This window comes from Apium graveolens, chromosome 6 (genome assembly GCF_009905375.1).
Source record: "Apium graveolens cultivar Ventura chromosome 6, ASM990537v1, whole genome shotgun sequence".
NCBI lineage: Eukaryota > Viridiplantae > Streptophyta > Magnoliopsida > Apiales > Apiaceae > Apium > Apium graveolens.
The window spans coordinates 23,222,193-23,293,420 of NC_133652.1; the positions used below are offsets into that span (position 1 = coordinate 23,222,193).

General features: G+C 39.0%; 6 protein-coding genes across 6 annotated transcripts in view; 3 read left to right on the forward strand and 3 right to left on the reverse strand.

Annotated features, from left to right (window-relative positions):
* The first annotated feature begins 1,628 nt into the window (after positions 1-1,628).
* On the forward strand, positions 1,629-3,496 carry LOC141663906 (epi-neemfruitin B synthase L1AT-like). Its single transcript, XM_074469752.1, has 2 exons — positions 1,629-1,817; positions 1,993-3,496. The coding sequence occupies exon 2, from the start codon at positions 1,999-2,001 to the stop codon at positions 3,322-3,324; it is 1,326 nt and encodes a 441-aa protein (XP_074325853.1). The 5' UTR covers positions 1,629-1,817; positions 1,993-1,998; the 3' UTR covers positions 3,325-3,496.
* Positions 3,497-4,405: 909 nt separating this feature from the next.
* Positions 4,406-6,095, forward strand: LOC141668173 (protein DETOXIFICATION 49-like). Its single transcript, XM_074474900.1, has one exon. It carries the CDS (start codon positions 4,545-4,547, stop codon positions 5,907-5,909), a length of 1,365 nt encoding a protein of 454 aa, XP_074331001.1. The 5' UTR covers positions 4,406-4,544; the 3' UTR covers positions 5,910-6,095.
* A 19,378-nt stretch (positions 6,096-25,473) lies between these two features.
* Positions 25,474-31,848, reverse strand: LOC141667755 (lysophospholipid acyltransferase 1-like). The gene is made up of 8 exons (XM_074474367.1): positions 31,443-31,848; positions 28,358-28,413; positions 27,700-27,920; positions 27,199-27,607; positions 26,958-27,043; positions 26,275-26,338; positions 26,065-26,183; positions 25,474-25,955 (listed from the first exon to the last, which is right to left on the reverse strand). Exons 1-8 carry the CDS (start codon positions 31,745-31,747, stop codon positions 25,815-25,817), a joined length of 1,401 nt encoding a protein of 466 aa, XP_074330468.1. The 5' UTR covers positions 31,748-31,848; the 3' UTR covers positions 25,474-25,814.
* A 2,283-nt stretch (positions 31,849-34,131) lies between these two features.
* LOC141667756 (uncharacterized) lies at positions 34,132-37,424 on the forward strand. Its single transcript, XM_074474368.1, has 9 exons — positions 34,132-34,322; positions 34,490-34,620; positions 34,705-34,771; positions 35,375-35,427; positions 36,028-36,082; positions 36,176-36,250; positions 36,392-36,509; positions 36,946-36,992; positions 37,096-37,424. Exons 1-9 carry the CDS (start codon positions 34,218-34,220, stop codon positions 37,204-37,206), a joined length of 762 nt encoding a protein of 253 aa, XP_074330469.1. The 5' UTR covers positions 34,132-34,217; the 3' UTR covers positions 37,207-37,424.
* Positions 37,425-37,646: 222 nt separating this feature from the next.
* LOC141667754 (scarecrow-like protein 28) lies at positions 37,647-40,705 on the reverse strand. Its single transcript, XM_074474366.1, has one exon. It carries the CDS (start codon positions 39,875-39,877, stop codon positions 37,862-37,864), a length of 2,016 nt encoding a protein of 671 aa, XP_074330467.1. The 5' UTR covers positions 39,878-40,705; the 3' UTR covers positions 37,647-37,861.
* Positions 40,706-70,663: 29,958 nt separating this feature from the next.
* LOC141668721 (scarecrow-like protein 28) overlaps positions 70,664-71,228 on the reverse strand; it is a 3,326-nt gene continuing 2,761 nt past the window's right edge. Inside the window, exon 1 of the mRNA XM_074475708.1 lies at positions 70,664-71,228. This exon is cut by the window's right edge and continues 2,761 nt beyond it. Within this exon, the coding sequence (XP_074331809.1) occupies positions 71,039-71,228 (190 nt within the window). The 3' untranslated portion in view covers positions 70,664-71,038.

Below are 71,228 nucleotides of genomic sequence, written 5' to 3' on the forward strand. Positions count from 1 at the left end.
GTATTAGAATATACTACTGCCGCTGAAATTCAACTGAATAAAGTTTACCCGACTATTAATGTCCAAACTGACATTGACCAGAAATAAGAAAAGATTAACTCATATGCTACCACTCTTACTGAAAAAGCAGTGGATAATTCACATGATATACATAATATCATAATATCATAGACTCAGTGAGATTGACCCTAATCATAATATCTGAAATTATGCTTTTTTGACTTTTATCAAATTTTTTATTTCACTGTTCGGTAAGAAAACTCTTGTATATCTTGGTTATAGTTGGATGGATTATTGTGACCGGAACATTCATTTTGTGTGGTGTGTTTTCTGCTCCTCAATGTGACTGCAGATAACACTATTGCAATAAATCAGTGGATTAAAAACCCAACAGCTCATATAACATTGGATGATATTCTGTCATGAGTAGACAACATTTACTATACAAAAGATCATGACAAAGAGCAAGGAGGTCACTACCCAACTTGTTAATGTGAATAACAAGGTCATCAGCAATCTTTCAAACTCGAATTTCTCCCCTTGTTTTAAGCCAATATACTTTAACCAATATGGCTCGCTGCTGCCAATCCTCTGCAATTCATAGTCCATGACTTTACGAATCGAACTTGTGCTCCTGGTGAAGTAGACTTGAGCAATGCGACATAGATGGCTGCTCGCGTAAGCGTAAGCTTTGTACCAGCAATTTCCGAGTTTTCACCTTGAGTACAAGGTGAGTCATTCGGCTCGAGGTAATGTCAGAACTTGCACAAGCTCACGACTTAATTAAATATAAGAGAAGGAACAATAAGAACAAACAAGACAATTTAATTGTGGAGGTCAGCAAAGCATGTCAAAGCGGCATCCGATTATTGTGCAAATCTTTTATCTTTTGTGGGAAAGTCTGAGCCTCTCTAAGGCTCAGTTTATCCTTTTAATTGTAATTCATAGATTAGAGTGATTGTTCTTGTGAAGTTGGTTCATAACATTTATTCATGGTTTCAATTTTATTGTTAAATTAAAATAATAATCAATATTCTGTTTTCTTGTTATTCATATTCAAGGGTGCCATTACTCTCGCAAATCTTGTCTGTTCCTGTAATTTTTAATACGAACATGGACTGGTTCCATTGCGGGGAGTAGAAAATAGGAATGAGAAATTCCTTATCCTTTTTTATGATAGATAAAAGAGAATGCATGCATCCAGCGTAAATTTTATACTTCATGGCTCATATGCAGTCTGTGCGAATTGTATGTGTATCATGGTAAAAAAAAACCATGCTTTGTGCAGTTTAATTGCTCAAGTAGTTGAAACAATCTTTACTACATGTATGCATGCACTCTTTCAAATGAAAGAAGTATTATCCAGTCCATATCAAGAAGAGTTTGATTGTTTTGGTTAGCCCGCCCGAATGCTTTTACGTATATAAACTCGTCAGTTTGTGAAATCAACTCCTTAACTGTAAAATTTATAAATGCTAGCTAACCTATTGGCATGCGGCCTCCATCTATATTTGCAGCAACAGCCCGCCTCTTCTAGAAAACATAATCAGATTGGTGAGCGAAACAACGTCCCAAAAGTGATTTGTATCAAGTGTATTTAAAAAAAAAAATCACCTCTCGTTCGAAACTATCCACACGCTGGCTAAATAACTGGTCTGCTGTGACCATCCAGCACTAACAATACCTGTTATTGTTACGAACCAGAATATTCCAGAAATGAATACTCATGCTGGGCTATATATCTGTTAATATTCTCTCATGGATAAACATAGCTAAGCATCATTTTCTTATTTATTTTTTCTGCAACAGCTTAATCTGTAAGTCATATGATCTCATGCATAGTTTCTCTACACACCGTTTGTTTTTCATTAAAATCACGTACACACGCAGCTTATTTAAAGTTACGTACGATGCATATCTCATTCATATTTCCGTTTTTTATATATTAATATGAATAAATTGCAGTCTTTGTGCTTTGATTCTTGAATTTAGGTTAAGATGGAGGCTCGAATCATATCCAGAAAAATGATAAAACCAGCAGTTCCAACTCCTGATCATCTGAGGTTATGTAAGTTAACCTTCTTTGATCAACTTGCTCCGGTAGATCACATACCATTTATGCAGTTCTACAAAGCTAATACCGGTGAGCAAGGTGAAAACCTACAGGAAAAACTGCTAAAATCATTATCACAAACATTGATCCGGTTTTACCCATTAGCCGGAAGGTTTATTGAAGACGGTTGGTACATTGATTGCAATGATATGGGAGCCGAATATATAGAGTCTAAAGTTAATGTTGAATTGGATGAATTTCTTAGCATAGCACCTAAAAACATGCATCTTCTAGATCATCTTGTCGCGAGGGATAATCTTAAAGAAATTAGTATTTTAGCTACTACTCCTATTCTTTGTTTGAAAGTGAGCACTTTTAGTTGTGGGGGAATAGCTATTTGCACACATCTTTCACATAAACTAGTTGATGGATTTACAGCAGCCACATTTTTTCGACATTGGAGTAACACATGTAAGTCTGATCATACCATCAGTCAAGAAGTTGTTTTTCCTCCACATTACGGCTTTGATAAGCTTTTCTCAACTAGAGATATCCCCGATGCCATTAACCCCAAGCACGGTTCATCAAAATCTTTTCAAGAAAAACTTGTCACGAAAACATTTGTATTTGACGAAGAAGCTATATCTACCTTGAAATCCAGACTTGCTAATAGCATTATTATTACACAGCCTACACGCTTAGAGGCGGTCACATCTACGGTGTTCAAGGCTATAATTTCTGCCACTAAATCAGAAAAGGATGTGATGTTCTATTGTCCGGTAAATTTAAGGGGAAGATCAAATCTTCTGAAACAAGCGAATGATAATTCATTATTATGCGGGAATTATTGTATTGCAGTTCCAATTAAAAATAAAAGAGACAGTAGTAACAAGGAAAACGTGGAGGTACAAGACTTGGTTAGTTTGATGAGGAGTAGGATTCGGAATGTTCTCGATCTTTGCTCGAGGACTTCGAATCCTGATGATTTATTCTTGGAGGCGGCAAAAAATCTTGGTGAAATAATAGAGGAAATTGGAAAAGAAGAAGAAATGGATAGTGTGTACTATAGTAGCTTATGCAGGTTTCCATTTTATGAAGCTGATTTCGGGTGGGGGAAGCCGGAATGGGTGACAACAGGTGGGATGGCATTAGAACTTGCATTTTTCATGGACACTAAAAGGGGGAACGGAATATCTGCAATGGTGTGCTTGCAAGAAGAGAGGATGCTTCAGTTTGAATGTGATCATGACATTGTTGCCTTCACTTCCTAGGTGCATTACCTAGCTATATATGGAGTATATATATGATATGATGCTATTGCTACCTAATGTACATTATTTGATTGTATATGTATTGCGGAAGTATATTATATGTGAAGTGCTTGTCCTGTATATAATTATATTTGGAATAAAGTTATGAATGTGCTTCTGTTAATATTAACAACCTCCACTCTCAAATTAAGATTGGAAGAGTTTTCAATTTTCTTAGCCACGTTATGAGTTCAAACAGGGTAAAGAATACTCAACAGAATCAGATTACCAGTTGATCCACGGATGTAGAATATAAGAAATGTGTGAATATCTTATATGACATCACGGTAACCGGCCAAAATGATCAACATTCCAATTTTGGATAAAGATGTATGCATGGCCTGGAAGTCCAAACTCCTTAAACAACCTCCATACCATTCGTAAAGCTAGCAAACTCTAATAGACATTATTATTTAGTCATAATAGACAGCTAGAGTGAAACTGTATTTGATCAAAACTTGCTGAACTCTACAATTTCAAGTCCAGTCAACGGTGAAAACTCATTGTTTTTCTTCTTACTGGTCCCAGTATATACTTCTTCTTGACTGCATTACGCCTGAGCAATTCTAAATACCCCGAAAATTTATTCCCAAATTAAATAATACATGGCATCTTTTTTGTATGTAGAACGCATATATATACATGGGTTCATTCTATTTATGAGAGATTGACCAATAATATAATGGCACCTCATTATTTGAAAACTGTTTTGATAACGTTTTCGAAAACTTTAGCATTTCTCATTACGTTATCACGTATTTCACAAGATCAAGGGTACGATTGATCAATTTAATAGTATCCCAATTTTGTGAGTAAAAATTATCCCATGATGTTCAACTATAATATTGGATTATTCGGCCGGTTAATTATACCATGTTGTTCAATTATGTCGCATGTTTGATATATTTGACAAAATAACCCGTAAACTTTATGTCCAAACCACCTTCTCGTAGTTCCTATAAATTCAATTTAGTACAATCATCAAATCTTATTACCTCAACCAAACATAGAAATATTTCAATATGCTCACTAGTAATTTAGTAATTGATCATTTTCATCTTGAAAGATTAACACTAAATCAAGAAGAAATCATCAAGAACAATACTACTATCACCACTACAACTAATTACTTCTCTATTTTCAGCCAAGAATCCAGATGCATAGCCAACATAGCTCTTCCAATGATACTAACAAGCCTATTACTCTACGCTCGCTCCATGATCTCCATGCTTTTCTTAGGCCGTCTCGGCAACCTTTCACTAGCAGGTGGTGCCTTAGCCATTGGATTTGCTAACATCACTGGCTATTCAATTCTCTCCGGCTTAGCCATGGGAATGGAACCCATATGTGGCCAAGCTTTCGGTGCTCGAAGATATAAGCTTCTTGGCCTCACCATGCAGAAAACAATGATTTTACTTTTCGTCACCTCGATTCCTTTAGGCTTTTTATGGTGTAACATGAAGAAAATTTTGCTTTTCTGGGGTCAAGATGATGAAATATCAACTCAAGCTCAACTTTACATTCTTTACTCACTACCGGATTTGTTTACACAATCACTTCTGCATCCTTTACGTATCTATCTCCGATCACAATCCATAACGCTGCCATTAACTTATTGTGCATCCCTAGCTATTCTTCTCCATATTCCCATCAATTTCTTTCTTGTATCAATCCTAAACCTTGGCATAAAAGGTGTGGCCTTGGCCGGAGTTTGGACTAATTTCAATATCCTCGGATCCTTAATCGTTTACATACTAGCATCCCGTATACACGAAAAAACTTGGGGTGGAATTTCCTTGGAATGCCTAAAGGATTGGCAAGCTCTAGTAAACTTAGCAATTCCCAGTTGCATTTCAATATGTCTCGAATGGTGGTGGTACGAAATAATGATTTTACTCTGCGGTTTATTAACAAATCCACGAGCAACAGTCGCTTCGATGGGGATACTGATCCAAACAACATCACTAATCTACATTTTCCCAGCTTCATTAAGCTTCGGTGTGTCCACAAGAGTAGGAAACGAGCTCGGTGCCAACCAACCCGAAAAGGCAAAACTCGCAGCCATAGTAGGCATTTCTTGGAGCTTCATACTAGGATTTTCAGCACTCATTTTTTCCATTTCTGTAAGAAAGAGTTGGGCTTGCATGTTTACAAGCGACGCAGAGATTATTGGCTTGACATCAATGGTTTTGCCTATAATAGGATTGTGTGAGCTTGGGAACTGTCCGCAAACAACTGGATGTGGGGTTTTAAGAGGAACAGCATGTCCCAAGTTAGGTGCACGCATCAACTTGGGATGCTTTTATCTTGTGGGAATGCCTACTGCCGTTTGGCTAGGTTTCTTTAAAGCTTTAGACTTTATGGGGCTATGGCTAGGGCTTTTGGCTGCTCAAGGCTCGTGCGTTGTCACCATGTTGCTCATCTTGAGTCGAACCGATTGGGACCGTCAAGCCCAGAGATCCAAGGAGCTCACCGGAAGTGTTGAGGACATCAAACAAGAGGATAAAAATGATGTTGAAACAAATATTTTAGTGGGAGATAATTAAGTTGTCAAGTTATAAATCAATCTTGTCTGATTAGTCAGTACTGTTTAATTTGTTTTAGTTTATTGTACAGGAGATTGGATTCAATTTACGACAAAGTTGTATTATGCTACTTTGTGATTATCATATATATATTGCAACATTACTTTATTATTAACCGTGAAGGATTCAACACTCAAAGATCCGAGAGAAATCTCGACTGAGTTAAGAATTAAGATTCATCTCAGAAAAACAAAATGAAATTCGGAAAGAGGAAGATGTTTGTGATCGTAACTGACGAGGTCACGACGGTAGCATTTTATTAATTGAATCGATCGTTGGTGACATTGTGCTCAACGAACATGAAAACTGTATATAGTAAATCTGATGTTATCAGTGCACGAGCACAGCGCACACATGATATGATGATATGATAAGAAATTAAAAGTAGCAAATCAGCCTAAGAGCTTGAGATATTATGCAATAATAAACATATCGGTAGTTCTGACGACTTACCAGCATGGGCACGGGGTGGCAGCAAATCGCAATACCTCAACTTCCCTGTAACAATATTATGTACCTGTTTTTGGCATTTTCTTTTTGCTTAATTCATTGTGCTATATTTAGTCGTAACCAATTTCTGTCTACATTCGCATTATCTTTCACATCTTTTCTTGGTCATTTTATTATGAAATCTTTTTTTATTCGCAAAATATTTCGAGCTTCAAATTTCTAGATATAAATTATAACAAAGAGGAGGAAGTATAATGACAATTTCTTATTTATATCATTTTTGTTTGCATACGTTCTTTTATATCAATTTTTGATATACCATATTTTGAAAATTTAGTATTTATATTTATAAATATACGATGATAGTCTTATAATTCCCTACGGCCGGCCACATGAGTTATACGGCCTTCGGCCCTTCTCCCGACGAAAATTTTTCATACGGCAAAGATTCCCAAAATCTCTGGTTCATCTCTGCATATCATGTTTGATAACTCCGGTGAGCGGGCGGCTCCGTCCGTCGGCGTTCCTGGACCTCCTGCGCGTGAGAGAGGTGTAGCTGCAGGTTGGGCGCCTGCAAAACAACACCGGAAGGGGGGTTTGGCTCCCACGGCGCCTCCGGTGTAAGAATAAGATGAAGGTATATATTTATGTAATTTAGAGGCTGCTGTGTGTTTGTGTGTGGGTGTATGTATGTGGTGGTTGCTGTGTTTTTGAGTGTGAGAGAGTGTGAGTGAGTGAATATCTTTTTCCCCCTAAACCCTTCAGCCTTGGGGGTAGTATATATACCCCCAAGGTAGGGTTTAGGGGTAGTTACCTCTAAATCTGGGCCGTTGGATCTTGGGACCAGAGGACGCCTGGCTTGGGTGGATTGTTTACACGTGTCCAGGGGAGGACCACCTCCAGAGTACCCTAACGGCATCTGACACGCGTCGTGCTTGTCTGGTGTGCTGGTTGTCGATAGCTGTCATAGTCACGTGCCCACGTACCTTTGTTTGGCGGGTTGTGGGATGTGCATGTGCTTGATGGGACCTCCCTCACTGTGGTTTTAGCCCTGATCCGGATCCGGGTATGCAGGCGGATCCGGATCCGGGGAGTAGGATGGGCCCGGGTCTGGGCTCTTATGCTTGATTGGCCTGGGAGAGGGGGGTCTTAGCAGGTCGGTTGAGCCTTCCTCCCTTTAGTCCAGGTTGACGTCTACCCGGGTCTCTTATACCCTATCATTTGCCCCCCACTCCCTTATGCAGATTTTCTGGATGAGGGAGTAGATTTGGGTTACATGGCCTTGGGAGAAATTTCCGCTCCTGGTTGCCCCCAATCCGGATCTGGTATAGTAGAAGCCAATCCGGATTAAGGTAGGATTTTTGCTGCTTTAGAGAAATTTCCGCTCCTGGTTGCCCCCCAATCCGGATCTGGGATAGTAGAAGTCAATCCGGATTAAGGTAGAATAGCTGCTGCTTTAGAAAAATTTCCGCTCCTGGTTGCCCCCCAATCCGGATCTGGGATAGTAGATACCAATCCGGATTAAGGTAGAATAGCTGCTCCAGAAAAATTTATGCTCCTGGTTGCCCCCCAATCCGGATCTGGTGTAATGGATACCAATCCGGATTAAGGTAGAATAGCTGCTCCAGAAAAATTTATGCTCCTGGTTGCCCCCCAATCCGGATCTGGTGTAGTGGATACCAATCCGGATTAAGGTAGAATAGCTGCTCCAGAAAAATTTATGCTCCTGGTTGCCACCCAATCCGGATCTGGTGTAGTGGATACCAATCCGGATTAAAGTATAGTAGTTTATTCAGAGAAATTTCTGCTCCTGGTTGCCCCCCAATCTGGATCTGGTGTAATGGATACCAATCCGGATTAAGGTAGAATAGCTGCTCCAGAAAAATTTATGCTCCTGGTTGCCCCCCAATCCGGATCTGGTGTAGTGGATACCAATCCGGATTAAGGTAGAATAGCTGCTCCAGAAAAATTTATGCTCCTGGTTGCCACCCAATCCGGATCTGGTGTAGTGGATACCAATCCGGATTAAAGTATAGTAGTTTATTCAGAGAAATTTCTGCTCCTGGTTGCCCCCCAATCCGGATCTGGTGTAGTGGATACCAATCCGGATTAAGGTAGAATAGCTGCTCCAGAAAAATTTATGCTCCTGGTTGCCCCCCAATCCGGATCTGGTGTGATGGATACCAATTCGGATTAAGGTAGAATGGCTGCTCCAGAAAAATTTATGCTCCTGGTTGCCCCCCAATCCGGATTGAGGTAGAGTGGTTGCTTTAGAAAAATTTATGCTCCTGGTTGCCCCCCAATCCGGATTGAGGTAGAGTGGTTGCTTTAGAAAAAGTACCCGGATTGGGCTGGGTGATTTTTGCTTCCAAATCTGTATCTGGATGAAAATGATCCGGATCAGGGCTCTTGATCCGGGTAGTGCGTAGTGGAATTTGAAAAGTCGAGGAGTTGTAACGTCCTTCAGTTTATTCCCTCCCACGAATTTTAATTTTTGGGCAGTTATTTCCTAAAAACTCGGCCCATAATCATTATGGGTTTTAAATGCGGTTTTAATTTATTTCTATACATATATTGTTGTAACTGCTCCCAGGTCCAATCGTTCCTTGCCACGTGGCAGAGGCGGTTTCTCTCCCCCCTCTCCTATAAAAGCCGCAGCCCCTTTTCTTTTTTCCTTCTTACTTTTATTCTCCCAAATTCTAAAAAACCCAACAGTTTCTTCTTTCTTTTTTCTCATTTTTCTTTGAAGGCTTTCACTCTTGGCTTCTTTCTTCCGCCGCTGATCCGCTGTTGCTCCGTTCATCTTCAATTGACTTGTAAGATCTCTTCTTTCTTGTTTTTTCCATTTGTTCTCTGATTTTGTTTTTCGAATTTTGATTTTGCATGCTTGAGATTCGGTTATATTTCTTCGAAGTGGAAATCGAGTTTTTTGGTTGTTTTTGTTGCTTGGTTTTTTGTTTATTTGTAGATCTGTAAGTGTCTCTGTGTTTTAGGCTCGATTTTTGTTGATTTGTATGGGTTTTTTGTTTGATTTTTCTGGGTTTTTTCCACTGTTGTTCTTCGTGTTCTTGGCTGAGATATATATGTATGTATATGTGAAAAGTGGCATGTTTTGCCTTTTGATTCCCAAAGTAACTGTTTGTGGGTTAGGGTTTTTGTTTGGATCCGGGTCGAGGGTATAGGATCCGGATCGGGGGTAGGTTACTGGGTGGAATTGTATGACTTGGGTTTTATCTGCTTTTTGGTTGCTTTTGATCCGGGTGTGGGTGTTTGCCATGAGGGTCCGGGTATATGGGTTTTGCTTTAAGTTTTTTGTTGCAATGGATCCGGGTCTGGGCATTTGCCATCAGGATCCGGGTCCATGGTTGTTTGTTTTTGTTGATTGTAGTTAACATGATCCGGATCGTTGATGTTTTTCCGGGTTGGATTTGCATTGGTGGTCCGGACCATTAGGTTATGATAAAATTAACATAACGTGCCTGATCCGGACCACTTAGTAAGACAAATAAAATCTTTAGGGCCCAGGTTAACTGACCTTCATTTTAATAGGTATATGGTCCGGATCAAAGAGCGAGCTAGGAAACTATACAACTGCTATCCCAATTTTTCTGGCGAGGAGAGTGATCCGGATTCGTCTGGTAGAGAACAGATCCAGGGAGAGATGGTTAGAAAGGGGTCTGGGTCCGTGGGAACAATTACGAGCTTCCGGTTCAAAAGGCTTCCAGAAAACTCTGTTATTTTTACGCCAGAGGGCCGCTGGTCTGATATTAAGTACCATTTCGTGAGAAAGCCACCCGGGTTCGAGGATAGCATTTATTATACCCGGGTCAGATATGAGAGGCACGAGGATGGGCACCCGGGTATTTATGACCAAGGTGCTCTGGAAGCAGCTTTTGCTTCCTTTGGGATCAACCGGGATCATTACCAGCTGAAGGATTTTCATGCTGAGGCTGACCCGGGTGATATGGACAAGGCGATCCGGTCTGCTTTTCAATTAACCAGTGATATTGCTTGGAGGTGGCCCGAACCGTATGAGAGGATCTTCCATCGTCCTGCGGATGGTTTTGTTCCGGTTTGGCTGGAGCATCTAAGGTCCGGGTGGAGCCCCAGGTGGCACATTTTTCTGAAGCACCTTTGTAAGTATGTCTACAGGATTTCTCCTATGCAGATAACTCCGAATGGGATCAAGTCTATGACCTGGTTCATAGCTTGCTGTAACAAGTCCGGGCTCCTTCCTACCTTCAAGTTATTCCACCAGATTTTTTACCTTTCTAGGTCAAGCCAGAAACCTTTTTACGAGCTGAGGTTCCGGGCAGCAGAGTGCGGATTCGGTCCGGGTAGGTCCAAACCAGTTATGCATCAGACCTCTTTGAAGCATTGAAATGGGGAGATACTGATGTTGAAGGGTTACGATTTGGAGTATCTTCCTTATTTCACGACTGGGGAGGTTAAGACGAAATTCAACCCAGAGATCTTAGAGGGGGAGGCTTTAGACCAAGTTAGAAAATTTTGTGGTAGTCTCGGGTTCCAGCCAACCCGGGATACGTTTATGAACCATAAACTCATGTTCCAACTTGGCTGTAAGTTCTTTTTTAACATGTTTTTTTTTCTTTTTTTTTTTTTTTTGATCCGGGTCTCCATCCAAGCTTGGAGAACCGGATTGCCTTTCTTTTCCTTGTAACTTGTAATCTTTGGTCCGGATCAACATACCTTTTGTTTTTCACTTGTAACTGATTTGCATAAAACGTCTTGACATGGTCCGGGTTTACTGCATTATTCTATTTTCGGATTTGGTAGTCTTTGCATTTTTATCGATCCTGTGCTGATAGTTTCTCTTTTCAATTTTTCAGGTTTGCCGCATTACAACCCTGCATCCCGGGCCATAATGTCTTCTTCAGCTTATGCAGCAGCTTTTAACTCGTTGGGATTGGCGTACAAGACAACAAAGGGGGCCCCTGGTACCGGATCCGGATCTGCGGATGCTGAGGGTGGTGCCGAATCTTCTGCCCCCCGGAATGTGTCTGATCCGGTCAATGTGCCCTTGGCCAAGGACCCGGACGTTCAAGAAATCTCTGAAGAGGAACCTCCTTCGAAGAAGAGGAAGTCCGCCCCGGGAAAGCCTCCCCGCGGAAAAACTGTTGTTACTGACCGGGTCATATGCGATTCGGAGGGGAAGGGACCGGATGGGGCTCCTATCCGGGTAGGGACAAAGAGCCTTATCGATCTGGCCGGGTACATGTCCAGTATCCCCTCAGAAGAAGATTGGGAGGAGGTCGAGGGCTACAACATGGCTGCTGCCTTGAAGAGGGTCGCTGGTCAATGGGGGCAGGTAATTTCTGGATTTTTATGCTCTTAGTTCCGGATTATGCCCCAAATTTATTTGTGCTTTGCTCATAGTTTTTTTTTTATCTCAGCTTGGGAGTGCAATATCCATTTGCTCCGACGTTGCTTTCACTGAGCTCAAGGAGGCCAACAACCGGACCAAAGCAGAGAAGATGATTTCTGATTCCCTGAGGGGTGAGCTGGAGGAGGCCCGAGAGGGGTTTCGTGTAGTGGAGTCCGGGTTGAACGGGAAGCTGAAGGACTCTGAGGCCCGGGCTGAGGGGCTGGCCCAAGAAGTCGAGAGGCTGAAGGCCGAGCTTGCTGCCAAAGAGAATCTGAACAAGGAGGCCATCATTGTTGAGTTCAAGGCCAGCGATGTCTATGACTTCGAAGTTGCTCAGGCCGGGGTTCCCGAGGTACGCAGATCCTGGGTTGTTGCAGAGCGCCATATCAAGACTGACCCTTTTGCTTCGTGGGATAGCTTCATTCAAGAGTTCCTTGCTGCAAAGGCTGCTGTTGAGCAGGGTCAAGGGGAACCGGAACCCTATGATGGTCCGAGCCCCAGTTTCCTCTAGATCCGGATCAGCCTTGCAAGGCTTTTCGGGCCCAGCCCATTTAATTTCATTTCTAGGATTCCTTTGTTTCGTACTTTGATTTGAACCGTGTGTAATATTTGGATTTATTCCGGATTGATGTCAATCCGGATTAGCCTTTGAATTTCCTTCGAAAATATTTGCTTTTCCATATTTTGTTTTCTTTTTGTGCAATCCGGATCCTTGTCATGGCCCCTAATCCGGACTTGTTTAATATCGGGCTTGGTCCGGGTATGGGACAGTTTCCGGATTGATGTTTAATTTTTTGCTTTATGTACTTGAAAATTTAAGTACATAATTGTTGTTTGCAACCTGGATTTGAATGATAATCCGGGTTGCTTTTTGCTTTTAAATTTGCTTTCAATCCGGGTATGTCTAACCCGGGTTGTTTGCTTTTTTGCTTTATGTACTTGGAAAATTTAAGTACATAATGGTTGTTTGCAACCTGGATTTGAATGCTAATCCGGGTTGTTTTTTGCTTTTAAATTTGCTTTCAATCCGGGTATGTCTAACCCGGGTTGTTTGCTTTTTTGCTTTATGTACTTGGAAAATTTAAGTACATAATGGTTGTTTGCAACCTGGATTTGAATGCTAATCCGGGTTGTTTTTTGCTTTTAAATTTGCTTTCAATCCGGGTATGTCTAACCCAGATTGGTGATTGCTCCATTTACTTAGAATTTTTCTAAGCAAATAGTGGTTGCTTTCGTTTTTTGCTTCTAACCCGGGTGTGAGAAGGTACCCGGGTTGTTTGCTTCCATAACTGGTAATTTAAAATAACTTTCTGAGAAGGGAAAATTCTTTTCATTGATTTGCAAATTTTTTCATACAAAATATCGGATCATAGATTGGTTGATTGCCATAAAGTACAAGTTCTGGTTGCTTTTGGTTGCTTTTCTACTGGTAGAATTTTCTGAGCTTGAGTCCATGCCATGTATTTGGTACTTCAGAGTCATCCATGTTCATGAGCTTGTATGTTCCTGGCCTTAGAACTTCCTTGACTTTGTATGGGCCTTCCCACTTTGGCATTAGTTTTCCAGTGTTTGTGGGTTCTGAAGCTTCCGTGTCTCGAAGGACCAGGTCTCCAACTTGAAAGTTTTTGACCCGGGACTTCTTGCTGAAGTGCTCTCTTGTTTTCTGCTTATATTTTTCCATTCTTGCCACTGCCTGGTCTCGGACTTCGTCGATTAGCTCAATATTCGTTCTGAGCCCCTCCTCATTTGCTATCTCATCAAAGTTGATTGCTCGATGGGAGGGGGATCCTACTTCAATTGGTAGCATTGCTTCAGTTCCATAAGCCAGCTTGAAGGGGGTTTCTCATGTGCTTGTTCTGGGGCTTGTTCTGTATGCCCAAAGTACATTAGGCAATTCTTCTGGCCATTTGGTTTTGCTTTCCCTGAGTCTCTTCTCTATCCCCCTGAGAAGTATTCGATTAGTTACCTCAACTTGACCATTTCCTTGAGGGTAGGCTACAGAAGACTTCTTGTGTCGGATGCCCCTTTCTTGAAGGTAGGATTCAAATTCTGAACCGACGAACTGAGGACCATTATCTGAGACAAGTACTCTCGGGATCCCGAACCTCATCAATATGTTGTCCATGAACTTGATGCAGTCTTGTTGGTTTATTGTTCTCATTGCCTTTGCCTCTACCCATTTTGTCATATAGTCAATTGAGACTAGTAAGTACCTGAGGTCTCCTCTGGCTCTGGGAAAGGGTCCCATGATATCAATTCCCCATACAGCAAATGGGATTGGTGACAAGACTGAGGAGGGTAGGACTGGGCTCATCCGTGTCACATTGCTGAAGAGTTGGCATTCCTTGCATTTTTTCACAAAGTCTATCGAATCCTGGTGGATGGTAGGCCAGTAGTACCCCTGCCTTATGATTTTGTGAGCTAGTGCTTTTGCGGACATGTGGTCCCCGCATATTCCTTCGTGAACTTCCATAAGGCAGTACTGTGCCTCTCCTGGGCCTATGCACTTGAGAATTGGGGAGGAAAAGGTCCGGTGATAGAGTATTCCCTCTTCCATGAAGAATTTCGAAGCTTTTGCCTTTAACCTTTGAGCCTTCCCTTTATCCTCCGGGAGCTCTCCCTTCTCCAAGTAGTTAATGAATGGAGTCATCCAATTCGGGGTGTTTTCTATTTCCATGACTTCCTCAGATTCTGTGCTTGGCTTCTGCAATTCTTCGAAGTAGACGGAGCAATCCAGGTCTGATGAATGTTGAACAAGTTTAGATAATGAATCAGCTTCTGAATTCTCCTCTCTGCTGATTTGGATGACTTGGACTTTTGGTATGGAGGCCAGGTAGCTTTGGACCAGAGCCTGGTAATTGGCTAGAACTGGATCCTTGGCTATGTACTCGCCATTTGTTTGCTTTACGACGATCTAGGAGTCGCTGTAGATTTTGAGATTCTGGATCCTGAGTGTTCTTGCTAACTTCAATCCTGCAATCAAGGCCTCGTACTCTGCCTGGTTGTTTGTTGCTGAGAATGCGAAGGAGATTGCTGTTTGGATTGTGAACCCTTCTGGGCTCTTTAGGATGAGTCCGGCTCCCGATCTTTCATTTGTTGAAGAACCATCAACTTTGAGAGCCCAGGCTTTTGTCTCTTGATCTGTGTTTCTCTCGGGGTCAATGCTCATGGGCACGGGCTCTTCTTCTGGAAAATTGCATTCTATGATGAAATCGGCTAGAGCCTGGGCTTTGATTGCTGTTCTAGGAATGAAACTTAAATTGAACTGACTTAGCTCAACTGCCCAATTTACCAATCTCCCTGAGACATCTGGCTTGTGTATTATTTTTCTTAAAGGTTTATTTGTTATAACTCGTATCTCCCTTCCCTGGAAGTAGTGTCTGAGTTTCCTAGATGTTGTGACTAAGGCGTAAGCAAACTTTTCTAGCCTCGGGTACCGGGTTTCTGCATCTTTTAGCACTTGGCTCACATAATAAACTGGTTGTTGTTTGCCATTCTCTTCCCTGATCAAGGCTGCTCCAACTGCCAGAGCCCTTGCTGACAGGTAAAGGGATAGGGGTTCCTCGGGTTGGGCTTTTGTTAACACAGGGGGTTGAGAAAGGTACCTTTTGATTTCTTCGAATGCGCTTTAGCATTCTGGGCTCCAATTAACTTCTCTCTTATTGGTTGCTCCTTTTAATAGGTCAAAGAAGGGTAGGCATCTCTCAGCTAGCTTGGAGATGAATCTTCTGAGTGCTGCTAGCGATCCTGCTAGCTTCTGCACATCTTTTTGTGTTCTGGGAGCCTTCATCTCTTGGATTGCCTTTATCTTTTCTGGGTTGGCTTCAATTCCTCGGTTGCTTATCATGAATCCAAGGAATTTACCTGCCCCTACTCCAAATGTGCATTTTTCTGGATTGAGCCTGAGTGAGTATTTTCTCAAGTTGTCGAAGCATTCTCTCAGATCTCCTATGTGCCCGGGGACGCTTGTGGATTTCGCAATCATATCATCCACATAGGATTCCAGGTTCCTTCCAATCTGGTCCTTGAAGATTTTATTCATTGCCCTTTGATATGTTGTTCCTGCATTAGTCAATCCGAACGGCAGCATTACATAGGCATAGACCGCCCTGTGGGTGATGAAGGCTGTCTTTAGAATGTCTCTGGGATTCATTTTTATCTGGTTGTACCCCGAGTAGGCGTCCATGAAACTTAGCATCACGTGCCCAGAGGTTGCATCGATCAATTGATCAATATTTGGCAGAGGGTAGGGGTCTCTGGGGCATGCACTGTTCAAATCTGTGTAATCGATACACATTCTCCACTTTCCGTTTGATTTTTTCACCATCACTACATTTGCCAGCCATTCCGGATACTTGACTTCGCATATTATTCCGGCTTTCAGTAGTTTCTCAATTTCTTCATCGATTGCTTTCTGCCTTTCCGGGGCAAAATTTCTTCTCTTTTGCTTGACTGACTTCCTCTCTGGGTTGACGTCCAAGCTATGCATTGCTATGGATTCATCCAACCCGGGCATGTCTCTTGGTGTCCAAGCAAATATGTCAGAGTACCCTTGGAGTAGCGAAACCAGTTCTTTTCTAAAATTAGGCTCGAGCCCGGATCCTATCTTTATCTTTTTGGAAGGATCGCTTGTATTGATCAGAATTGTTTCTGTTTCAACGGCGGCCTCTATCTTGGATTGATCTGTATTTGATACCATCTTCTGGATCCGAGCCTCTACGTTCTTTTCATATAAACCTGAGCCTGGGCTGTCATCTCTTTATTGTTTATTCCTCCAATTTTTTCTGGGTTGGTTGCTTGCACAGTAGGGTTGGTTTGGCCAAGGCCTAGGCTCAATTCAATGCCTCCTGTGACTTGGTTGCTTTTTTGCTCTTCTGAGCTTGGTTTGGTTGCTTTCGGATTTGAGAGGGACTCTATTACCTGAACTTCTTTCCTCGCGTCGTCCCTTGAGTGGGGGCGATGTTTCTTAATACTTTGTTGTTTCCGGAGTACCACGACCTTTCTCTTGTTGTCTTGGTGGGTTTCAGCCATTACCAGAGCCTGGCTGTAACATCTTTCAGCTACTTCATAGTCTCCCTTGATTTCTCCTACCCCGGTCGGAGTTGGGAATTTGATTTTCAAATGTGATATGGAGGTGATTGCTTGGATCCTGGTCAAGGCCGAGCGTCCGATTATGCCGTTGTAGGATGAAGGAGTATTGATCACGTAGAACTTTATCACATGGGTAACTTGGTTTGAGCCCGATCCGAATACGACTGGCAAGTATAAAGTTCCCTGGATCGGGACCAAGTTGTTCCCGAACCCATACAGAGGGTCCTCTTGGCATTCATTGGAGCGTACGCTCCCAAGCTTCATCCTGTCCACGGTATGCTTGAAGAGTATGTTTACTGAGGATCCATTATCGATCAGCATCCTTCTCACTTCGTTATCAAAGATGTCGAGTGTTACCACCAAGGCTTCGTTGTGATTTGGGTTGACCCCTTCATAATCTTTGTTGCTGAATGAGATCATCATCTCCGGGTAGGATTGGATTGAGAATACCTCATCTCCTGAGCCCGGGCTCCTCGGGGGAGAATGTGAGCCTCCCAGGACCACATTTACCACATTCTTACCTTTTCTTTGTCTTTCCTCTCTCTGATTTTTCTCCCTTGAGATGTATTGATTCAAGTTGCCTTTCTTGACTTGATCTTCGATAAAGTATTTTAAAGAGAGACAATTTTCAGTCTTGTGCCCATGGGTTTCATGATAGTCGCACTGCCTGTTGTAAGGCCTGCTCTCTGGCGGAGTCTGCATTGGCTTTGAAGGATAGTAGAATGGCTTTCCCTTGATCTCCTTCAGTATCTCTTCCCGGGTTCTGTTTAGTTGTGTCCACTCTGGCTCTTGCCTGGGCTCCCTTTGCTGCCTAGGGGGACCAGGATCACTTTTGGACTCTGTTTTAGGACCCAATCTTTGGAAAATTGGGGTGTTTTGTACCACATTTGTTTGTTGGGTTTGGTTGCTTTGTTTGAACTTTTTCTCCTGATGGTAACCCCCTTTCGGTCGGTCATCAGAAGATTTGTTCCTGTTCCCTCCATTCCGAGTCATTCTCATTGCCTGGAGAACATCTGTTTCTTTTATGAACCGGGCTGCCATGGAATAAGCTGCGGCCAGGCTTTGGGGCTCTTTGTTTATCAACTCCACAATATACCTCCCATTGTGTTCTGGATCCAGGTTTCTTCGAAATATGCTTAGAGCCTCCCTTTCATCGAGATTCGAGACTTTGTTGATGGCTTCCTGGAACCTCCGCATATAGGCTGAGAGTGCTTCGTTATCATATTGGCGGATTGTCTCCAGGTGGCACATGTGCATTTTATGTGTCTTATTGGCTCTGAATCTTCTAAGGAAGGCTCCTCTGAATTCTTTCCAGGAGTGGATGCTTCTTGATGGGATCCTGCTGAACCATCTTTGAGCCCCCCCTTTGAGGGTCGAGGCGAAGAATCTGGATTTCGTCAAGTCATTGTAATAGTATATCTGAGCTATTTGTTCAAAGTAGTTGAGGTGCTCTTCCGGATCCCCCAGTCCGTCGAAAGAGTCAAAGTTGTAATGTTTGAGATTTTTCTGTCGAGGGATGGCTTCTAGGGAGTGACTGAAGGGCGTTAGGGTCTCCCCAACTTCCACCCCGGATTCTTTCTCCATTTTTCTCTGGAGCTCGTAAATCATGTCCTTAAGATCTTTCTGACCCTCCTCTTCGTCATCAGAAATAAGTTCGGGGGTAGGGTCCCTCCGAGTTCTTTTGCCTCTTGCTTTAGCTAGTAGCCTCTCCTCCTCCAGTTGCATTCTTTTCTGAATTTTTTGCTCTAGCTTTTCCTCTTCTTCCTTTCTTATCTTTTCTCTGATTTCTTCTAGCTTTTTCTTTCTGGTTGCCTCTGTCTCCTTTTTGCTAGGCTCCTTCAGATTCTTCTTTGCCTTGGCCCCAATTCGGTCGAAGACAGATCTCCTGGATTGCTGAGAGTCCCCGGACTCTTCTTGCTCGTCATCTTGCTCAAATTCCATCTGAGCCCGGGCTTGTTCATCTCTGTAGAGCCTGATTGCTTCAGCAAGTTCGTGGCTTGTTAAGTTAGCCATATGCTCCTCTGCAACTGGAACATTGGTGTACTTGTACTGATTGAGCTCTATAACATTTCTGGCATCCCTTACCGGGGTATGCTGCGTCAGTGGTTGCTCCTGGAAGATTTCTCTGTCTCCAGGTTCTTGGGCTTGAGAGGGTTCTTGATCCTGAATGTGGGTACTGGCGGAGGGCCTACCAGCTGTACTTTTTCCTGCTCTTGCCATTACCACAATTGTGCAAACAACTGACCAAGATTTGAGGCTACAAATGTGGATCTGGGGTTGCTTTTTAGTAGATTACAAAAAATTTCCAGAATAACAGCAAACAAACTTTTCTGGGTTTTGCTAAGAATGATACTAAACAAGAACAGCAGGCTCTTTAACACAAAAGAAAATATGCAAGCTAAAACAATTCTGGGTTTTTAAAATCACCAAGACTATCAAACCCCAGGCTTCAAGATTACAAAAATTATCAAACCCTAAATAACTAAAACTTAACAAACAAGGGCGGGCTCACACAATCGAGGGCCAAATTTATCGGCCGACATATCGAAAATCGACCAGATTCCGATCTAACAAGCCAGAATTGGTGGAGTAAACATTTTTCTTCATATCGGTCAAAATCCGACTGAAATCAATCAAAATCCGGTTGAAATCAGACATAACAAAAGAGGGAGATACGAAAGTACGGAGAAAATTATGTGAATACGAGAGAGATGGGGGAGATGGAGAGGGGGGATAGACGGCAGATTCAAGGTGGGTAGGTGCCAGGTGGTGTGGTGTGGTGGAGGTGGTGTGGTGTGGTGGGGGAGGTTTAACTTTTTAGATAGAAATTAATAACAATACAAACTGTTTTTTTCTTTATCTATAAAATTGTCGCGTTCAAGATATTATCATTTTCATTTCGTTGATTTTGTATTAACAATTTTTATTTATTTTAATATCTTCACACTTACATATATATATAATATTTATAATAAAATAATAAGTATATATGTTGGCAGATTAATAATAATGGTGTAATTTATAAATATTATAAAATTTAATATAAATTACATCTGATTTATTTCCGATTTATCATTCCGATAAATTTCCGATTGTTGATAAATTGTAAATCGCCACCTCAACTGATGTAGTCTTATTAGCAATTTCTGTAACACTGTCTAATTCAGATCACATGAATTAAAATCCGTCCAAAATATCAAGAGAGAATGTGAAAGCATTTAAGTAAAATAAGTACCCCTTACAGGAAACGAGATTCAATAAAATAGATAAACTCTATGAGCGGTCCTTAAACAAAGTCCTAATAACATATTAAACCCTAGGGTCATTATTTCTTTAGAGTTGCCTTTTTCTTTTTTTCCTTCTCTGCCTTTTTCTTGGCCTCCATTGACGTCTTTTCATTACCTACCTTTTTTATCACCTCTAACCGGGCCTTCTCAACGGCCTCTTCCTTGGCTCGCTTGTCAGCTTCAAGATGTTTGTCCCTTTCACCATTAGCCTCCATTTCGACATCATGCTTCTGTTCATCCTCCTTGACTTTTCTGTCCGCTTCGGTCTTGGTCTTTTTCTCCACTTTAACTCGTGCATTAGCCACATTAGCACTTAACCTTTCATCATTAGCCCTATGAGCTTCCTCCAATTGCTTAGCGGCCTCTTTTTTTTCCTTCTTTAGACGAGCTATCCTCATTTTCCTAAAACTGCCCACACCATGGATGCTTAAATCCATCATATTACCACGACCTAAAAAATTCAAACAATCATTATACCCCATCTCATGGAATTCTCCAGTTGTCTCCTCCACTTTGTTCACAAATGCTTGAATCTGCACGTATTTGGCCACACGGTCGTTATAGGTTATGTCAGCCTCTTTCTCCTCTTTCTCCACTTTCTCCAAAGTCTATGTGATCTTCTTTACTCGAGACTGACTTTTCTCCAGCTCTCTCTTCTTCAGCCTATCCACCTCTGTCTTTAAACTAGCAGCGGTTGCTTGTTAGGTCTGATAAGACTCTTCCAAACTAGCCATTGACTCTTCCAAACTAGCCATTTTTTTCCTACGACTGCAGCCTTTTCCTTATTTACTATAGCCAACTCTTTAATCAAAGTTCTTTTCTTTCCCCTAGCTGTCCTCATCAAATCTAGGGCCTCATCCTTAGCAGATTTTTCCTGAGAATTTCCTTTCCTCCACCAACTGAGATTCTTTCAACTCAACTCTTTTTACACATTCAAGAATCGAGTTTCAAACTAGAAAGATGCCATATACAAAAACAAATTGTAAAGAACTTTTATGAGAATACAAAAAATGATCATTATAAAACTTATTCTTATACTTACCGCTCCGAAAGCCTCCTTCGCTTTCTCTACAGCTTTATCGTCTGAAGACTTTTCCAGTATTCTTTTGTTAGGTGAAAATTTGAAAATGTTCAATGCTTCCGCTGGGGTGTTAGATCCTTAAGTAGTCCCCAACCAACCTTTTCCCTTTGGAAAGCGTACCAAAATGTATTTATCTGTTTCCTCCGTAGGAACTGAACTTCCAAATCTCACACTTAAAAGCACATTATCAATGTCATCATCTATTGAAGTAGCTTGGATGTTCTCTTGAGGGACATACACTTCAACATTAATATCATCACCTGCCAACTTCTTGTGCTTAGGCCCAGAGCCTCTCAACTTTCCTTCAAAGTACTCAATTCCGTACCTTCTGTTGGTCTTTTCCTCTTATGAGATTCCCCACTTGTCTCTTTCAATGTTATAGAAACCTTGATGCTCCCTGATTGCTCTGTACCAGCCGCCGTAGCACTTTCTTCCCCATTTTTACTCTTAGGATCTTTCAAAGCTTTCTTCTATTACAGCCACAAAATTCTTGCCTTATCCATAGCACGATGATGAGCTAGATTCTAAAATAGAACTGTCCAGCAACAAAAAAACGATATTAGTTACCAGTAAAGCATAAAAGAGTTTTTTCCAATAAATACAGAATTCATTAATAAGTTATCTTAAAGGTTTTTCTTCATACGATTATGATTATACTACAAGAAATTTGATTTCCTGAAATAACCGGCATTCCACAATCCTTTAAAATTCCCTTCGAAAAACTTGTTGGCCATCCCTTTCTCGCTTTCTTCTAATTTCTCCACCCTACGGACGGCCCCTATAATCCCATCAGGATTACGCTATTCTGGAAAATACCCCAAATCTCCCCCGCGAAACATTAGAAATTCTTCGTACCACCCTTTATTTGAGGAAGAAACTTCTATTAGGCAACCCCTTAAAACCTTGCCCTCTTTTCAGTAAATTTCATATAACATGTCATAACCAAGCTTCATATCCACAAATAATGTATGTATGAATCGATGAAGGGCAAACGCAACCCCACCCTAAAATGCTCTAACAAAAACCCAGAGATCTTATTTTCGATGATATACTTTTCCCCCTTCAGGAATTTAGAAGGCATGCCTTATTGATATATTCCAAATCCTCCAACCCCTCAGTTAAAACATTGTCAGGGATTTTAGCCGAACCCCTTCTGTAATAACATGTTTCTCCATAGATTTTGAAATAATCCTCTCTTTTAGCATCTGGAAGAGTCGTAACAAAATTTTTATGTACAATCTAGCCAACCTGAAGCCGTCCCTACGCAACTCTTGGGGACACCTTCAAACTCTTACTTGATGAAACTCTTTCTTGCTTCCCCTTTCTCATCGTTATTTCCACAGTTTCCCCTATTTCTCCCTTCCCTAGAGGTGTTGTCTTCAAATCCTTTTTAATTGAATGACCTTCAATCTCAAAAAGATCTTTCCCCTATCATATATGACCCACAAACATTACTTTCCAAGACCTTAAAGAAAATGCAGGAATAACCCTCTTCTATATCGTCTCCTCTTTCCCTTGACTCTCGGGGTTATCACTATAACTCCGTTCTGTGCTAACTTCTTCCACTCCCATTGAAGAAGACAAATACTTAGTATCTGAATCCGTAACGCTCTCCTCACTCCTAACCATCAATTTTCTCTGAATCCTACAACCAAGTTAAAGAAATGAGGCATTATGAAAATCATATCTCAATGTCCTCAATTTCACATAACAATAACACACTCTCAAAATCTTAATGAAGAAATCCCTCCAAATTAATATTTATACTTTTCCATTTCCCATCAAATCCTAATTTACTATATTCAAGATCATACACCTTTGCCCAACTATGCCTACCCTCTCGAACTCTAAAATGATTCATCTTCTCACCCATCACCTTTTTCTTCTCTTCTCCTTATTTAAACCCAAAATCCTTCGGTTCTCCAAACGTATTACTCTAACAATGTATATTAATTGCGAAAATAATAGTTTGAAATTTCTCATGCATTCTAAACTATATTTTTAAAATTGAAAAGATTAAGAGCGTTAAGAACATACCTTTTGACATATAGGTGATGCAAAGAGCTTCTCCTTCTTTGAAGAATGTCGGCACCAATTACTTAGTGAGTTCAATTTCTTATATAACTGAGAAATTTTCGCTTATCCCTTTCCTACAAAGTTCTACAGACTGTGTAATAAAAAGAAGTGAAAATATAATTAAGGTGTGTTTATATACTCAAATCACGACTTCCTATCATTACTATAAAAATCTATGGATTTAAAAAATAAATCCATAGATTTTTATAAACTATGGATTTAAAAAATAAACTGTTAGTGGGGCCTAGATTTACACCTTTTTTATTCTCATTTCTCTCTCCCACATCACAAACACTTGTTCACTTAAACACCCCATTCCCCCTTTTTTATTATATTTCCATTATTTTATAATTTATTTTGTTAATGTCTATTCATATTTCCTTCTTCTCAACCTTTCTTCTTTAATATTTTTTCCAAGTTATTCAATATGTTTAATCCTTTTCGTACGTCTTTCTTTATAATCGTTTTTCTTATTTGACCTCGTAGAAAAATACCCTCAATGGACACATCACAACTTTTCAATTTGTTTCGCTTCAAAACTAGCATAAATCCCGTGCGATGCACGGATTCCTATTAATATTTTAAATTTTTATTTATCCAGTTATATTATATTTTTAAAATATTTATATAAATATATTGATTATAAATTTATAATAAAATAATATAATAACATGTGATCGTAATTTAGTAGAATAAATATTCTATTTGTAGTAGTTTAACAATTTAGTAGTTTAACAGATATATAACACTATTATTTATATCTTTTAATAATATGATAAGTTTTATTCGTAGTTTAGTAGGATAAATCTACTATATTTAGTAGTAATTTAATAATTTAGTAGTTTATTAGATATATAACACTATTTATCTATTTTTGTAATAATTAAAATTAGGAAATGATCGTTGAACCAAACCGTTAAACCAAATTATTTCTATTCCGGTTATTATAATATAGTATAGATTTCGATAACAAGCTTGCTAAAGAATCCTTATTTATCAAAGCTGCAAATGATGATCTTATAATTCTCTACGGCCGCTGGACTTATGGCCTTCGGCCCTTCTTCCTATGAAAATTTTCCCTACGGCAAAGGTTCCTAGAGTCTCTCATTCAAATCCATCTCCGCATATCCTGTCTATCACCTGCTCATCACCTTCTTCGCCATAGTCATCTTCGAAAATCTGAAAATCACGGCACATATCCCTACGTCCCATCCTCATCATCTAGTCTAGATGTAGTCTTCATACGCGTGTCAACACTGCCCTAAAACATGAAAGATAACTCATCCATGAATAGATATAAAACCTACACAAAAGAAAAAAGAGAAAAGGGACGAAAAAATCAAAACAGAAAAAGAACAAGAATGAATTTTCTCAAGGGTTTATCTAGGTACACACATACTAAACACTAAAACTTATAAAGTTTGAAATATTTTGATTGGTGTATTTGTTGTAAATGACCGGGTCCATTATTATTAAAAAGTGTCGGCCAATCAAGATAAATTAAAATTATAGAAGTTTGTGATTAGTGTGTGCCCGTGAACACATAAAAATTATTTTCTCAAAATGGCTACAATCCGCTATAGTTAATAAAGTGAGATTTTATCGGTCATCATGCATAAATATATTTATTTTCTGGAAAAAGTGCTTATTTCTGAAAATTTTATTTTGATCCATCTTAAATTATTATAATAAGTAGCATCCAGAAACAATTAATGATATAAGTATCTCTTAAAAAATGTAGACTTTTTTCCTTGAAAAATAAGAACTTCTGAGAAGTAAACTTGCACAAACACCTCCAGAGTAAATTTGCTTAAAAAAAATATAACAAACAAAATAAGTTCAGTTCATATTCACATTAATCAGTTGATATACGAACATTTTAAATCTGATGTGCGCAATATCCAGTCGGTTAAATCTCTTACCTTGCAATAAACCAACCCCTGTCATTTGGTCTTGGAATCTGCCCTTTATCTCCCAACTTGCAATCTAATTAACTGACTTTTCTGAAAATTAGTTGCAAAATCGTGATGCAGCCGATGACAACACTAAAGGAGATTTAAGAGTAATATTTAACTTTGATTTTTTTTTTTTTTAATTTATAGGCTTGATCTGACCCAATGGACCAGCAAGATCAAGCTACAAGACACAACAAGCTCACTAAACAACATCGTCTAATAAGTCCTCTACTAAAGACATTTGGCGCAACAAGCCATTGAAGGAAGTTCTTGTTCAACGGCTCAAACAATAATACATTTTTAGGTAAAATCACATTATTTCATATAAAAAGGCTTGTGCACCATGCATATGCAGAAAGAGTGAGCTAAAACATGGTACAAGTAAACAGCTTCCATCATCGTTAGATTAGCAAGAGGACGAAGCAACGTGTCATTTCATCCTCGTTACGGATTAGCAAGACGACAAGGCAATGTGTCACAGGAAGATACATTGCTTTACAGACCCTGAATCACTTTCAATTCTAAAGATGTAAATCTACCTCATTCGTCTTTTCGACCTTTAGTTCTTGATGGCTTTGCAGGTTTAATGATCTTACCAAGAAGAACTAACAGGATTGGAATACCAGTTGCGACAAAGTACACACTTTTGTATGCACTTAGTGTTTCACTTAGAGTTAACACCTATGATCAAGTAAACAAGATCATTAATTCTCTTAATCTTACAATTAGATCAATTCTTACACATCACTCCTCTTATTTATCAAAAAAAAAGAAAGAAAAGTAGACTTACTAAGAAACCTACACAGGCACAGTTCAGAATTAGAAGTGTGTATGCAAAGTTCATGACCAAAAGAATCTTCTTAAGTATAGCCATTTTCGGAGGAACCATTTGCTGCCATCTGTAAATGACTGTTCATGAACATGTGAAGTTAAAATTGAGACTTATACAGAAATGTTCAGTTAATATAACATTGAAGAATCTGAGATGCCAGTTTGTTACCTCTTGAACCAGCTATAAGTAGAGCTGAATGAATGAAGAATATAAAGTACCCAGGATACAAACCCTGTTACACGAACAAACCACTCAACCTAATCAAATTGACGATGCAATAAATTTGCACCAGATATGATGCATATAGACAAACACACATCACACACACACCCAAAAAAAACAGAACTCATGCCTCGTGCGGCTGTAAGGCTCGTGATATTTCTCGTCCCTAATTAAGATAACATGTTATGTTGTCAGACTGTAGCATGACAGAACAACACCTAACAGTGAAATATTATCTTCATTCTGAGAATTAGAAACCAATCAATGACAATGAGAATGATCTTACTACAATGTTGATGGGTATGATTTGATGGCATCACAAGTAGAAGAAATTAGAACCTTCAGTTACGAATGCATTGATCCTCTTCCCTATTCTTTTCTTTTTCTGCTTCTGTTTATTGTTTCTTCTCACTAATTTCCCCTTTTTAGTCATTAATTTTTAAAACATGTTAACCAGGCACTACGACAGAAATTACTTTTGGCAGTTCAAATAATATAGGCAAGACTTAGCAATAACAACAATAATATATGCAAGCCTCAGACTAATAATGAAATTAGTATCGAGTAGAATACAAATGGTAGATACACATCGTAAGAGAAGAGACAGAGAACTCTTTCCTAAGACTTACATGCCAAACAGCAGTGACAGTTTGTGTAGCCAGCAAGTGGAATAAACCTGGTTTCTTTCCTTTTTGGAGGAGTCTCTCATAGACATCTTGAGGAAAAAAAGAAGCATTTTAATATTGCATTTATTTTAACAGTTAATTACCGCATGTAATGACTTTAGTCTGTTTGGTGTAGGAGTACTAGTTAGGAGGATGGAACCAAAATCTGTTGCAATTGAGGATATGTAGATTAAAAGAAGCTTACAGTGTCGCAGCCAGGTGCTGACTTGTATGTTCCATGTAAGTGGCACCTCAACTGCACTCTTTGCCAACTCAACACCCAAGATATCAACATTTTTTGCCCGGTCCCATCGTGGTTTTGGTGGCGAAGATTCTGTCCATCCACTAAAACCGAGACCAGAAATTATAATTGAAGCTTCAGATATTGACCATATGAAATAATATTTGCAACGTGCAGTTAAGCCAGACATGTACTGGAAACCCACTCGTTTCATAAAACCCCATTCTTGATATACAGGGTCGGTAAAAAGAGACAGTGGGAATTTGGAAACGAGGTACATGTACAATCCCATGCATAAAACAGCTTGGAAAAGAGCTTTAAGTGTTGGCCAATATGGAGATGGTGATTTTTCCTTGCCTGAAGGTGTCCAGATCTGCTTAAAGATAGACAAATAAATCAATGAAATCTGTAATTACAATTGATATGCTGAAATGTTAAGACCAGATTAACTGACGGCTGACTTACCCCTCTTCTTTCAGTCCATTCAAGATAATCCTTTATTTCAAAAACTGGACCGGCAAAGTGACTGCCACAACAGAGGCAGTACCCAACATATTCAACAATTGAGGGTAACTTAAGCAATCTGTTTTTCTTTTGTGCCTCACGCATATTTTCTTCCTTTACCAATCCATCATTGAAATTAATAGCACAAGAAATTACTTTCAACGTGAGCACCATCAAGGCTCCTATATGTAGTCGGAAGGCACAAAATTAAATATATATTATTAAGGATTTATCAAATGTCAACACATAAATGAAGGTTAAAGGAAGTAGCAGTAGCAGTATCTCGTCTTCTCTAGTTTCTTGGTATTTTCATTATTTAGTGCTGTCTTCAGATAGTAAATACAGGTTACACTGTATATAACAACCCTAGTGCATTCTTGGTTTTGGTCCTTTCGGACCTGGCTTCATCGCCAACTACATTTGCTTGACCTAAATTCCTCACTCAACTGATTCTCGAAGAAGATTAAATAAAGAGGGGAATTACAGTAAATATGAACACAGATTTAAGTTTCAGGTAGCCATATAAATAAGTGTGATATTTCCCTTTCAAATAAACTTTAGTGATTAAATTCCCATATTATATACACCACAATGATATAGAGAGGACTTGTATGCTTACCGGTGGCATCAATACCCCCTTCCTTCCACGCGTCCCCACTCATGTAGTATACATGGCTACACATGTATACCGATAGTCAAGAAAATGAACACTTTTCATAAAATTTCATATTTTTAAAGGCTGTTGTCATCATCTACAGAAAATTATAAGTTGACATTCAACAGAAATAGGAACAATCCTAAAAAAGACCTTGTCAAATGCTGTGAAGAGCATATACAGAAAAGAATTGCTACATTATTGATAGTTATCTAGTAGAAAGGAAGAAGTAGATAATGCCAGCTGCTTAGATACACCAACACTAAAAATTTGAAACATATATGCTTATAGTAAATCGGATAGGTAATCTGTATTTGAAGCAGAATGATAAACTTAATGTCTCACCATAGTCTATAATCTCATATAATCCGCAAAACAAATATTGCATAAAATCCTTAATTTGAAACATAAGTATGAGGTTAATTAACTGTTTATAAGTAGTCTTTAGTTATTTACATAATAAAGCTTTATTATTTGCCAATTTCTAAGCCTTCCATGCCTTTGATTGTTTGTTCTATCAAGTATTAATGAGTTGCCTATGCAAACATGGTCCAATATCTCCTACTGATTTAACAAATTAAAAAAAGGTATCTACTTGCACTTAAAAGTTATCTGCAGTGCTAGAAAATTAATTAGTTATTCACTACTACTTGTTGGCGTTAAACCCAATAGATAGTATGGGCTTGGTGATAGAAAACATAATTAGATTGGTTAATAATTGTATGGATAGACAATTATTATCATAATTGAGTTGGGTAATAATTGTATGTGTTGACAATTATTATTATAATGGGAATGGGTAATAATTGTATGGGTAGACAATTATTATTGTAATCAGATTAGGTATGTCTTGTTGGCTAAGTTTGTGATGGCTATATATACATAGTCATGTTATTATTTTGATGTATGCTTGAGTATTGTTTGACTTAAGTATCGCTTGAGTGAATACTGTTTGGTGAGATTGATTGTATTATTGATAATTGTTTTGATTAATACAAGTTGGGACGTGGATTTTTCCGCGTCATATATATTGAGTGTGTGTTTTGCATTGTTTAATTGGTTCTATACTTGTGTGTATTCCCCCTAACAATTGGTACCAGAGCCAAGGTTCATGATGGAGAAGGTTGGGGGATTTGAGATTGAATTGTTTAATGGAAGAAACAATTTTACCTTGTGGCAAAGCACGGTAAAAGATCTGTTAATTCAACGAGTGTTATATGCGACTCTCGGAGTGAAGAAGCCTACTGAAGTTGATGATACAAAGTGGGGAGATATGAAGTTACGTGCGGCATCAACGATCCGGTTGGCCCTTGCACCAGAAATCAAGTATGATGTTCTTGAAGAGGACAATCCCAAGAATTTGTGGGAGAAGTTAACGAAGACTTACCACTCAAAGTCTTTGGCCAACAAGCTGTTTCTCAAGAAAGATTTGTTCGGGCTCAAGATGGAAAAAGACGGAGATTTAAGAGATCATCTGAATCGTTTTAATGGCTTAATCAACCAGCTGAACAATTTGGATGAAAAATTGAAGGATGAGGACAAAGCTGTTCTACTACTATAGTATCTCTACCGAAGAAGTATAATACTGTGATGACTTCTTTATTGGTTGGGAAAACGAAGTTAGATTTGGATGAGACTATTGTTGTTCTTCTGCAGGTCGAAAGATTGATGAAACAAGAATCGAGTGACACATCTGATGGAAGTGCATTCGTGGTACGTGCGCGTGACACGGAAAAGAAGTATGTTAAGAAACATAACCCTAATATCAGGTGTTTTTATTGTGAGGAATTGGGTTATATACAATTTATGTGTCCAAAGGCAAGAGAAGACTTGAGAGAGTTGAAAAAAAATCGAGGGGGTAGTGTTTCGCTTGTAGAAGCTGATAAAGATGTTCTTTTGGTTCAAGAAGAGAAGGGATCAAAAGAAGAATGGGTGCTTGACTCGGGATGTTCTCATCACATATGTGGTAGGAGGGAGTGGTTCTCGTCCTATAAAAAGTGTGAGGGAAAGATGGTAACTTTACCGAACGGTAAAACGGTAAAAGTTGCTGGCATTGGTGAGGTAACAATGAAACGTCACAACGGTCGTGTTCAGAAATTAACTCAAGTAAGATACATACCGGAGTTAAATCGAAATCTAATTTCGTTGGGTAAATTAGTTGATTTGGGATATACTGTTATGATGAAGAACAGTATGTTGAAAGTCACTAAAGGAGATTTAGAGATACTCAAAGGTCGAAATGATAAGAGAAATCTTTTTGTACTAGGAGGGGTTATTGTTCGAGGGGAGGTATTGGCGGATCGACGTCGATGGCTTGATGGTGACCGTTAATTCGGTTGTGCATGAAATCATATTGGGTTGAAGGGGAGGATTGTTGGGGTTAAACCCAATAGGTAGTATGGGCTTGGTGATAGAATACATAATTGGATTGGGTAATAATTATATGGGTAGACAATTATTATCATAATTGAGTTGGGTAATAATTGTATGTGTTGACAATTATTATTATAATGCAAATGGGTAATAATTGTATGGGTAGACAATTATTATTGTAATCAGATTAGGTATGTCTTGTTGGCTAAGTTTGTGATGGCTATATATTCATAGTCATGTTATTTTTTTGATGTATGTTTGAGTATTGTTTGACTTAAGTATCGCTTGAATGAATACCGTTTGGTGAGATTGATTGTATTATTGATAATTGTTTTGATTAATAATACAAGTTGGGACGTGGATTTTTCCGCGTCATATATTGAGTGTGTGTTTTGCATTGTTTATTTGGTTTGTGTATTCCCCTAGCACTACTTACTATTGCTAACAAAAAATAGACTTAGTCTTGTTCGTGTCCATTTAATTTTTGCACATGCTGATCACTTTTATGTTTACAATTTACGATGATTAAATCCGGTAGACTTAGCTTTTAACCTACAAATTTTGGTAAAAACACATCCTAAATTCCTAAACGATCTACTATTCCGGGTTGCATATATATCAAAATATTTAAATTTCTGTAAAAAAGTTACACACACAAACGCAAATAGTTACGTACCACGCGATGAGGTAGCCCAAAGCAAAGACGAAAGTGATGAGTCCACATTGGCGGCGAAAGAAAAGCATAGAAGCGTAACCAATGAACATGGGCACCACAAAATGAATATTTGAAGAAAACCCAAATGATAAATAAGATAAAAGTATGCCTGAAGTGGCCGCATAGAGGTGTTTCACCGGAGGGCCACCAGGGATAAGTTGACGGACATAACTAACCGGAATTGTAGCTATAAAACAGAGGAGGAACCTGAGCACTGGGACCGATACGCCGATCGCCGAAGCCATCGAGGCTAGTTCAAATTCCATTTGATAGGAGAAAAACTTCTTGTTACAACAAGTTCAACATGGAACTACTACTCAAAAATGATATTTTAGTTTTAGATATATAAAACGTGGAGACTTGTTGAAACTTTGTTTAAACTACTCGCGTGCTAGTTATAGAAATCGGTGGATTTTGACCCTTTTTTTAAAAATTATTAATAAATTGGTTAAAAATATTATTTCATGATTTGATTTTTGATAAATTATTTATAAATAATCCAATTTTATAAAAATAATCTGATAAATTAAAAATTAAAACCATGCTCTTGACATAAAAAATATAATACAATCCACGTAAATTTAGTTGTCAAAAATTCTGTTGCATTGTGTTGCACTTGCAACCGTAAAATTTGGTTAGAGCACAGCATTATGCTTCAGGGTACATTATTTTTTATTAGAAGCGGATTTAGAAAATTAAGGCAGGCATTGTGTAATCCGGGAGACACCCTCTAATTTTTATTTTTTTTTATGAGATATTTTTTTATTTTTTCAGACATTTTTAGTGGTGAAAAAATATAAAAAAAATATATGTGCTCCCCCTACTCCATCCTCCCATCCCCTGTTTGTTATCCCTAACATCAAGACAAATAGCATACGATTTTTGAAATTAAAATTAGAGTAATGTAAATTGCGTACAAAATGGTTGGTTTTCATTTTTTTCAACGTCTAACTTACCTAAGCAAACTAGTATGATCTGATAGAAACTTCAACTATGGCGTGCTATTTTTTAAATTTTAAGTATATCCGATCCAAAATCGAAATTGAGTGAATTAATGGGAACAAATGCTCTTCTACCATTCCATAATAATAATTTATCTTCCGCCATTAAACAGAAAAAATGAAAAAAGAGTACAAATACTATTTCGAATGGCCCGTGAAGAAGAAAGTGGCATGTTCCTGAACACACGAAAAGTCTGTCGGGCCGGATTTTATTCAGATTTTAAAAAATTTGGTTTTTCTAGAAATGGATTCGATCAAATTTTTTTAAAAATGTGTTGGACCGGGCCGAACTTCCTAAAAAATATAAGGCCGGTTTTAGGTTCGCGGGCCGGGTCAGATTGGACCGAGCCCGGCTTTATTCGGTGTTTTTATTTATATATTAAATATTATTTTTATATTTCATAACTCGAATTATTAGTAGTTTAAAAATCGCAGAAAATAATATATTGATATATCAGAGAGAGTAGTTTAGACACCGGAATAAATAATTATTTTTTAATATAATATGATATAATTATATACAATAATTTATATTGTCCAAAATTTGGTATATTCAGCTAGTTATTAGTATCAAACACAAGTTTGTAAATTGTTATTCCTCGGTATGCATTCTAAACTGCCTAATTCATACCGTTTGTATAGTCACATATTATATAATATAAAATTATAAATTTAAATAGGACATCATTTGCAATTTATAATAATAAAATTCGGTTATAATTACAACTAATTTAATTACTATCTTTAATACCTTTTAATTTGATAAAAAAATATAAAAATTTAACGAAATAAATCGGCAAATAATCATATACACTTTAATTGCTTCTAATATTATAATATAATTTTTTAAAAATTATAAAAGTATTGTATATTTTCAAATTTTATATAAAAATTGGGTTTTTAGTCGGGTTTTTCAAAATACCCGGGTTTTTATACGGGCCGAACCGGCCTTTTATTTGGGTTTTTTTAATTCAGATTTTTATCCGGGTTTTGTTAAATTCGGGTTTTTATCCGTATTTTTCAGGTTTTGGACCGAGTGAGATTTTTAGAAAAAAATGAGGCCTATCTAAGACCCGCGGGCCGGGCCGGACTTTTTTATGGAACAGACTTTTCGGGCTTTTTATCGGATCTGATCAGATCGGATTCCGGGTTTCTAATTTTTTGAAAATCTCTATTCATGTATCACTTTTAATAATAATTATTTCACTTTGATGATGAATATTTCATATATAAAAAGTTAGGAGTATAAATCTTATATTAGTGTAAAAAATTATTCTATTATTATCCTTTAAAATAATTTGCAAAACATGATTTGTAATCAAATATTTAATTAATGCAATTATTTTACTACGAAAAACTTGCAGCTGTTTCCAAATTCTTGTTTTTGCAAAATATTTTAAAAAATAAAAATTATTTTCATTGAATTTATTATTTTCTTGATATATTAGCTATTTATTTTACTTGTTTTAACCCATATTTGTCACACACAAAAAAAAACCACAGAACTAATTTGAAATCAGCTAAAATCCCTTATAATTTTATTAAAAAGAAATAATTTGAAATCATCGGGTACAAAATTACGGGTCGGATTCGGGTAAACCCGTTTTGTTGTTGCTACTGTACTTGTTTACGTATGAATTAGGGTTTAACAAATGCGTGTATTCCGATTCTTTACTTAACCTCCTTTTATAAATTTGGGCGAATAAAAAAGAAGCTCAATTAAACCCTAATCACAATGAAGAAACCCGAATTCGACAAACCCACTTCAACTAAAATCAAGTTTGACTCCGACAGCGATGAAGATGATGAAAAAAGCCAATCTTTATCCTCTTCTGAAGATGTCAGTATTTTTTTTTAATTTCTTTACATATATCTATATGTATATGCCTTAATGTACCATAATTATGTATATATATGCTTTAAAGTTTGAATCTTGATTGCCCATTTATGTATATGCATTGATATAGCTAAAGTTGTGATTTTTATTATGAATTGTGAGGTGCGTAGGAAGATGATATAAAGCGGGAACTTGCTGATGTTACATTTGAGGATTTACAGAAAGCGCGGTGTGACGGGTCACATACAGTTTATCAGAAGCCTAATTCGCAGAAAAGTACTAGTCGGGCTAATAAGAATAGGTTGGTTTTGGGAATGTGGTTTTTGTTTGTTGGTTTGGAGATTTCGATGTAATGTGTTGATAGTTTGTGGTGATTTTTTTGAAGGCCGATGGAAGTTACTAGCAAAAAACCGGTTGGGAGGTTTAGAGAAGTTATTCAAGTTCCTAAGAAGGTTAGTCGGATGGTGTTTAGTATTGTAATGTTAAGTAACGTTCTTGAAGGTTGATTATCTGCTTGTTTGGAATGAGTGTGTGTCTGTGTGTTATATTATGCTAATTGGTCTGGAAAATGTTATTCTTTCATTTGGTTTATGGACGGTACTGACTAGGAATGCTTATTACATGTTTGCAAAAGTATGTGTTCTTATGCACACAACTTTATATGGCTTCTTTAGGATGGATTGTGGAACTAGGAATGGCCAAATTAGTTTCTCTTAGTTGGTCATGGTATTTCAACTGGCTTAATGGGAACAGGGATGAGGTTACGTATTAGAACTTCATTTCCATATCCATCAACCGGGTTGAAATTTCCTGATAAAAACGGCCTCTGAGTTCTTGTCTTATGCATCAAGAACCTGTTTTTGTTAAATCTAGGCAAGTCCATTCACCGCTATTTTAATTATTGGGAAAGACTGTTTATTGGTCTCTTAGAGTAAATTTGTTACAACAGAATTTGAAGTGCAATTCTGATTACTGTTAAACTTTTATGGAACAGGAAGTAGATATTTGAGGTTTGTCAATTTGTTTATTTTAACCAATGTGTTTGGTGTGAATAGGTGGCGCGTGATCCCCGCTTCGAGACATTATGCGGCGAGCTAGATGTGGATGGGTGAGGCACCAAGACCCCCCCCCCCCCCGCTTCTGTTTCGCCTAAGTCCCCCCTCCGTCTACATATTGGCTAATTAGTTTAAGAGTGTACTTTTTTGTCCTTCGACAACTCTTTTTTCCTCTCACTATCTTTTCTTGGTTTTTACTAGCTCAGACAATATTTACATGGTTGTGTAATTATAATTGAACAAATGTTGTAGGGTTCAGAATATGCTACTCAAAAGTGAAATGTAAATTCCGTGAAATGCTCATTTTCTTGTTTGCTAGAGAATATCTAAACGTAGCTATTTGGATATAAGAACAAACATTTTAAGCAGAAAGTTTCATGATAATTTTGGTCATTTCAGTAAGTGGGCATAGCCGCACAGGCGTAAGAACATAACAGCCATTTACTTTGTAGCACCAACTGCCCCCTTAATTACTTAGTTTAAGTGTTTCTACTTTCTAGACATAGTATTTATGGGCTGTTGTACTTACATTCTAATTTTGTCATGGATGCCATTGGGGGCAATAGCTGTCTTTCACAATAGTATTATTCAAAAAGTAAAAACCCTTCTATTTTTAACGGAGATCATATTGTAACTCATTTAAAATCTCATAGGTTCAAGAAAAGATATAATTTTCTTTACGAGCGTGAACTTCCAGCCGAAAAAGAGGTATGTTTGTGGAGATAACATATCAAAGATTACATACAAAAGTAATTTGTTAATGCTGACTTGCCCAAAAATACTTGTTTCTTGTTTTTACAGGAATTGAAGAAATTGATGAAGAAAACAAAAGATTCAAATGCTATAGATGAACTAAAGAATCGGATGACTTGGGTTGTAAGTGCCATTACACGTCATATAAAGCTATTTTTCTGAATGGATCTAGCTGATACTTGTTGCGGTTCTCGCATTAGAAGTTGATAAATTACTGATGATTAACTTGTAATGATGTTGTGACTTCTATGTACACCATGCTAGGATAAACAACTAAAGTCTGCCTCAACAAAGCATACTGATAAGAAGATTCTCTCTGAGCACAAGAAGAAAGAGAGAGAAGCAGCCAAACATGGAAAGAAGCCATTCTATTTGAAAAAATGTAATACTCTACCCTTCTACCTGCTTTTATTTTAAAAATAAACAACTCTCTACTATATGGTAACTGGCTCCTTAACTCTTAAGCGAACATATGTTGTCATTTTATAATATAAAGATATAGGAATCAGAGGATGAGTAGAAGGTAGGATAGTGTAAGATAAATTAAAGTATGTTACAGCCTTCTACGCAAAAGAAAGAAATTGATGAAAATTCATACAGACAAGATAATGGAAAGTGAGGAACTGAGGATCACTTTGATAATCCTGTGCTTGATGAATATAGTTAATGCTCTCTCTGTTAGTTTATGATTCTTATAGAATCTATGGATAAGTAAGAAGAGCATTGCCTTACGGCCTTTTAAAGCAAGGATAGTAGACTATTGTATATATGATCTGGCATGCCAATATGTTAAACTAAAATTAACTCTATGTTTGCAGCTCAAATTCGAGAGCAGAAGCTTATAGAACAATTCAAGGAGCTGAAGGTGTGTTTGTGAATTCGGTTATACTACTTTTATTAAACCATGGAAATGTTAATGTTAAAATTTAGTACATTTTAGTTATATGAGTTTTTTTGTCATCTGTCAGCAATCTGGCAAGGCTGATTCCTTTATTGAGAAAAGGAGGAAAAAGAATGCTGCCAAGGATCACAGATTTATGCCATATCGACGGTCCAATGACAAAGAACAACAAACCTAATATCACATTTACTTGGCTGGTGTAATTCTCTATAGCCTTCATCGTGACAGGTCTTCATCAGGCCGAGCCGAGAGCCAACCAGCCAGTTTGGGTTGTATACCATTGTACCATTTTGTCTTGTTATCAATTACAAAAAAGAAATGAATCCGCTGTAGCGATAATTTTATAATCAATGTAATGGAGATATTCTGCTTTGTTCAATGTTACTTATTTTTATATTTCTTGACGAGCTAAATGGATTGCAGTAATGAACCATGAAAAAATAATCTTATTGAGAACAAAAGTACGATATCTATGTAATGTGAAAAGTAAAAAGTGAAGGACAGTTTCCGGCAACAAAGTAGCATTTCATTGATACAAATCCAAGTTCAGGTGCAACACAATTTCATATTACATTGTAAAAAATTTGACTACACTGCGAAAGAAATTTGGAATACATGGAATGAATCAAAGAATAATAATACATGAATTTGAGTCTCCCATAAATTAAAATCTAGTAACTGCTGAAGCTTGTACTAAAATATTCTATTTCTCTAGGACGGATCTGATCTGCAACAAAAGAATGAAATAATGATAAACAGATTTCTGTACCTACAAAGAATTTTCTATATTTCTGTAGTTGAATAAAAAGTGATAATGAAGATGACGATGTTAATCAAGTGAGCTGCGATGTGGAGCTTCCTGCAATATCGAGAGGCGCCCATGCTGAAACTGTGTAAAGAGACTGATCTGACCAGCTTAGAGTAAGTGCACTAAAGCCATCACAGACTTGCTTTTCCACTCTATAATCATCAAAAGGGTACATCTTCAAGAGCATTCGACTCTGAAGAAATTCTCTCTCAGTGATTCCCATGTTACGGAACCCTCCCGACTCCATCAACTTCCCCCACTTCCCAAAATTTTCATGCCTCTCCAATCTGTCGCGACCTTCACAAGCAATAATGTTCTTAATTTCGCGTGCAAACACCTCCTCAATTTTGATCCTGGCTAGGCTTTCTTGTGGAAGGCCAAGGTCAAGAGAGTCGAAAATGGCACCGTAATACTTTAATGAGTTGCAAAGTCTTGTTTCTAAGCTGTGGTGATTGTGGTCCGCTTCTTGCTCAGCCATGACAACAATTGTGGGGTTAGTGCTGCGAAGTAATCCCATGAAATCCATAAGTAGACCTCCGCTGCCATCATAAAGCATCTTGTGCAGTTGGAAAATACAATTTACAGCCACACATTCTCCTTCCTTGACATGAAGCATCCACAGTCTGACATCTTCTAACCTATCAACAACTGGATGGAACTCGAACTGTAGGTTTAATGCTTCCGCAAATCCAGCTAGCCTCTCACCTGTTTCAATAAGATCCTGCTTGGATTCACCAATGCCAGTGATCCTGACATGACTTGGGGGTTTACTCCGAAAGGCCAAGCTCTGAAAGAAGCTAGGCCACTGAAGCCCTTGCTTAATGTCAAAATCTATAATGTGAACCCTGTCCTTTCCTTCAAACCCTCTCAGCAGAATCTCATTTGCTGTGAAATGAATGAACTGCGGAATTGGGCTAACCTGGTTCAAAAGCCTTAGTGCAGTGCCACTTTCATCCTCGACTGAATTAAGCTCGCGCAGTGTATTAATGTAAAATATATGAGGCCAAACCCTTGCAACTCGTAAAGCCAAGGCCTCGGTAAAATAAGCTGTCAGACGACTTATAGAAGATCCATGTGGAGAAGCAAGTTCCCCCAATTTAGCTATATAATGATTAACTCCTTCAATGTTCTTCAGGTCTATTGCATTGATACAAGCCATGAGTAAGCTAACAAGCTCAAACCCGTCATGGTTTCCATTGTTATCACTACTCCCTGCTACAAAACCAGCACTTTCATTAAGGTTATGTGATCTAGATGCATTACCTATCTCCTGTTCTGAGGCATTGTCATGCAACCTATGAGCCAAGTTGTTGTCACTCCCTGAAGATGTACTTGATTCGGATGCCTGCTTCGCTAATCCTTGGCTTGGCTCAACATTCCTCTCACCTAGCTTAGGAAACTCAGTTACAATAGATTCCGCCCAAGGATTGTTCGGTAAAGGCAAAGGAGGAGAGGTAACCTTGCTTGGAGCAAAACATGTATCCTCCTCCTCTGAACATACAAGAGAGAAAGGAGCTTGTGAATTAAGGCCAGTAAATCGTGACACAGATGTTGGGACCTCGAAGCTCGGATGAAACCATAACTGATCTAAGCCTAAGTTTTCGCCCCCTTCTAAAGAATCATCATACTTCCTGCTACCCCTTTTCTTCTTAGCTACATTGATACAGGAATCATCCTCTTCAAAGAAATTCTCATCTGCAAACCTCTTCAATCTGTTCTTGCTTTTATCCCGGAACTCATCTTTCTTCTCTAATCTACCATCATGAAATACAAGTTGACCAGTGGTTGTCAAGGGTGGAAGACTAACGCTTTTCTTGATTGAACAACTACTTGTCCTGGCTTCGGCTGGCTTCTCAATTGAAAGGTTAACAACAGACCTTACAGATTGTGATCGTGAGGACTCCTTCCTCGTAAAACTACATGGCAACTCCAATCTCTGCGTGCTCATTGAAGGGAAATTACAAGCTTGAAATTGTGCAGATGCTTCACTCCTCAATCTATGCCTTGGGGACAATAATGTAGAAGGGCACCCCGCCAACATACTTAAAACCGACTTTCGGAACTTCAATTACTTCTTTTACACTCCCCAAATTCACTGTTTCTCTATTTCTCTATATCTCTCTTTCTTCAAGAAAAGTCAGTTTAACTATGCAATGTATGATCAGTTTATATGAATTCTATAGAATGTAATTTTGCAAAAGAAATCAAGAGAAACAGACTATGTGAGTGTGTGTATTCGACAAAAGAATTAAGAATCCGATGGCAAGATAATCAATGAAATCAGTCAAAAAGTTCAGCTTTGTGTTCCTATCTCAATGTTAATAAAATGATATGTGCAATAATAAATAATTTGTAATCAAATAATATTAGGCACACAACAAAGAATCAAAGAATTTTGAAACAAGTATAAGAAAACAAACCTACAGAAAAATGACCATCGGATTCGGAAACATTCAGTGGAGACTTACTAGAAAGAACCTTGATTTATCAGCTGAATGAAACTCACACCATGCATTGAACTCTGCCTCAAATTGGTAGCTAAGAAAAAGAAAAACTGAAGAAGATGAATGTCCCATTTCTGCCTTCAACAACTCCATCACAATCTTTCAATCAAAAATGTATAAAACAATCATCAAGAAAACAAAACCCCAGTACCCAAAAGAGCCAATAACTAACAAAATTTAATCTTTCAACAATAACAATCAAGAAAATAGAAACTCAGAACCCAAAAAAGCCAATTAACAACAAAGACTGAATTTTTATAAGTGAAGTGATGAAGGGGTGTCAAGAAATGAAGTAAAGTCTGTATCTTTAGCGGTTGTTTATCACTATTTCCATGTACAGGATGGTTGATTTATGACCGTTTGATGAAAAAAAGTAATGGCGGAGATGAATGGTTGGGGTTATATGACCGTTGATAAAATGCTACCGTTGGAATATTGGGAGTTGCATTTGTACGGACTAATCTAGAACTAGCAAATACTTGACCGTTGTACTTTATTATCATCTTTTTGGAATTTTTCCAAAATATACTACTACAACATTTTTAGATTTATTGCCCTTAGTTTTTAATTAAATAAACTTATGATTATGAATTATGAACTTAGTTAGATTATTAGTTATTGTTAAAAATAATATTAATATGACAATTTATAACTTTAAAGCAAATAAAATTTCTAGTCAATTCATCATTAAAATAAAGAAAACCTTGTCAATTGATTAAGGGATATACTAGAGTTAGATATAATAATATATCACTTGAAAACATTTTAATAGATTTTATTGCAAATATTTATATAAATTTTAAAACAACTTAATAATTATTTTGAAAAAAATATTAAAAACTTTAAAAATGATATGATGAGAAATGATTAAATGAGAAAGGGTGCATGTGACCACATGTTATGGTCCTTATGGAGACCGCTCTTTTATGAAAATCTTGGGATCAAAATATTATAAAACTTAATATTTTGTGAAGAATATTTTATTAATATTAAAGTATTGAAAATCTTTAACTAAAAGTTTGTCAAACGTGTCATAAATAAATTAAACAAATATTATATATAAAATTGTCAAACTCCCGTGTTTCATTTTCATTAACTACAATTTTAGCTAACCTATTTATATTGGTTCATTATATTCTTGGAACTTGTAGAGACCTCTAATAAAATTATATGTCATCAATTATCATATCAAAATTGATAACTCCTGGTGGCGGGGCTGCTCCTTCGACGCCCTGGATCCTTCGCCGCTGTAGGGGTGTAGCTGTGGTTGGGTTCCTACAAAACAACACCGGAAGGGGGGTTGGAGTCCCGCGGCGCCTCCGGCGTGAGAGTAAGAACTAGCTTTTTGAGAAGATGAAGATGAATATGAATGTAAGGTTGCTGTGTGTGTATATGAGTGTGAGAGAGTGATTAACCCCAAAACCTCACCTTCTTAGGCTATTTATAGGCCAAGGGTAGGGTTTTGGGGTTGGTACCTTTAGATCATAGCCATTGGTTCTGGTAGCGGAGGACACCTGGCTGGAGTGGATGCTTTACACGTGTCAGTGCGGGATTGGCCGAGGAATGTTCTGGGGATCCTCTGACACGTGCCCTGATTATTCCCATGATTGATGTGTGACAGTTGTCCCCATCACGTGCATGGGTCAACGTCTCACGTGTCGGGATTTACCAAGGTTAGGCTTGCGGGATTGCGCCGGTTAGGAGCGGTAGTGTGCGGGACCACTCCTTCTAGGAGCTGCGTGGAGTTAGGGGCTTAGGAGTAGCCCTCCCAGGAGTCATATGGAGTTAGGAGCTTAGGAGTAGCTCTCCCAGGAGCTGTATGGAGTTGGAGGTCTAGGAGTAGTCCTCCCAGGAGCCATATGGAGTTAGGAGCTTAGGAGTAGTCCTCCCAGGAGCTGTATGGAGTTGAAGGCCTAGGAGTAGTCCTCCCAGGAGCTATATGGACTATCATGTGCCCCCCACTCCCTTATGCAGATTTTCTGGATGGGGGAGTGAATTTGGGTATGTTTGTAGAACATGAGCTTCTGATTGTTTTGTTAGGGAATCAGGATAAGGGTGGTTGTATTTAGCAGGAGTTGAGCTTTTCTTGCCCCCCAGTCCGGATTGCGGTGAGTTCGGCGAATCAGGACTAAGGTGGTTGTCCTTAGCAGGAGTTGAGCTTTTTCTTGCCCCCCAGTCCGGAGTTCGTTGAGTTTGGCGAATCAGGACTAAGGTGGTTGTCCTTAGCAGGAGTTGAGCTTTTCTTGCCCCCCAGTCCGGATTACGGTGAGTTCGGCGAATCAGGACTAAGGTGGTTGTCCTTAGCAGGAGTTGAGCTTTTTCTTGCCCCCCAGTCCGGAGTTCGTTGAGTTTGGCGAATCAGGACTAAGGTGGTTGTCCTTAGCAGGAGTTGAGCTTTTATTGCCCCCCAGTCCGGAGTGCGGTGAGTTCAGCGAATCAGGACTAAGGTGGTTGTATTTAGCAGGAGTTGAGGTTTTCTTGGCCCCCAGTCCGGATTGAGGTGAGTTTGGCGAATCAGGACTAAGGTGGTTGTCCTTAGCAGGAGTTGAGCTTTTCTTGCCCCCCAGTCCGGAGTTCGTTGAGTTTGGCGAATCAGGACTAAGGTGGTTGTCCTTAGCAGGAGTTGAGCTTTTCTTGCCCCCCAGTCCGGATTACGGTGAGTTCGGCGAATCAGGACTAAGGTGGTTGTCCTTAGCAGGAGTTGAGCTTTTTCTTGCCCCCCAGTCCGGAGTTCGTTGAGTTTGGCGAATCAGGACTAAGGTGGTTGTTAGATATATTTGATAATGTCATGGCTAATATGTTTTATGTTTAGATTTCAGATCTTATTTGAACAGAACAAATCAGTACTTAACTGATCAGTACTTATACTGGAAGTCAGAACTTAAGGGATATCAGTACTTATGTCATCAGGAGATAGATATCAGAACTTAAGTGCTGAAGGACGATCAGATAAGGACAGTAGCTGATTGAAGTTAAGAAGATCAAGATAAACATAAGAAGAGATATGCATGAAGAAGGAATTCTGTGAAGAATGGAATACTTGGAATAGAAGATATCTGATTGATATATTTTAGGAAGCAGAATTATATTCCATATCAATTAGCGAATATCTTGTAACTGTGTAGTATATAAACACAGGAATAGAGTTTATACTAGAAGTATTATCATTATCGAGAATATTATAAAATATAACTCTAGTAGCTCTCGTGATATTATTGTTCATCACTGAGAGATAACAGTTCCAGATTGTAACAGAGTTTATTGTTTAAATAAAGTTTGTTTTCTGTTACATAAGTTCTTGAAATTTGATTTGATTGTAATAAACACTGTATTCACCCCCTCTACAGTGAAAGTGTGACCTAACAAGTGGTATCAGAGCTTACTGTTAACACACATACAGTTAAAGATCCAAACACAATCATGTCTGACACAGAAACTCCAACTAAGCCTACCAAAACTGAGGAATCGTCAAAAACATCAACTCAGAGTCGATATGAGACTATCAGAGTTCCCATATTGAGACCATCTGAATATCCCATATGGAAGGTAAGAATGACCATGTTTCTGGAAGCAACAGATCCAGAATACCTTGATAGAATCAGGGAAGGGCCTCACAAACCTACCAAGCTCGCTGTTGTAGTTCCAGGTGAAGCAGCAATGACCGTACCAAAGGAAAAGAATGATTACACTGCTGAGGATATAGCATCTATTGCTAAGGATGCCAAGGTACGTCACTTATTGCATAGTGCCATTGATAATGTAATGTCAAACAGGGTAATCAACTGCAAGACTGCTAAGGAGATATGGGATGCACTGGAGACAAGGTGTCAAGGAACTGAAACAGTTAAGAAGAACAGGAAGACAATACTCACTCAAGAGTATGAACACTTTGACTCTAGGACTAATGAGTCATTGACTGATGTATATGATAGATTTGTCAAACTCTTGAATGACTTGTCATTGGTTAATAAGGAGTATGATCTTGAAGATACAAACCTTAAATTCCTGTTAGCTCTTCCTGAATGTTGGGATTTGAAGGCAACAACAATAAGAGACAACTACAATCTTGATGAAACAACTCTTGATGAAATCTATGGAATGCTCAAAACTCATGAACTTGAGATGGAACAAAGAAGCAAGAGGAAAGGAGGAAAATCAAGGACAGTTGCTCTCAAGGCTGAAGAGGAATCCCCCAAATCACTTTCCTCAAAGAAAGACAAGGGTAAAGCTCTTTTCATAAAGTCTGATACTGAGTCATCAAGTTCTGAGAGTGATGATGACTCAGATTCTGAAAGCTTGCCTGAAACTGATGCTGATGAGGAGATGATGAAGCTGTGTGCTCTTATGGTGAAGGGAATCACAAAGATTGCATACAGGAAGTTCAGAAAGGGAAAGAAGTTTTCCAGGAAAGGCATAAGTTCTGATAAGAAGAATTTCAGAAGATCTGAAACAAGAGGAGGAAAGTCTGACAGAGGAGATTACGCTAATGTTAAATGTTATAATTGTGGTGAAAAAGGCCACATATCTCCTGATTGCAAGAAGACCAAGAGTGACAAAGGCAAAGCTCTTGTCACAAAGCAGAAAAGCTGGACAGACACCTCAGATTCTGAAAGTGAGGAGAACTATGCATTGATGGCAAATGCTGATAAACAAAGTTCTGAGAGCTGTTCAGAAGCTGCTGAAACAAAGGTACCTCAGACTACTTATGCTTTTCATACTGATGATATAAATGAGTTGAGAAGATATCTTAAAACCATGTTTGTTAGTTATAGAGATCAAACTTTAACATGTGAAAGATTAACTTCTGAAAATCTTGCTTTTAAGAAAAGAAATGATTTCTTAGAAAAAGAGTTAGTTATGTTCCATCAAACTCAGAAGGATAGAGATGATGCTTTTTATGTTAGGGATGAAGTGCTAAAAATGAATGAATCTCTAAAAACTGAGTTAGAAAAGGAGAGAGAGATAATCAGAACTTGGACTAACTCTGGCAAAACAACTCAAAATTTGCTAAGCAGTGGAAACTGGAAAGAGTGCTTAGGTTATGAAGAAAATAATGAAAAAGGAACTGAAGAAATTAAGCCTATTGATAAGCAAAAGCCGAAGTTAAAACCTGTTAAGTTTGTAACTGAAAAATCTGAAAATGAGAATTCAGAAGTTAAAAAGGAATTAGCTTCTGACAAACTAAAACAGGAAAAGAAAGCTGAAGTTAACATAGGCTTAATGACAAAGAAGCAGCTTAAGCATAAGCTGAAAGAGGTTAAGAATGCAAACAAGGTAAAATCACCTAGGAAAAACAGGAATGGAAAGGAAGGTGTGAATAAAAGCAATAACTATAAATCTGTTCCTGGTGCTCCTAGGAAAGCATGTCATAACTGTGGAAGTTCTAACCATCTGGCTTCTTTTTGCAGGAAGAATAAGAATATTAACTCCTTATCTACAAAGTCAGGAGTTAAGAGTCAGTATGTTAGATACAAACCACAAAATCCTTGTTTTCATTGTGGTAGTTTATGGCATTCCATTTATACTTGTAAGGAATATCATAGTTTGTACTATGATTATTATCAAATAAAACCTTCTTTAAAGAAAGTTTCTATTGTTCCTTCTAGTGTAAGTTCTGATTCAAAGTCTGGTAGTATAAGTTCTGATAAGAAAACTGTTAACATAAAATCTGATGCTAAATCCGCTGCAAATGTTAACAAACCTAAAAAGGCCAAAGGATCCAAGCAAGTCTGGGTCCTTAAAACTAATAATTAGTGGTCTTTTTGATTGCAGGGCAACAGGAAAAATATTTTAGTTCTGGACAGTGGATGTTCAGGACACATGACTGGAAATAAGGCCCTGCTATCAGACTTTGTGGAGAAAGCTGGCCCAAGTGTTTCTTATGGAGATGGCAACATTGGAAAAACTTTGGGATATGGCAATATCAATCTTGGAAATGTCATTATCAAAGATGTAGCTCTGGTCTCAGGACTTAAACACAACTTACTGAGTATAAGTCAAATCTGTGACAGAGGTTATCATGTTGATTTCTTTGCAGAACATTGTGAAATAGTTAGTAAAACTAAAGGAAAAATTGTTCTGAAGGGATTCAGGCGTGGTAACATTTATGAAGCTAAGCTTTCAATAAGTTCTGATGGTTCTGCAATCTGCTTAGTGAGTAGAGCCTCAACTGAAGAAAGCTGGAATTGGCACAAGAAACTCTCTCATTTAAACTTCAACAAGATAAATGAAATGATCAAGAAAGATCTTGTGAGAGGACTGCCAAAATCAGTGTTTGTTCCTGATGGTCTTTGTGACTCATGTCAGAAGGCTAAACAAAGAAAATCTTCGTTCAAGAGCAAGACTGAATCATCAATTCTTAAGCCTTATTATCTACTTCATGTTGATCTATTTGGTCCAGTGAATGTCATGTCTATTGCAAAGAAGAAATATGCGTTGGTCATAGTAGATGAGTTCACCAGATACACATGGGTGTATTTCTTGCACACAAAAAGTGAAACTGCATCTATCCTGATTGATCATGTCAAACATCTGGATAAATTGATCAGAGATTCTGTGAAAATTTTGAGGAGTGATAATGGCACTGAATTCAAGAATTTGATAATGGAAGAGTTCTGCAAAAATCATGGAATAAAGCAGGAATTTTCTGCACCTGGAACTCCACAGCAAAATGGAGTTGTTGAAAGGAAGAATAGAACTCTAATTGAAGCTGCACGAACAATGCTTGAAGAAGCAAAGCTTCCAACCTATTTCTGGGCTGAAGCTGTGCAGACTGCTTGTTTTACTCAAAATGCAACACTCATTAACAAGCATGGAAAAACACCATATGAGATGGTGAAGAACAAGAAGCCAAATCTCAAATACTTTCATGTATTTGGATGTAAGTGTTTTGTTCTCAAGACTCATCCTGAACAGCTATCCAAGTTTGATCTAAAAGCTGATGAGGGAATCTTTGTAGGATATCCACTTTCTACAAAAGCCTTCAGAGTCTATAATTTGAGAACAAACGTGGTCATGGAATCTATAAATGTCTCTTTTGATGACAAGAAGATCACTGGACTTGAAGATTGCATTGATCATGATCAGCTGAGATTTGAAAATGAAGATTCATATTATGATACCTCAAGTCCTGACAATCTAAGTCCTGATACTGTAATTTCTGATGGATTAAACTCTGATGTTATTGAAACTGTGGTGACTATGTCAAAGGAAGATGCACCAATGCAGGGGGAGCATACTCAAGAGATTATCACATCTCAAGAAGCATCAGAACATACATCTGGCTCTTCAAACTATGATTCGTCAAGTTCTGATAAGCCAAGTACTGATAGTGCTGAAAATCTAAATACTGAAGGATCCAACTCAGAGAGCATAGTTTCAGGGGGAGCATCAGAGAATGAAATCGAAGACAGCATGAATCATGGGGGAGCATCCAGTTCTAGAGAAAATCTTCCATCTGCAAGGAAGTGGACAAAATCACATACACCTGATTTAATAATTGGAAATCCTGATGCAGGTGTCAGAACTAGAACAGGTACTTCGAATGAATGTCTTTACAATTCTTTTCTCTCTCAGTCTGAGCCAAAGAAAGTGGAAGAAGCTCTTCAAGATGCTGATTGGGTGCAAGCAATGCAGGAAGAATTGAATGAATTTGAAAGAAACAAAGTCTGGACCTTAGTGCCAAGACCCAAGAATAGATCAGTTGTTGGTACAAAGTGGGTATTCAGAAACAAAACTGACAGTGATGGCATAATTGTAAGGAACAAGGCAAGGCTGGTTGCAAAAGGATATTCTCAACAGGAGGGAATTGACTATGATGAAACATTTGCTCCAGTTGCTAGGTTAGAAGCCATAAGGATATTCATGGCTTATGCTGCTCACAAAAAGTTTACTGTCTTTCAAATGGATGTGAAAAGTGCTTTTCTCAATGGAGAATTGGAAGAGGAAGTATATGTTGAACAACCTCCAGGCTTTGCAGACTCCAAACATCCAGACTATGTCTACAGGCTTGATAAAGCACTTTATGGACTTAAGCAAGCTCCTAGAGCATGGTATGAGACTTTAGCTCAGTTTCTTCTGGAAAGTGGATTCAACAGAGGAACTATTGACAAAACATTGTTCTATCTCAACCATGGCAAGGACTTACTTTTAATCCAGATTTATGTTGATGATATTATTTTTGGGTCTCCAAATGACAAACTTTGCAAAAAGTTTGCCAAGCTAATGCAGTCAAGATATCAGATGAGTATGATGGGAGAACTTAGTTATTTTCTGGGCCTTCAAGTCAAGCAGACTGAAGAAGGAACTTTTATTTGCCAATCTAAGTATACCAGAAACTTGCTGAAGAAATTTGGAATGCAAGACTGTTCAAGTGCATCCACTCCCATGGCCACTGCAACAAAACTGGATAAGGATACTGGTAATTCAGTAGATATTACTGATTACAGAGGTATGATTGGCTCACTTCTCTATCTAACTGCTAGTAGACCAGATATCATGTTTGCTACCTGTCTTTGTGCAAGATTTCAAGCAGATCCAAGAGAACCTCACTTAACAGCTGTAAAAAGAATCTTTAAGTATCTTAAAGGAACAGCTGATCTAGGATTATGGTATCCTAGAGAATCAGATTTTAAATTAATAGGTTACTCAGATGCAGATTTTGCAGGTTGCAAAATTGACAGGAAAAGCACTAGTGGTAGCTGCCAATTTCTTGGAGGCAGGTTGGTTTCTTGGTATAGCAAGAAACAAAAGTCAATCTCCACATCAACTGCAGAAGCAGAGTATATTGCTGCAGGAAGCTGCTGTGCACAGATTCTTTGGATGAAGAATCAGTTACTGGATTATGGGTTAACATATTTCAAAATCCCTATTTACTGTGATAATCAAAGTGCTATTGCTATGACAGGTAATCCAGTTCAACACTCTATGACAAAGCACATCAGCATCAGGTACCATTTCATCAGGGAACATGTGGATGAAGGTACAGTGGAATTGCATTTTGTTCCCACAGATCAACAAGTAGCAGACATCTTCACAAAACCACTGTGTGAAGCTACCTTTTCAAAATTGGTAAACGAACTTGGAATGATTTCAGGTTCTTTCTCTAAATCTGCTTAAACTTGTTTTATGTTATCAGACTTTATGATCAGTATTTACAGAATTAATCTCTTTGTGTATTCTGTGCTTAATTGATAGATGTCTTTAAGTACTGACTGTTGTCTGATATATGTTTCTAAACTCTGATAAGTGTAATGTCTGTTTCAGTACCTATTCAATCCTATGAGGATAACTGTGCTAGATACTGACCTACTAGTCCTCAATAAACAAATGATCCCATGAAAGAAGTAATTATTTCTGTGGAAATCTTATGACACAAGCAAATTCTGATAACTGAGCTTAGTTAAGTTTACTTTGCATATCTTATTACTAAGTCACAAATTAGAATACTGCTACTCATCTGTTTAAATCCTGATTCTAGTAAAACTGCTAAATGTACTAAGTGCTGATAAACCTCACTTATCAAAAGAAAAAAATGTGAAAGGAATCAAAGAATAATATCAGGTACTCCTTTGAGATCTAGAGTAAAAATGTGAAAGGGACGACCCAAGTGCATTGCTGGTATTAAGTAAATATGCATTAGAAAAGTAAAATATTTTCTTGGTGACTTTTCACACTCTATGATTACTGGAGAAATACTCTGATAACAGCATAAATTCTGATAAACAGTCGTGACTCACTTACACTGAGAAGCCTCTGTAAAATAGAATTTCAAAAGATGCATAAAATTAGCACAAAAACAGTTGAGATGGACTCATGCATGAACTCATTTATCAGTAGGTTTCAGGATAGTGACAGCTCTTTAGCAAAATTTTAATTATGACTTATTTCTAAGATGTACTGAAGTAGATCAGACTTTACTCTTTGTCTGTTATTTAGCTTAATGCCCACACACACCACTCCATATGAATGATGCAATTTCTGTGGTGGTCTCTGTTATTTTAGATAAACAGTCATTGTGTCACTCATGCACAAATTCTGAGGACAAGTTCTAGTTACACGTTCTGATGATTAAGTTCTGACATTACTAACTAAGAACCTGTATGAGTATTTACTAAGATAGATATTCCTTGTTCGAGTTAAGACATTATGTTCTGATGACTGTTAAGTTCTGGTATAGGTCTCAGTTCTGATTTTTCAGTCCAACCCTTTACTTGACTTATCTGTGAATAAAATTTGGTACCAGTCTCAGATTAATTTCGAAATGTTGAAGTGGAAGATTAATAGTCTATGTTTAAAACATAATGGCACTCGTTCTTGAACAGTTCACTCTTGTTACATGTGCACATTCCTTTTCCAATGTCTGTTATTCTTTTTCAAAGTCTAGGGAGACGAGGTAGAATTACTTCTATCTGTCCGCATTAAATATCTTTGCGTCTCTTGGCATTCTCTTGCCTTTATATGCAACCACTTCACATCAGTCTTTCCATCACATTCTTCTCACACACTTATCCTCCCTCTTCTGTCAAACACACAATGGTTCGATTCAACATGTTTTTGAACACACAAACCTTCACAATGGAGCTCAGTTGTGCTGATTGGCAGCAGGAGTGGCATATAACAGCCATTCCTGAGGAGATCTGGGACTCTGTCCCACAGGAGGTGCTGGCTCACCTTCTATTCTTCGAGATGGATTATCATCGCCATCTGGAGCGTCTGGAGGAGGAAAGGCGGGAAGCTATCCGTCAGCAAGAGCGAATCATTCGACTCGCTATCTTGTTTGTCGAAGATAGGAAGAGGAAGATGACTTAATCTCGTCTTCTTCCTGTTCTTCTTCATCCTCAGTTTTGTCACGCTTCTTAGCTAGGACTAAAGCTGTTGATGTTAGGATTAGAAGCTTAGGGAAAATCTTGTATTGATGTAATTTCAATTTCATATATGTATTGACTTGATATATTAATGAAAACTGTTTTTACTTCAAGATTTTGTCTCTGAGTTATTTTATCTTGTGTTGATAAATCCTGATTGATATTCTGATGACCATTTAAATTTTGTTTTTATTTAAGTTCTGATTCTCCGTCAGCACTTATTCATAGAAATTATCTCGGTCATTTTTAACATGATTCATTTTCAGAATATTAATGTTGCAGTGAAAAACAATCCAATCAGTGATAACGGGTTAAAATTTGAATTGTTACCCTTGACAAAAGGAACAGTTTTTTTTCCTTGAAACTCGGCAAATGGGTAAGTCATGATTACTATTTTCTCGAGCCCAGTAACTATCCGTTATTACTGCATGTCTGACAGGTGTCCAACGGTAACATTTTTTTTATAAGTACAGCAGAGAGAAGATTTCTTTAATCTTTTTAATTTCTTCATCTTATATCTCTCTTCTTACTTTTACTCTCCTTCACTTTACTATTTCCGTTGTTTTCATACAGATATTATATCATACACCTATAAGGCATACTTAACTCTAACTTTTTCACATGGCACCAAAGGATTTAATCATTGATGGAGCAAAGTTTGTTCCAAACAACTATGCTGCAATTCTTGATCATACTGAAGCTCCATCTGAATTGCATTTTGTGCAAGATCTTCTTGCACATAGTGAGGTTGGGTACGCCTTAACTCAACCTGAATTATTTTCAAGTCAACAAGTTCTGCGGTTCTGGAGGACTGGAGTTTTTGATGATGGTGGTAAACGAGGAACTCCCAGTATTATCTTCCAAGTGGGTGATTCTTCCTATGTAGTCACTCCTGGTACAGTACGAAGAGCATTGCATCTTCCAGAAGATTGTACTTTCTCTATACCAGAGGAATCAGAACTTCGGGGGTTAATGACTGAATTGGGATATGAAAAGAGTCTGACGAAACTTGGACAATTGAAACGGGCTAATATCAGAAGAGAATGGAGTTTCTTCTTCGATTGCATTACCAAGGCTTTTGGCAACAAGTGTTCAAATTTTGATGCCATCCCAATTCTGAGTCAGCACATCGGGTATGCTATTATCCATCAAACTCATTTTGATTTTGCAACTGGAATAATTGGTTTTATTGGGGATAGGATGACAGAGGATCGAGATGTTGTTTACTTTGCTAGATTCTGTCAACTTATTTATACATATTGTACTGCTGAACCCCAGTTAGTTAGCACTCAAACCCCACCTTTTAAGGTTGCAAAAAGGTACTTTAACGACCTGATAAATGCTGACACAAAGAAATCAATGGTGAGACGATTACAGATCCCTCAGTCTGTGAAACAGATTCTGGTAAATGCTGATCCTGCTACTTACAAATCTGTTTACTCAAATGTTCAACCAACTCACCATAACCAAAATCCATCAACCTCAGTCCCTACCTCTCATTCTACTCAACCTAACCTCAGAATTTATCTCAAATCCTATCTTTCAACTTCACAGTCTGCTCAACCCTCTTCTTCAACACCTACTGTGAAGCCTACATCCTCTAAGCCAAAGAGAACAAAGACTGTTCCTCAAACATCTCAGAAGAAAAGGAGGATTACTTTGAGAGATGAATCAGATTCTGAGGATCAGATTCCATCTTCAGAACCTATGAAATATGAAGCTGAGAAGGCAACTTCTCAGAAGGATTCTGAAATTGGGGGTTCTAGGCTTCTTAAGAGGCTTAGACGTATGACGGTTCCTGCAACTCCCAAGGAATCCACATCAACAAGGAAGTACAAGAAACAGAGGGCACAGAGGCCAGTTTCAGATGATGAGGAGGAAGCAGCTAAGGAAGGGGATCAGGAATCTCTGATCTCCCAAGACAAGGAATTTGCTCCAGTCACTTCTTCTCCATCAACTCCATCTCAGGAACTTGTATCTGATCAGGCTAATTCACCTTCTATATCTCTTGTTGATCCAGGCACAAGTGCTGAAATTGATATTCAGAACTTGGTTGTGCCTGAAATACTTTTCTTAGAAGCTCCAACAACAAATAATCCTTCCACAACACCTGTTACTGATGCTGTTCAAACTCCTGAGTTATCACTAACACCTTCTCTACATCAAGATGCTGATGATCAGATTTTAGGTGAGCATCAGGATATGGCTGTTGATCAGAACTTAGTATCAGATCAGCAATTAGAGGATGTTGAAGCCTCCATTGCTACTCATACAGTTGTCTTATCAGAAGATACTGATTCTGTACGTTCTGATGCTGCAAATGTTGGAGATACTGGTGAAGCTGCTACAACTATAGATGCTGATGAAGCAGGTCCTTCAGGACATACTCCTCCACTGACTCTTCCTAAGTCTGAACTGCTAAAGGAGTTTGTTATCAGGGATGCACCAGTACTTTGGAGTGACACTCCTGCAGGTCAGGAGTGGACTAAGGAATGGAACTCAGTTTCATGTGTTCCAAATGCTTTACATCTTGCTGAGCACTTGACTAAAGCTGATGAAATGCTAACCACTGATGATTTTAAAACCCAGCTTAGAGTCACTGCATTGAGTACTAAACATCTACAAGGTCTTCATTCCAATACTCATGCAGAGCTACACAAGATTCAGGAGAACTTAATTAAACAGGAACAAGTTTGGAAACTTGATAAGAAAAAGTTCTTCCAACCTACCATTGACAGGATTGCTTATATTGAGAAAACTCAAGAGAAGCAACAAGCTCAGCTTGATCAAATTCTGACAAATCAAGCTTCTCAGCAATCACAACTTACAGAAATCCAATCTTCAGTGGAATTGCTTATCTCTCTTCTACTTCCTGCTGATGCCAAAAAGGGGGAGAAAGTGATTAAGTCCAAATGCAAGGATGACAAGTCACTGAAAGGAAAGGATGATGGAAAAGATGACCAAGGAAACTCTGGAATGGGTAGTGGTCATAGTCAAGGTAGAAGGTTTATATCAAGACAAGCTAGTCATAGAACAAGTTCTGATACTGGGAAAAGAATAAGTTCTGCTGCTGGTAAAAGAATAAGTTCTGATGAACTTCTAGATCTTGATGAGGAAATGTCGAGACAGTTATTTCTTCAAGAAAATCCAGGGATGGACTTGGAAAGTTTAAAGGAAGAAGAAGCCAGACTTAAATCAGAGAAAGTCACATCTAAATCTGAAGCTTCTGGTAAAAAGTCACTTCCAAAACTGAAAGGTATTGTGATTAAAGAAAAGGCACAAACTGAAGCAACATTTGCTAGATCACAACCACAGATAGATCCAAGATCCAAGGGTAAAGAAAAGGTTGGTGAACCTATCAAGCCTTATGTACCTCCTGAGGAAGAAGAAATTACTGATGGAAAAGATAATCTTGCTCTGACTTCAAGAAAAGTTCTTAAAACAACCTCTGACATGGCTCAAGTTGTTCAGAGTCAAGAAATTGTAAGTTCTGATATTCAGAAGAAGCAAGTAACCTCTGACAGTGCTCAAGTTAACTTAATATCAGAAATTAAATCTAAAACACTCCTACCAGGATTCACTAAAGCAAAACAGACTCAATCTTTGAAGACTACTTCAAGTGGTTTTGAAGCAAGAGTAGTTACTGGAAAGGAAGCTAGAGATAAAACTGGATTGGGAAGTGCTGATGAAAGAAGAGTACACAACACTACCAATGATCAAACTTCCTTGAGTGAACCAGGTATTGGAGCAACTCCTGAAAGATTGAATCAACTAGAATCTGTACAGATGGTTTACCATACCTACTTGAGAGAATACATCATGTTGTATTTCATGACAGATGGTAGGGTTTATCATATAAGACAAAATGCCATTCCGTTGAAGTATTTTGAAGAATTGGAGCATGTATTGTTCTTACTTCAAGTGGATGACAGAATAACAGAGACTGCTGCAAACTACTTAAAGGAACAGATTCAGAGACAGAAAAGACTTTATTCTGTTAAGTCTGACAGCAGATATGTTCCAAAGTACAGAAATCACAATGGTGATATTGTTGATATGAAGCCTAATACTGCACAGATCAGAACGTATCTTGGTATTAAGGGACTTGAATTCAATCTAGAGTCTGACAAAGCTTATGTTATAAGACTAGATCAGGAGTTGAGAAAAGCAAAGATCAATGATCTCAGAGCTGCAATCTTTCAAACTGGTGAAGATACTGCAGAGCTTAAAGATGTTAAAAGGAGAATGATTGATGAACTAAGATATGCTGAGAAATGTTTGTTGAAGAATTATCTCAGAACAACTCCTGACATCAGAGAGATCAGAAAATAATGAAGCCAAGTCGAAGATCTACAACTGCTTAAATTCTGATGTTTATACAGGTTGAAGTTGTTATCAGAAGCTGAATTGGTAAAAATTCTAAGGACTGTAAGTTGTAGTTATCTTGTCTATTTCTCATGCATTTGTACTTAATGTTTTTGACATCATCAAATATCTGTTAAACTTGTATATTTTGTTAATTTACAAGTTGGGGGAGATTGTTAGATATATTTGATAATGTCATGGCTAATATGTTTTATGTTTAGATTTCAGATCTTATTTGAACAGAACAAATCAGTACTTAACTGATCAGTACTTATACTGGAAGTCAGAACTTAAGGGATATCAGTACTTATGTCATCAGGAGATAGATATCAGAACTTAAGTGCTGAAGGACGATCAGATAAGGACAGTAGCTGATTGAAGTTAAGAAGATCAAGATAAACATAAGAAGAGATATGCATGAAGAAGGAATTCTGTGAAGAATGGAATACTTGGAATAGAAGATATCTGATTGATATATTTTAGGAAGCAGAATTATATTCCATATCAATTAGCGAATATCTTGTAACTGTGTAGTATATAAACACAGGAATAGAGTTTATACTAGAAGTATTATCATTATCGAGAATATTATAAAATATAACTCTAGTAGCTCTCGTGATATTATTGTTCATCACTGAGAGATAACAGTTCCAGATTGTAACAGAGTTTATTGTTTAAATAAAGTTTGTTTTCTGTTACATAAGTTCTTGAAATTTGATTTGATTGTAATAAACACTGTATTCACCCCCTCTACAGTGAAAGTGTGACCTAACAGTGGTTGTCCTTAACAGGAGTTGAGCTTTTATTGCCCCCCAGTCCGGAGTGCGGTGAGTTCAGCGAATCAGGACTAAGGTGGTTGTATTTAGCAGGAGTTGAGGTTTTCTTGGCCCCCAGTCCGGATTGAGGTGAGTTTGGCGAATCAGGACTAAGGTGGTTGTCCTTAGCAGGAGTTGAGCTTTTCTTGCCCCCCAGTCCGGAGTTCGTTGAGTTTGGCGAATCAGGACTAAGATGGTTGTCCTTAGCAGGAGTTGAGCTTTTCTTGCCCCCCAGTCCGGATTACGGTGAGTTCGGCGAATCAGGACTAAGGTGGTTGTCCTTAGCAGGAGTTGAGCTTTTTCTTGCCCCCCAGTCCGGAGTTCGTTGAGTTTGGCGAATCAGGACTAAGGTGGTTGTATTTAGCAGGAGTTGAGGTTTTCTTGGCCCCCAGTCCGGATTGAGGTGAGTTTGGCGAATCAGGACTAAGGTGGTTGTCCTTAGCAGGAGTTGAGCTTTTCTTGCCCCCCAGTCCGGAGTTCGTTGAGTTTGGCGAATCAGGACTAAGGTGGTTGTCCTTAGCAGGAGTTGAGCTTTTCTTGCCCCCAGTCCGGATTACGGTGAGTTCGGCGAATCAGGACTAAGGTGGTTGTCCTTAGCAGGAGTTGAGCTTTTTCTTGCCCCCCAGTCCGGAGTTCGTTGAGTGGGGGAGTCCGGGCTTGGAAGTTGAAACGGTTTTGGTGGTTTCCCCCCAATTATTTGAATTATTACAGCTGTAAGAATTTGGAGAGACGTGCCTCATCATTACTTGTATTAATTACAGTTTTGATGGACGAACTGGATTATGCCACGTGGCGAGAGTCTTTTGGTTTCACCACGTCTATAAAAGGAGACCCTGCATCTTTTCTTTTGTTTTTTACCTTCTCTAAATTTCTCTTTGCTTTCTTCCTTCTCTTCTCAACTCCTTCGAAGCTTTTCTGTCGGGATTTATTTGGTGTTGTGTCGCCGTTGCCTGGTCTTCTCCAACCTCTCCGTAATATCTTCATTTGTAAGCTCTTTTTTTTCTTGTTTTCTTTCCTTTAGTTTATTGTTTGATTTGGTTTTGTGTTTCTGCTATAGTGTTTGAATGCTTCTGTGTTTAGTTTTTGTTTTGATTGTTGTGTATATCTGTATGTATTTGTGTTTGCAGGTATATTTTGGTTTTTGATTTATGTTAATTGTGTTTCTGGAATTAGGGTTTTATGTTGGGGTCCGGATTGGGATACGTAGTCCGGACTCACAGGTTTGGATTTGTGTTTTTGTGTTTCTGTGTCGTTTGAGTTCGGAGTAATAGGGTAGTTTTGATTGCTTGGTTTCGGGGTTTTTGCAGTCTGGAGCTCATGTTTAGTGATGTATTTTCCATTGGGCCTCCGGACTGTTGCTTTTAATTTGTAATAAAAATGAATCGTAGGGTAGTCCGGACCATGTAGCTTTCAAGATAAATAACCTGTAGGAGTTTTAGACTAACCTTTGTCACTTGTTTTAGGTTTATGGTCCGGACTAAAGCTCTTGCCAAGGCCTACATAACTTGTTATCCGGGGCCATCTAGTTCAGGTTCTGAGTCTTCTGCTGATTCTGAGCGGGTTGAAATGGGTAAGAAAGCTTCTACTTCGGACTCCGAGGCCATAACGAAGCTTTCAGTTGCTAAGATCTCCTCCAGAAAAGTACCGTGTAGTCCGGAGGGGCTCTGGGTTGAGAACCTCGAGTATTTCGTTACTAAGAGTGAGGAAATTGAGGATAGCTTTTACTATAGGAGCATTAGGTCCGGATACGCTAGGCAGCCGAACGCGAGTCCGGGGCATTATAATCAGGAAGAACTGGATAGGAAATTTGCTGGGAGTATAGTGGCTAAGGAGCCCTATGAGTTGAGGGAGGAATACGCCGCTTTGGACCATGAGGCGCAGGATTCTTCCGTCCGGGCTGCCTTTCAGCTGGATCGACGGATTGAGTGGAGGTGGCCGACTCCGGAGGAAAGGATTTATCATAGGCCGGCTGATGGGTTTGTTCCGGTGTGGCTGGAGCATCTCCGGTCCGGATGGAACCCGCACTGGCACTTATTTCTCAAGCACTTGTGCAAGTATATATATAAGGTTTCTTCGATGCAGATTACGCCCAACGGTATAAAATGGATGACTTGGTTTATTGCTTCCTGCAATAAATTTAAAGTTCAGCCTACTTTTAAGCTATGGCATCACTTATTTCATTTGGTCCGGTCCGGACAGACTCCTCTTTATGAGCTTCGGTTCCGGGCTGCTGAGTGCGGTTATGGGGGCTCTTATAGGCCAGTGATTCAGCAATCTTCTTTGAAGCATTGGAATGGAGAGCTTATCATGCTGAGGGGCTTAGATTTGTTTTATCTTCCCTATATAGCTGCTGACGGAGTCCGGACTAGGTTCCGAAGGGATGTTCTCCGGGGAGATGCGCTCCGGATGATATTTGCATTTTGTGAATGCTTGGGTTTTCAAATGACCCGGGATACCTTTATGATGTATAGGATTATGCATAGAATAGGGTGTAAGTAGTTTCTCTTTTTGTCCGGACGTTCTATGTTTTTGTTGTATATATTTATTTGTCTTGATTCCGTACCAGTTTTGACTTGTGTTTTTTCTTTGTTCCTTTGCAGGTTTGCCTCATTACAATCCGGACATGTCGTCTTCAGCCTACAGTGATGCTCTGAAAGGTCTTGGCAAGGCTTTCAAGTTACCGAAGAAGAATGCTGTTACTGACTCCGGATCGAACGCCTCGGCCGAGGAGGGGTCACAAAGCAATGTCGTCCCAAATCCGGAGCCTGAAGTTCATGTGAACCAGTCTACTCCGGAGAATAATGTTGAGTTGGATAATGAATTTGACAATCTTGAGGATTTGGGTCCTATTGGGGAGATTCCGGGCGTTGATTCTGGGCGGAGAAGGAAGAGGCTCCGGACTCTTGGGTCGAAGCCTCCTAGGGCTGAAAATTATGAAGCTGGGTCTGGGTCCGGGGCTGGAAAAGGGAAAGCTGTTGAATCGGATAGTCCGGATGAAGATGTTCCGGGGCTGGAGGAAAAGGTGGCTCGCTTCATGGCTGGGATTCCGACTCAATCTCAGTGGAGTAAGATGAATGAGTCCGGATTTGATGCCACAATGAAGGAGTGTTCCCGTCTCTGGGGTCAGGTATTTTCTTTCTGTTCTTGTTTCCTGCTTTTATTTGCCTTAGAATATTTTTCTGAGCTTTTCCATTTTTTGCAGCTTGGTGGGTATATGGCTGGATCAGCTTCTCTGGCCTACAATGAACTGAAAATATCCCGGAGTACCATTGCTGATAAGGATTCGGAGATTAGTCAGCTCCGGGACCAGATAATTGTAAAAGACAATTCCCTCTCCGGACTGAATAAGCATCTGAATGAAGTGACTATCCGGGCTGATAACGCGGAGAAGGAGGTATCTGACCTAAAATCCGAGTTGGTTGAGCTCCGGAGGCAAATGTCTGCTGTTCGTCCGGAGGCCCAGGTTATTGAAGAATTTAAGAGATCTGAGGAGTATGATAGAGCTCTTGCCAATGCTGGTGCTCCGGAGATAGCTCGATGCTGGTTGGTTGCTGAGAGGCATATCAAGACGAATCCGGAGGCTGATTGGGATAGTTTCGTATCTGAGTTTATCAAAGCCAAGGGAGATATTGAGCTTGGACTAGGTGAACCGGAGCCGTTCGACGGTCCTTGCCCCAGTTTCCTGCCTCCCCGTGCTCCGGAGTCCTGATCTATATTTAATTTGTAAAACTGCTACTGCTACTGATTTGAGACTTGATAATATTTGGTTCTTGTAATATTTTTTGTACTTTGGTCCGTGCTTGTTTGAGGCCGTTGAATTTGTAATGAATGCTTTCTTTGACGCTATTTTACTTTTCTTCTGTAGTTTGTTTTTGCCTCAGAATATCTTCCCAAGTAGAATTTTGCTGTAGTCCTGACTAATCTTCTTGTCCGGACTAGTGGAGGACTTTTAGTTAGAAAATTAATTCTAAGTAAAAGTGGTTGCTCTAGTCCTGGCTAATAGCTTGTCCGGACTAGTGGCTGCTTTTAGTTAGAAAATTAATTCTAAGTAAAATTTGGTTGCTCTAGTCCTGACCAACAGATTGTCCGGACTAGTGGTTGCTTAGAGATTTAATTCTAAGTAGAGTTTGGTTGCTCTAGTCCAGAACAATAGCTTGTCCGGACTAGTGGCTGCTTTTAGAAAATTAATTCTAAGTGAAAATTGATTGCTCTAGTCCTGACTAATAGCTTTTCCAGACTAGTGGTTGCTTTTAGTTAGAAAATTAATTCTAAGTAAAAGGTGGTTGCTCTAGTCCTGACTAATATCTTGTCCGGACTAGTGGTTGCTTTAAGTTAGAAAATTAATTCTAAGTAAAATTTGGTTGCTCTAGTCCTGACTAACAGCTTGTCCGGACTAGTGATAAGTTGATTGCTCTAGTCCTGACTGATAGATTGTCCGGACTAGTGGTTGCTTTTAGTTAGAAAATTAATTCTAAGTAAAAGGTGGTTGCTCTAGTCCTGACTAATATCTTGTCCGGACTAGTGGTTGCTTTAAGTTAGGAAATTAATTCTAAGTAAAATTTGGTTGCTCTAGTCCTGACCAACAGCTTGTCCGGACTAGTGATAAGTTGATTGCTATAGTCCTGACTGATAGATTGTCCGGACTAGTGGTTGCTTTTAGTTAGAAAATTAATTCTAAGTAAAAGGTGGTTGCTCTAGTCCTGACTAATATCTTGTCTGGACTAGTGGTTGCTTTAAGTTAGGAAATTAATTCTAAGTAAAATTTGGTTGCTCTAGTCCTGACCAACAGCTTGTCCGGACTAGTGATAAGTTGATTGCTCTAGTCCTGACTGATAGCTTGTTCGGACTAGTGGTTGCTTTTGGAAAATATTCAAGTTAAAAAAAAAGCTTTTCATTGATCATTCATACAATATAGAAGGAGAAACATTTTGGTTGCTTGCCATACTGGCTACAAGTTTTTTGGTTGCTTTGTTTGCTTTACTACTGATAGTATTTCCTTAGCCTTAGTCCATGCCAAGTGTTTGGCACTTCTGAGTCATCCATGTTCGAGAGCTTGTAGGTTCCTGGCCTGAGGACTTCTTTGATTTTGTATGGTCCTTCCCATTTGGGCATTAACTTTCCGGTGTTCGTGGGATCTGATGCTTCAGTGTCCCGAAGGACTAGGTCTCCAACTTGGAAGTTTTTGACTCTTGACTTCTTACTGAAGTGCTCTCTTGTTTTCTCCTTGTATTTTTCCATCCTTTGTACAGCTTGGTCCCGGACCTCATCAATTAGTTCCATGTTTGTTTTGAGTCCTTCTTCATTTGCTTCTTCTTCAAAGTTTATTGCTCTGTGTGAAGGAGAGCCCACTTCAATAGGCAGCATTGCTTCTGTTCCATAAGCTAGTTTGAATGGAGTTTCTCCTGTGCTTGTCCTTGGGCTTGTCCTGTAGGACCAAAGTACGCTTGGTAGTTCTTCTGGCCACTTACTTTTGCTTTCTTTGAGTCTTTTCTCGATACCTCGGAGCAGGATTCTATTCGTTACTTCTACTTGGCCATTTCCTTGGGGATATGCCACTGATGATTTTTTGTGCTTGATCCCGCGCTCTTGTAGGTAGGACTCGAACTCTGATCCAATGAATTGAGGTCCGTTATCTGATACTAGGACTCGTGGTATTCCGAATCTCATCAAAATGTTGTCCATAAACTTTATGCAGTCTTGCTGATTGATTGTCCTCATTGCTTTTGCTTCAACCCATTTTGTCATGTAGTCAATAGAGACTAGTAGGTACCTGAGATCTCCTTTTGCTCGGGGGAATGGTCCCATGATGTCAATACCCCAAATAGCAAAGGGGATAGGTGACAGGACTAAGGATGGTAGGACTGGGCTTATCCGGGATACGTTGCTGAATAGTTGGCACTTCTTGCACTTCTTGACGAATTGTATTGCATCCTGATGAATTGTTGGCCAGTAGTAGCCTTGTCTTATGATCTTATGAGCTAGGGCTTTTGCAGACATGTGGTCCCCGCATATTCCTTCATGCACTTCTGCCAAGCAGTACTTTGCTTCTTCTGGGCTAATGCACTTCAGGATAGGAGAGGAGAAGGTCCTGCGGTAGAGTACTCCTTCTTCGAGGAAGAACTTGGCTGCTTTTGCTTTCAATCTTTGAGCTTTTCCTTTATCTTCTGGGAGGTCCCCTTTATCCAAGTAATTTATAAAGGGAGTCATCCAATTTTGAGTGCTTTCTATTTCCAAGACCTCTCCGGATTCAATGGATGGTTTGTGGAGCTCTTCGAAGTAGACTGAGCAGTCTAGGTCTGATGAATTCCGGACTAATTTGGATAGGATATCCGCTTCTTCATTTTCTTCTCGGCATATTTGGAAGACTTGGTGGCTTGGGATTGAGGCTAAGTAGCTCTGAACCAGTGCTTGGTACTTCGCCAGAGTAGGGTCCTTTGCTATGTATTCTCCGTTTGTTTGCTTGACCACTATCTGGGAGTCGCTGTAGATTTTTAAGTCCTGGACCCTTAGAGTCCGGGAGAGCTTTAGTCCTGCGATCAGCGCCTCATATTCTGCTTGATTGTTTGTTGCCGGGAAGTTGAAGGATATAGCTGTCTGAATCTTGAATCCTTCTGGACTCCTGAGTATGAGCCTGGCTCCTGACCTCTCGGTTGTTGAAGAACCATCTACCTTTAAGGTCCAGGCTCCCAGACTGATTTCCTTTTTTGGCTCCTGATCCATGTCCATTGGTTCTTGGTCTTCTTCTGGGAAGTTGTATTCGGTTATGAAATCTACGAGAACTTGAGCTTTGATTGCAGTCCTGGGAATGAAGCTTAGGTTGAACTGGCTCAATTCCACAGCCCAATTAACAAGTCTTCCTGAGATTTCTGGCTTGTGGAGTATTTTCCTTAGTGGTTGATTTGTTACTACTTTGATCTCCCTCCCTTGGAAGTAGTGTCTGAGTTTCCTTGATGTTGTAACCAAAGCAAAAGCAAACTTCTCCAATCTTGGGTATCTTGTTTCTGCATCTTTTAGGACTTGGCTTACGTAGTAGACTGGTTGCTGTGTTCCATTTTCTTCCCTGATCAGGGCAGCTCCTACGGCTTGTGCTCCTGCTGATAAGTATAAGTAGAGAGGCTCTTCTGGCTTGGCTTTAGTTAGGACTGGTGGCTGAGAGAGGTAAGTTTTGATTTCCTCGAATACTTTCTGGCACTCTGGGCTCCAGTTTACCTCTTTCTTGTTGGTTGCTCCTTTGAGTAGATCAAAGAAAGGTAAGCACCTCTCTGCTAGTCTTGAGACAAATCTCCTGAGTGCTGCTAGTGATCCTGCTAGCTTCTGCACATCTTTTTGTGTCCTGGGAGCTTTCAACTCCTGGATTGCTTTTATTTTCTCCGGATTGGCTTCTATGCCTCTGCTGCTGATCATGAACCCTAGGAACTTCCCTGCTCCTACTCCGAAGGTGCATTTCTCCGGGTTTAGCTTGAGTTGGTTCTTCCTTAGATTTTCAAAACATTCCTTCAGATCTTCCACATGCCCTTGTATAGTTGTTGATTTAGAAATCATGTCATCGACATAGCATTCCAAGTTTCTCCCAATCTGGGACCTGAATATCTTGTTCATGGCTCTTTGGTAAGTGGATCCTGCGCTGGTAAGCCCGAAGGGTAGCATCACATAAGCGTAGACTGCTCTGTGAGTTATGAATGCTGTCTTAGGGATGTCCTTCGGGTTCATCTTTATTTGGTTGTATCCGGAGAAGGCGTCCATGAAACTTAGCATTACATGTCCTGAGGTGGCATCTATCAGCTGATCAATGTTTGGAAGGGGATACGGGTCCTTTGGGCATGCATTATTTAGGTCAGTGTAGTCCACGCACATTCTCCATTTGCCGTTGGACTTCTTAACCATGACCACATTAGCTAGCCACTCCGGATATTTTATTTCTTTGATGATTCCTGCGTTGAGTAGCTTTTCTACTTCTTCGTCAATGGCTCTCTGCCTCTCCGGAGCAAAGTTTCTTCTCTTCTGCTTTACTGGTTTTTTGTTAGGGTTAACATCCAAGCTGTGCATTGCTATGGACTCATGTAGTCCTGGCATGTCTCTTGGACTCCAGGCAAAAACATCTCTGTACTCCCGGAGCAGGGATACTAGTTTCTCGTTGAAGGACTCCTCGAGTCCCGACCCAACTTTCACTTTTTTGCTAGGATTGCTTTTATCTACCTGGACTTCTTCTGTTTCAACTGCTGCTTCAATTTTTTCTTGTTCTTTGTTTGAAATCATTTGATGAATCCGGGCTTCAGAGTTCTTCTTTAGATAGTTGTTTGCTTGTTCAGGTTCTTCGGTTGCTTGCATGGTCGGACCAGGCTTGTTTGGGACTCGATTTTTCTTATCCACTACCATGACTTGGTTGGTTGCCAGTTCTTCTGGACTTGTTTTGTTTGCTTCTTCTGTTGCCCGGGGTCGGTGCTTCTTCATGCTTTGTTACTTGCGAAGGACCGTAGCCTTCCTCTTGTTATCTTGATGAGTTTCTGCCATAATTAACCCCTGGTTGTAGCATGTTTCGGCAACTCCGCAATCTCCTCTAATCTCTCCGACTCCCGTCGGGGTTGGGAACTTAATCTTGAGATGGGAGATTGAAGTTATTGCTTGCATCATGGTTAGAGCTGATCTGCCGATGATTCCGTTATATGAGGAAGGAGCGTTGATCACATAAAATTTGATGACATGAGTCACTTGGTTAGGAGCAGATCCAAAAATGACTGGCAGATACAAAGTTCCTTGGATCGGGACTAAGTTGTGGCCGAAGCCATAGAGTGGGTCTTCTCGACATTCATTTGAGCGGACGCTCCCTAACTGCATTCTATCCACTGTGTGCTTGAAGAGAATATTTACTGAGGAGTCATTGTCTATGAGCATTCTTCTTACTTCATTATCAAAGATGTCCAGAGTGACAACCAAAGCTGCATTGTGATGAGGGTTGACTCCTTCATAGTCCTTGCTGCTGAAGGATATCACCAGGTCTGGGAGTGATTGGATTGAGAGTACTTCTTCGCCGAAGTCCGGGCTCCTGGGTGGGGAGTAGGATCCGCCTAGGACGACATTGACTATATTCTTTCCTTTCTTCTGTGCTTCTCCTCTGCTGTTATCCCGAACTAAGTACTTGTTCATATTCCCCTTCTTCACTTGGTCCTCAATGAAGTACTTTAGTGATAAGCAATTCTCGGTTTTGTGGCCATGGGTCTCGTGATAATCACATTGCCTATTGTAGGGCCTGCTCTCCGGAGGAGTTTGCATTGGCTTCGGAGGATAATAGAAAGGCTTGTCTTTGACTTCTTTCAAGATTTCTTCCCGGGTCATGTTGAGAGGAGTCCAGTCCGGCTCCTGCTTCGGCTCCCGAGCTTGCTTCACGGGTCCTGGGTCGCTGTTCGACTCCTGCTTAGGACCAAGTCTTTGGAAAACCGGGTTTGCTTGTCTTTCTTGGCTTTGGTTGCTTTGCTTGAATTTCTTGTCCTGATGGTAACCTCCTTTCGGTCGGTCATCAGTGTTTTTACTCCTGAACCCTCCATTCCGGGTCATTCTCATTGCTTGGAGCACGTCTGTTTCCTTAATGAATCTGGCAGCCATGGAATAAGCTGCTGCCAGACTTTGTGGCTCCTTATTGATTAGCTCCACAATATACCTTTCGTTGTGCTCTGGGTCTAGATTTCTTCTAAAAATGCTTAAAGCTTCCCTCTCATCCAGATTTGAAACTTTATTGATTGCTTCCTGGAACCGGCGCATGTATGCAGATAGGGATTCATTGTCGTGCTGCCGGATTGTCTCCAGGTGACACATGTGCATTTCGTGCGTTTTGTTCGCCCGAAATCTCCTAAGGAAAGAGGCTCGAAATTCCTTCCAGGAATGGATGCTGCGGGAGGGGATTCTGCTGAACCACCTCTGGGCTCCTCCCTTAAGTGTTGAAGCGAAGAACCTTGATTTCGTCAAGTCATTGTAGTAGTATATCTGCGCTATCTGTTCAAAGTAGTTCAAGTGCTCCTCCGGGTCTCCCAGACCATCAAAGGAGTCAAAGTTGTAATGTTTCAAGTCCCGCTGCCGGGGGATAGCTTCTAAGGAGTAGCTGAAAGGAGTGAGTGTTTCTCCAATCTCCACTCCTGAGTCTCTATCCATCTTCCTCTGCAATTCATAGATCATGTCTTTTAGGTCCTTCTGCTTCTCTTCTTCTTCATCATCAGAAATTAGCTCCGGAGTGGGGTCTCTCCGGGTTCTTTTGCTCCTAGACTTGGCCAACAGTTTCTCTTCTTCTAACTGCATTCTTTTTTGGACCTTTAGCTCGAGCTTTGCTTCTTCTTCTTTCCTGATTTGCTCCCGGACTTCTTCCAATTTTCTCTGTTTAGCAGCTTCTGCTTCTTTCTTGCCTTGATCTTTTTTGCTTTTCTTTCCTTTGGTTCCAATGCGGTCGAATACAGACCTCTTTGATTGCTGGGAGTCCCCGGACTCCTCCGGCTCCTCCTCTAGTTCTGCCTCTTCTTGGAGGCGGGTCTGCTCCTGTCTGTATAGTCTGATTGCTTCTGCTAGTTCATCGCTTGTAATATTGGCCATGTGCTCTTCGGCTACCGGGACATTAGTGTACTTGTACTGATTGAGCTCTATGAGGGTCCTGGCGTCCCTTGTATTTACAATTCTCTCCACTACGGGAGTGTGTAGTGGTTGCTCCTGGAATGTTTCTCTCTCGGCTCCTGGGTCAAGGGCCTGGGAGTAGTCCGGCTCCTGGACTTGTGCACTAGCAGATGGTCTTCCAGAGGTGTTCTTTCCTGGTCTTGCCATTTCTCAACAATACCAACAGCAAATAACAACAGTATGCTATCGAGAATATAAATCTAAGGTTGCTTCGTGAAATCTGTAAAAGCTACCCAGAATAACAAGAAAAAGTAACAAATAGCTTCCCGGGAGCAGCTCAAACAATTTTATGGGACTGTTCAACGATGAAGTACAACGCAAATGCTATATTCAAACTAGAATGATAACGATTAAAACTAACGATAGCTCACACAAACGTGGCTTAAATCAACAAAATGGGCTCACACAAACATGGCTTAAAGTAACGAGCACACACAAACGTGGCTAAAATAAACAACATTCATGCTTATGGAAAAGGTTGGTTGTTTGAGTTCTTACAAGTTTGAATAAATGGACTCTTGAAGAGTTTGTTGATGAAGATGAATCCAGGGGCACCGAGACCCAAGGATGGAGAGCCCCTCCTTCTAGCGCCAAATGATAACTCCTGGTGGCGGGGCTGCTCCTTCGACGGCGCCCTGGATCCTTCGCCGCTGTAGGGGTGTAGCTGTGGTTGGGTTCCTACAAAACAACACCGGAAGGGGGGTTGGAGTCCCGCGGCGCCTCCGGCGTGAGAGTAAGAACTAGCTTTTTGAGAAGATGAAGATGAATATGAATGTAAGGTTGCTGTGTGTGTATATGAGTGTGAGAGAGTGATTAACCCCAAAATCTCACCTTCTTAGGCTATTTATAGGCCAAGGGTAGGGTTTTGGGGTTGGTACCTTTAGATCATAGCCATTGGTTCTGGTAGCGGAGGACACCTGGCTGGAGTGGATGCTTTACACGTGTCAGTGCGGGATTGGCCGAGGAATGTTCTGGGGATCCTCTGACACGTGCCCTGATTATTCCCATGATTGATGTGTGACAGTTGTCCCCATCACGTGCATGGGTCAACGTCTCACGTGTCGGGATTTACCAAGGTTAGGCTTGCGGGATTGCGCCGGTTAGGAGCGGTAGTGTGCGGGACCACTCCTTCTAGGAGCTGCGTGGAGTTAGGGGCTTAGGAGTAGCCCTCCCAGGAGTCATATGGAGTTAGGAGCTTAGGAGTAGCTCTCCCAGGAGCTGTATGAAGTTGGAGGTCTAGGAGTAGTCCTCCCAGGAGCCATATGGAGTTAGGAGCTTAGGAGTAGTCCTCCCAGGAGCTGTATGGAGTTGAAGGTCTAGGAGTAGTCCTCCCAGGAGTTATATGGACTATCAAAAATCATATATTCTATTTATAACAAATTTGAAATAATAACAAAATACTATTTTTAAAATATAGTCAAATTATTATAATCATTTCCACCCGACTAAATCACCATGTTCAACAAATTGTATATAATCATTAATTTATATAATTTTAGCGGATACTCTTACTAGTTTATAGAATATGTGAATATTATTTATGTTCAACTGCGAACTCATGTTTTTGTAAAATAATAGTTTTTACAAGATTTTACCTATAACATATAAAATTTTCAAAAACATAATTTATAAAATAATATATTTTATAATATTCACACAACATATATAATCTATTCAATCAAAAAAAATATCCCCTCACTAGATGGGATGGTGGGTACTACCATGCATGGGGTAAGCAGTTGTACCAAACTATAATAATTCAAATGTAATATTTTGATTCAACGATTATCTCATATTTTAATTATTAAAAAAAAAATATCTACACGTAAAATTAATAGATATAGTCACATTATCTCACTAAATTACTATCAAATTTTATCTTACTAAACTTCAAATGTAATATTTTGATTCAACGATTATCTCATATTTTAATTATTAAAAAAAATATCTACATGTAAAATTAATAGATATAGTCACATTATCTCACTAAATTACTATCAAATTTTATCTTACTAAACTACCGCACACTTCTTCGTAATTCTTTTTTTTTTATTTTTATTAAAAATTTAAAAAATATTTAAATAGTACGCACGTTTTAAGCTCGTAACAATAAAATGAAGAAAATGTGTTATATCCTCTATCTCCTTATCAAGTATGACATCTTTTAATTTCCATCATTTCTCTATCTCCTTAAATATTTAATCATAACCTCTGCTACGTCTTTCGTATTTTTAATATTTTACCTATAATTTATTTGTATATTATTTTTATTAGCACAAATATAAATTAGTTTATTTATATTTTCATATTTAATAATTTTTTATGATCCCTGAAAAAATACCGTTGAAATGATTAAAGAAATTGTCGAAGAAAACGAAAGATGAAATTGTCGAAGAAATTGCTATATATAAAGGGTATAAAAATAATATACAAATAAATTATAGGTAAAATATTAAAAATACGAAAGACGTAGCGGAGGTTATGATTAAATATAAATTAGTTTATTTATATTTTCATATTTAATAATTTTTTATGATCCCTGAAAAAATACCGTTGAAATGATTAAAGAAATTGTCGAAGAAAACGAAAGATGAAATTGTCGAAGAAATTGCTATATATAAAGGGTAAACTAAAGAATCGGATGACTTGGGCAGTTGGGCTGTGGGTGTAATTAGCCCATTACACATTTTATATAGCAATTTTGCAGAATGGATCTAGCTGACAGTTTTTGTGGTTCTCGCTCTAAGTTGATAAAGGAATGCATGCCAATTTGTAACTCACTGTGTAGGAATTTTATATATCATTTTTTTAATACATTTTTTAATACTCGTCTAAATTATATAATTTTTTTTTTGGAAAAAATATTATAAAGTTATATTTTATACAAATCTCGAAATACCTGCTGAATGAAGGTAGTAGTAGACTATACTTAATTGTTTCCTTTGCAGCAGAAATTCGAGAGCTTGGAGAAATACAAAGAACGCAGGGACAGATCCGTAGATTATGGTGTACAATAAGTTCAACCGCCCTATGGATTCCCGAAAATACTTGGTCCATTGTATAGATGTATGGTATATATCCCAAAACCAGAATTGAAATCCTGCATCTAGTTTTTTTGGCTATAGTTCATCACAAGAAATGTGGTTAAACTTGTTTCATGTTTAATTTTTATATAAATTCATTTTAATATATGTCTTTTTGCATATACGGCAAAAAAATGGCCCCAAAATTATATTTAGCAAAGGGCCTTCAACCTTCTCAAGGTATGTTTTGTCATCTGTTTGGCAAGCTTGGGTCCTTAACCGGAGAAAAGGAGGCGAAAGAATGCTGCAAAGGATTACAGATTTATGCCATATCGACGGTACAATGACAATGAACAACAGGCCTACTTTCAAATTTACTTGGCTGGTGAAGTTCTTTTAACACTATTATCATGACAAGATTTAACATAATAGATTTTCTAATAGATGTTCTGCTAGCATTATATTCTTTTTGACAAGCTAAACGGATTGCATTAATGAACAAAACCTAAGGACAAAGCGAGACAAGTAATATAAACCCTCTTAAGAACCTGAACAAGATAATATGAAGGTAAAGAGCTAGTATCCAGCAAAAAAAAGGAAGCATTTCATTGACAGAAAACCCGACTTTAGATTGTTCAAGAATATAGTAGTAATTCCACTATAAATAATTTATAATCCATGCAGCATATTACATAGTAACATTTCACAGGACTGACATTTGGAATACACGGAATGAATCAAAGAATAAAACATGAATTAAAGAGACTCCCAGAAACTAATATCTAGAAACTGACTGATGGAGCCCAACTTGTACTAAGATATTCTGTATATTTAACCAATCTTATCGGCAACAAAGAATGAAATAATGATGACTAATTCCTGTACCTACAAAGAATTTTGTATAATTGTGTGTAGTTGAATAAAAATTTGAAGATGAAGATGACATGTTAGTTAGATGACCTGCAAGAACTAGATGATTAACAAGATGCGGAGCTTCCTGCAATACCAAGAGGCACCCATGCTGAAACTGTGTAAAGAGACTGATCTGACCAGCTTAGAGTAAGTGCCCTACAGCCATCATCATGGCCTTGCTTTTCCACTCTATAATTATCAAAAGAATACATTTTTAACAGCATTTGACTCTGAAGAAATTCCCTCTCGGTGATT

Coding starts and splice junctions, on each gene's coding strand:
- LOC141667755 (XM_074474367.1), bottom strand. CDS start 31,747: ATGGAATTTGAACTAGCCTCGATGGCTTCGGCGATCGGCGTATCGGTC. Junction 26,184..26,274: donor ACTTATAGCTGGTTCAAGAG/GTAACAAACTGG, acceptor GTTCATGAACAG/TCATTTACAGATGGCAGCAA. Junction 25,956..26,064: donor GTGCCTGTGTAGGTTTCTTA/GTAAGTCTACTT, acceptor ACTTGATCATAG/GTGTTAACTCTAAGTGAAAC.
- LOC141667756 (XM_074474368.1), top strand. CDS start 34,218: ATGAAGAAACCCGAATTCGACAAACCCACTTCAACTAAAATCAAGTTT. Junction 36,251..36,391: donor AGAATCGGATGACTTGGGTT/GTAAGTGCCATT, acceptor ACACCATGCTAG/GATAAACAACTAAAGTCTGC. Junction 36,993..37,095: donor AACAATTCAAGGAGCTGAAG/GTGTGTTTGTGA, acceptor GTCATCTGTCAG/CAATCTGGCAAGGCTGATTC.
- LOC141668173 (XM_074474900.1), top strand. CDS start 4,545: ATGATACTAACAAGCCTATTACTCTACGCTCGCTCCATGATCTCCATG.
- LOC141663906 (XM_074469752.1), top strand. CDS start 1,999: ATGGAGGCTCGAATCATATCCAGAAAAATGATAAAACCAGCAGTTCCA.
- LOC141667754 (XM_074474366.1), bottom strand. CDS start 39,877: ATGTTGGCGGGGTGCCCTTCTACATTATTGTCCCCAAGGCATAGATTG.